We start from the raw sequence: 71,417 nt of genomic DNA, 5'->3' as shown, positions 1-71,417 counted from the left end.
CTTGATCTTTTGGAAATTTGCAAATGTTGCAAATGATGGAGGAAGGTCTCCTTATATAGGGATCAGGGAAGGCGAATCGCCTCCCTGATTCAAAATTCAAAAATTGGGAGGATGACGAACCGTCACCCCCCCTTCCGAAAAAAAAAATAAAAAATAAAAATGGAGGGAAGGAGACCAACCGTCCCCTTCCCCGCATTGTGATAACTGTCACATTGATGTTGCGTGGCATGCCATGTCACAGATGCCACGTGGCACGCCACGTGTCATCTGTGAGGGGCAAATGATTAGGGTAAAAAATACCCTAGCCACGTGGCCCAATCAGAGAGTGCAACGTGTCAGTCCCAGAGAGGGCAAGTGGGAGCCAATCCCAGGCTGACACGTGGCACATCCTTACTGGTGAGGATACAGTTCCCCAACCCTATAAATAGAGGAAAATACCTCATTTATTGGGTATTCAGAAGTTCACAAATTCCCAAACACAAAAACAAAAAGCAAAAACAACATTTATTCTCTCTGAATCAGAGAGAAAACCATTTAATTCCGCACTATTCACTTCGAACGAATTCTAATTTGATCGTCGGAGGCGGAACTCCACCCAACCGGAGTTTCGTTGTTTTGCAGGTACACAGCCGGTCAACAAGCCAGTCTCGGAATTGTAACTCTCCCGCAGGACACAGAAAAAACCCCGAAACAATTATAACGTGGCAGTAGCGCCTGGCCAGAACGCCGCCACCGTGGCGGTGGCGGCGTCCTGGCTAGACGCCACAACCATGGCACTGGCTTCCCTGCCAAGCTTCACCGCCATGGCTGCGGCGTCCTGGCCAGGCGCCCCACCCACGGCAGTGGCTTCCGGTAGGACGCCAGCCGCCACTTCGTGATTTTAAACGGCTTCGTACCTCGTTTTCCGGCGTCGACGGCGGCTCTCCGGTACATCTAGCCGACGATGACGGCTCTTCGGTGTCCCTCGGCGATCCAGTGCTGCTCTACATTTTTGGTGAGTGAAAATTTCGTTTTTGGTAAATATTTAAAGAAGGGCAAGAATGTCAAAATTTTTAGAAAATATGGGCTTTATGTATAAAAACGTGGGCGATGAATAACAAGTCCCTAATAATAACCCCTAAAAAATAATAACAAGTTACTGTAGCTTATCTACAGTAAATTTCCGTCTATGCCCTTCGTGCGTGAAATTACACTTCTGCCCTTGTGCTATTTTCTATCTCTTCCTGCTCTTTCTCCCACCTCTGCGTGTTTCCTATTAATCTATTAGCATCTTTCCCCGCGATTTCCTCCACTCCACTCCACATCTCTAATTCTCCATTCCTTCACTCTCTTCTCCCGTAAAAGTTCTCACCTTTTTCGCTCTCCTCCTTCGTCATTTGGAAGCGCATTTACGCCATCTTTACTTATTTTATATTATGATTTTTCTTGGTTTTGTTACAGACTTTGAGTAGATGGCAAAATCTAAATTTGCTGCCAAATCTTTGTTCCATTGTTGGTCTAAGATACGAGCCTACGAGTAGCAAGGTGATTCCTTTTATCTTTTTTTTTTTTCCGCTTTTAATTTTGTTACGGTTCTGGTTGAACAATAAAATTTAAAATTGTGTTTTTTTTTTCTCCCGGGGTTTGGTGTTCAATTAATTTGAACTAATAAATTCCAGGTTAGCATTTTTTCCATTTCCTTTCTCTTATTTATTTTGTCGTAATTGGTTGATTTTCATTGATTTATTGATAAATTTGATCCTTTTTCATTCAATTTTTGCCTTATCTTCCTGTTTGGATTAGTAACTTGTGGGTATGATGTCAAACTGAGCATTTTGAGGCTGTTTGTTTGTAGGGATGAATGGTGGAATAGGGATTAATAATCCCTTGTATTTCATAATATTTGTTTAATGGGAATTGTTCTATCCCATATAAAAGGGATAGGGATAAAAAATAGAGTTATCCCTCTATTCTTATAACAAGGAGGACAAGTATAAGGTTTGGGGATTAAAATTGAAGAATAAAAGACAATTTTACCCTGAATGAAAGGAAAGGAAGAGGAGAGAGGAGAAATGCTAGTAAAGATAGTCAAGTAATTTTACTACCCCAAACAATAGATGACATAATTTTTATCCTTATCCTACTTATTAATTCTCTATTCAATTCCCTATTCTTATCCTACCTTCTTATCCTCGTTATCCCTACCCTTTTTGCCAAACGCCTCGTTTCTATATACTTTTCACTTTTGTTATTGTTTGAATGGGTGTGTGATTCAATTTTTTTTTCTAGGTCTGGGATTATTTTACAGTAGCTAATTTTTACAGGAAGCACACCCACCTTCCTTCAATTTTTATTTATTTATTTTTTTCTAGCTGATGTTTAGTTTTTTTTTAGTTCTTATGGTTATTGGTGAAATTATGAATGACATGAATTAAAAGGTTAATTTTGTGTTATATACTTCATGATTGACAAATTGAATATTGCTTGTCTTAGGGAATTCTTGAATTTATTTATTTGTTTATATTGGGAAGTTCTTGGATTTGTTATCGTAATATTTTCATTTTTTATTGTTGTATGATTGTTTAATCAAGTAATTTGAGTAGTAACTTATAATGAAGTGTATCTTGCTTATACTTAGACATGTAGTTACACAGTAACTTATAATGAAGTGTATCTTGCTTATACTTAGACATGAAGTTATCAAAATCGTGTAGTTTTAAATTTAGGTTAGCTGTGGCAAAGGCGGACAGAAGTTATTAGGATTAACTTAAGGTTTACTTAAAAAACACATTGCATCTCATAGCTTGCATGAACCAGAAGGCAGAAGGTCTGTATGTGATATCTTTTCCTATGTCTAAATGATATATCATGTGGTTTGTCTGTTCTTTTGTACTGAATGTTTTACATATCGTGCAGCTTTTATTGTGTACATTTCTGTGCTGGAACAACAAGGCAAGTATGGTGATGCTTTAGAGGTGCTATCTGGAAAATTAGAGGTTGACAGGCTTCGCTTGCAGGTAATTTCTGAAGCTTTTTTCTTGTGCTTTGTTATTTTGTTTATTGACCATGGTGCTTGAGTGAATTAATTTCCTCATATTGTTATCATAAGCTTTGTGAAATGCTTGAAACTGTTCCCATAATTGTTTTAGTAAGAGTGCTCCTGCCGCCCTGCAAACAATTCTTGGCGGATAATGGAGACCAAACTATGAATTGCAAAGAATTCTGTGGTAAATACTCGTGTCTGATGATTGGCATGCATAATATTTCTTCTTAGGTTGAATAATTGTTAACATAGACATTGAAGCTCTTTCGATTTTCTTGCATTCGATTTCTTATTTGTTCTGTTTTACTTAAGCTGGCAGGGTAGACTTCTTGATCAGTCAGGTGACAATGCTGCCGCAGCCAGTACATTCCAGAAAATCCTACAAATGTGGTATGCATTTGGACTCTGTTGTAGCTATCATTACATTGTCATTGCTTAGTAGAATGCAAGTTACAGCTAACTAGAGTTGTCTTATGTGCTTACTGTCACCTCTCTTATTTTTAGCCTTTGTAAAGGATTTTAAGCTGCTTATAGAGCTGAGGTCCCAAGGGCTGAGGCTTGGACCTTTTTATTTTTTATTTATATATAGATATATTTAGCTTGATATTGTGCTATTATGTGGTCCTTTTTCTTGGGGACATTTCTTTCATCCGATAAAGTTAATTTTGTCTAGCTGGAATTTCTTAGTAACTACTTTGCTGTTTTTGGTTTTTAACATCTCTTTTTCAATATTTAACCTAATTGCTTGCTTCAGAATGATCAAAGTTGGAGCAATAGGAGTCGCAAAAAATGAGATTGCTTTTGTTTATGTTTATGTATTCAATTAGACTGAAATTATGTTTATGGGTACTGTTAGATTTCTATTTTGAGTGGAAAAAGAAATTTGAATTTAGTTTCTAATTAGATTAGATCCAAAAATGGTCGTTGTAGTTTTGTACTCGGATAGTTGAATCTGGTTCCCTTTTGATTTCTTGATTCTCCATGTTTAATTCTGATTTGAGTGTCTTCATTTTTATGTGAGTTTTAGTGAAATTTGGGGAAACGATTACTCATACTTTATTGACCATTAACTAAAATTAGTTTTACCTTGAATTGAGGATTGAAATTCATTCTATTGCTTTTGCAATTTCAGTAAAATTGATGAGGAGAGAGAAGCTGTGGAAGCAAGAGAGGGAAAAAGGTGAGGAGAATAGTGTACTTTCAGATTTTACATTAGTTGCTAATGTGGGATATTGTAAGAAGTTTGGGTAGCATACAATTGGTCCTCATCACCAAGCCATTTTCCCATGAGATAATGTAATATATAATTTTTTTTCTCTTACATGTTCATATACTCCGTAGGATACTTTTTTCCTTCCATTTTCTTCATGATATTTGTGGGTTTTGATGCGGGAGCAATAGTCCAATATGGGTTTTCTTGATAATTCATGGAGTTTCTAGAAACCTACACTATCTTTTAGTTATTATTAATTATTAGGATTTTTGCCTATGCATTTTTACCTTTCACTTGAAAGGATTTTTCCTATTTTTAGGCTTTAAGAGTTTTAGTTATTAGGATATTTATTTGTTTAATTCATTTATGTTAGGATAGATTTAGTAGTTGGTTACAAATATGATTAGAAGATATATTAGGATTAGGATTCTTAATATTCTATCTTATTAGAATATGTTTATTAGTTTCCTATCTTATCTTTGTACGATTTTTCACCCTATAAATATGGGTGCATATCAATAACGAATAATGACGAGAGATTTGTTTTGGGAATTATCCCTTTGAGCGTTGCTCGTTTGATTGTTAATAAAAAACATCACTTGTTGTGACTCGCGATCACCTTCTAGTTGCGACCAGGAATAGACCCTCTATTCTTGCGAGAATTAGAGTATTATCCAATTAATTTTCGTGTAATTTCCTTAGTTCTTGTTTAAATCCGAAGATCCAATGTTATTATAGCTTGCAAGCCTTGTGAATATCTTGAGAGATCCACATGAGGTTTGCAAATCTGAATGTCCAATTAAAAAAGTTCAAGTTTTACTGATTTTGAGTTCTCTATATTGGTGGAATCCAGGTTGCTGATTGACTTTATTGTTGTCAATAATGTGTTCTCCATTCAAATCAAAGCCTCCAAGGAAAGTATACATTCTGGTTTTCTTGCCTATCTTCCGCGCAAAAGTCCAAAACCTTCGTCTTCGTCAGCTTTAGAGGCAATGCCGGTTGAGAAAATTTGAAAATCAAGATGGTATGCTTTCTTAGCTTGTTAAAAACTTTACACACCAGGATTGTTGTTGTTCAAACAGAACCATTTCAGCCTTTAGCATGTGTGAAACTCTTGAAATTAATTTAATTTGTTCTGCTACTTATTAAGCAAAAGTTTGAAGCACAGACAATCTCATCTGGTCCCCACAGTGCCCACCCTTTTAATATACAAGAAAGTGAGGGGAAATGAGATTTCTTTCTAATTATATTAACTGACTACAGTCTTGTTATTATGTATAGTTGGAGAGGGAAATGGGAGAGCTTAAGTGGCAAAGAGACCTGGCACAGTCTCAACATAACTAGAAAGAAGTGCACACAAGGAAAAGAAGGTAAATTGTGTATATTGACACTTCATTTCTAACGCTTTCCAGTAAAGTACTATATTACTAATATATGGGGGGCAGAAATCGGATCATCTATAATATATAATACAGTTAATGGTTGGCAAACATATTTAATTTGTGTTACAATTGATTGTTGTTTGTAGCAGAATCATCTTGATTTACAATAATTTAGTTTTCAGGGGCTAATTGAAGATATATATGTTGCTATATGATAGAGCAGGCTATTTGGAATTGCCTCTAGTATATGCCGCACAAGCAAGTAGTATGCTTTGCTAAGAGCTGCATTCTGTGTCAGGAAACAATATTACAGTTCTGATCATCGAATAGTTATATTAGAGGCAAGAGGAATGTAATTACCTGGCTGTGTGATTTAAGGCTTTGTTCTTTTCACCTGAATGATAATCAATTTAAACTTAATTTAGTTGTGAAATTGATTTTCACTAGCCCTTGTGTGTACTTAGTGTTCCTGTAAAAGTGAAAAGAACAAAGACTAAGTCTAAAGCTAGCTAAAAGTGGAATCTTGCTTTAGGTTGTTAGCCTTGATTGGAACTGATATAACTGATTTAAGACTTGATTGAAGAGTCTGAAGACCATGCCTATTAGGTTCAGTAACTTATTGTGATGATGATATATCTGTTGAACCTTGGCTGAGGAATTATCGATATTTATTGCTTTCTCTTTCTTGAGCTTTGTTTCTTTGCTCTATCAAAACTTTATTTAATCTGGGAAACGATATTGGTGCAGGCTGCAAGGTGCATCTTTGGTGGCTGTAGTTGTCAATCATTGTTGGCCTTCTCTCCCTAAAAGTCTAATCAAAGATTGTCTTTTAGAGTAGGTCTTGTTAAGTTAACTCTGTTTATTTTAAACCATATGTCCAGTTTACTATATTAGTGGATGAACCAAAAGTAAGTTTAACTGTCAAACTTGAGGAAAGCTGACTATTGATTAAAGCTTTGAATTTTTCTCAATATTAGGTACTTCTCAGTGACATGATAGCTTGAAAATTCATTGTTTTTCTGCAGTTTGTTAAACGCCAACACCTTGAATTCAAAGTAGATTTTATTTTCTTAAATAAATTAACTTTATACGATTTACTTTGATTACAATATTTGTGTCATTTGATTACAAGTTTGCAATTTTACTATATCTGAAATAATCACATCTTTGACTTTTGAGATACTTTCTATGGGGTTTTGCAGCTCTGGGATGAAAAATCTAGCTGTGCTAGGTCAGTAGAAAAACTTCTTAGATGGCTTATTTGGTTAAGGTTTTATTCGCGCCTCATTCTTCATCTTGGGATAAATTTATTTCTGTTCAGAATACAGGTGGTATTCTCCATTCAGGTAAGATGCTTCATTGAGAATATTAGAAGTAATGCAGTGAGGCTGTATTTGAGCAATGAACGTATAATTGCCATTTATGGTCACTCAACTTCTGAGAAGAAAATAATTAGTTACTCTAATGCAAATGTTGTTTGGAGGATTCCTTTTTACAGTGTGTTGCTAATATGATTGGTCAAGAGAATTGTAAAATGAAGATATGTAAAATTGTAAATAAAATAAAAATAGCTAGATTAAAATCAAAGAATAAAAGTAAAAGCCTGTAATTTATAAATCCAAATATTTTGAAGTTAGAAGTCAATGGCAGTGAAAAGTGAAAATTGTCTGCCTGAGAAGGGTCTTTTGTTTGATTCTAAGGATCTTAGTGAAAATTGAAATTTGCTTATTTGTTTGATTCTAAGGATTTAAATGAAAATTGAATCTACTTATTAACTTTCTTTCCTCTGCTGAAGCGGCTTTTGAGGTAAGATGTTTTTTTTTTTGGGTACAGTTTAAGGCCATTTAGTGCATGATTGAACCAACCCGTGGAGCTACATGATGTTGATAATAGGTTGTTGGTGGGAATAACAGTGTGTCGAACTGTAGAAAGTATGGTTCCTTATTTTATTCATAACTACTAGGAGAATCTTTAAATTAGTTTCATTTCCTTTTTCTTTGGTAAAAGGTGCTGACTTTGGCTAAGAGCTTGCTTGTTGGAAGGAGAAATTGAGCAATGAACTCAACACGCTCAGAGACAAATGCATAAGTCTCAAAAAGAAATGCATAAGTTTTGAAAAGAATCTTGATCAAAATAAACATCTTCTAGAAGAGTTGAATTCAAGGTACTTTGATCTTGAGAAAGAATTCCTTGCTTTGTAGCTAGATACGGTGACCATGCTTGATAAAGTATTTAAATGAAGTCAAAATCTAAAGTTAGTATCAGAAGAAAGAGTTGTTCTTGGAGATACAAAAAAGAAAAAAATCTCAAACAAGGGATCAAACAATTTAGTGTGCATTTTCCTGTTACTTCAAGCTATTTTAGCATAATTGTAGTGATTAATTTAAAGTTTTGATGGTTTGTTTAATCACAATTGAGTTTTTTTACCAATTGGTTGATGTGGTGTTTTTTACCAATTGGTTAATAAAACTATTTAAAAATATTGCTTTGCATTCTTCATTTGATTGTTGTTTTAATAAAGATTGATAGATTATAGTTGAGAAAATCCTTTAGCTAAGTAATTGTACATAGTAGCTCATAGATTGCTTAATGGGGGTATATGGAGGGGGACAATTAAGATGAGGTTTAAGTGTCCAAACGAAGAGGAGAATGTTCAAAATTTAGATTTTTTTGTTTAAAACATCCATAAGTTTTGAAGAGGAGAGAGAAGTTAGCGAAGAGGGAAAACCAGGTAGAACCCATATATTTTTTTTTAATGTTATATTGAGGAACAAAATAGAAAACTCTTAAAAGATATGTTTTGAAATTTATGGAACGGTGACCTAAGAGTGAGAGATGATAAAGGAGAATAGTACGCAAGAAAGACAAGACTAAATAGTATATAGGTTTAGGGTTAAAAATAAAGAGTGAGAGCGGTAGTGAAGTGAGGAGATTGATTGAGTGAGAGGTAATAACGGTAATAGTGAGAGCGGTAATAGGAGATGGATTTTGGTTAATTGATTAAGGAAAGAGAGGGAGGAGTGAGATAGAGATTGAGTTAGGGAAGAAAGGGGCAAGTACAACCTAGAATATAAAACAGGGAGCAAGTAGAAGATTAATTAGGAGAGAGAGAATGAAGTGAGAGAAAAAGCTTGGGGTAGTAGAGGCTAGGATGAGATTAGTTAAAGGGGAGTAAGTGCAGCCTATAATCTTGAAAGGCATAAAAAATAGTGAGTAGGGAGACACGGCCAAGGAGAGAGAGGGATAAAGGAAAAAAATAAGGATTTGGCAATTAAGGAAGGAGAGATCATAAAGGAGGGAGAGGGAGAGGGAGAGGGAGGGCGGAGCAAGAAGGACTAGGCTTACTAAAACTAACAAAATCATAGAAGAAAAGTGATAGGGAAAGAGGAATAAGGAGCAGGAGAATGGTGCAGTAAGTTCAATCGAGCTACTGTATTTGATTAGAAAAAAGAGTAGAAATGATAGAGAGAGAGAGCGAGAAGTAGAGAGGAGGGAAATGAGTTATTATTCCAATATCTGATTTCGAATTATTACATGTATGTGTATTTACAACTACAGTAATAACTAATTCATTTTGTAACTGAATTCTGTTACAAAAAGTATAACAGAATCAATATTCTGTTACATTCCTTCCCCCTTAAAGAAACTGAACTCCCCTTCTTAAAAGTTCATTAATTCTGAACAAACCCTCGAAACCTTTCTTCAAACTGTATAGCTGGTTCCCAAGTTGCATCAGTTTCAGCAAAACCTGCCCAATGCACCAAATATTGTACCACCGCACCATTCTGTAATTACGAGTAGCCTTACATGATTATATTGAACTTCAATGGGTTTTGATATACATAGTCATGTGGTATAATATTGAGCATAATTATAAAGTGGATACCTTCAGTTGAACCCTCTTTTTTGCTTAAAATCAATGCAAACATAGCCTTACATGATTATATTGAACTTGATAATGCAAAGATAATGGAAAATTTACCGTGCTTTTATTCAACTCGTCAAAAATAATTTTTTGAAAGCTGATTTTTCTTTCGATTTTAGTTGTGTTGATTCTTTAAATTTTCTTGAAGGTTAGACAGTATTGGTATTGGATGTTTTTTTGAGTTCTCCATTGAAGCGACTTATGAACTTTCTCTATTTGAGCAATTAATTTGGTTTTTTATTTATTTATTTATATTAATTTGAACATTGTGTTGTCAAATAATTGTGAGTTTTGTAGCTGTTGGAGGATATAGAATGGCATTTTATTGGGCATTTGCAGACTAATAAAGTCAAATCTCTGTTGAGTAAATTCATTCATTTTGGAAAATTGAGGACATTATAAGTATATTTTAGTTTAATTTGATGGTGCCTCTTAATACCGATGAAAAACTCATAAATGAGCTGTTTTAATGAGGGGTTTTGTCCAATGGACAAAAGGAATATGAAATTGACAAAATAGTCTTAAGTAAAGTACATTATTATAGAATATTTTGAACTCATCTTAGGATTTGCTTTCTTAATTAGGAAATTTGTAAATTTTGGGAGTAAAGGTTGAGTTTTTATCATCGATACCCAATTGTGTTTCTCAGTTTGTCGGTGCTGGAGAACATTAGGAGAGTTTGTACCTAAAATAAGCTTGAGCTTTAAGGTAATGCCTTATCCCTCTCGTAAAATTTCGTGATACGTTCCCGAAAGTCTGATACTAGCAGCATTGCAGTTCATGTTATGTTTAAAAAATTAAAGCATTAATGGGAAGGAAATAAATCTTGCCAGAAAATGTTACCGTACTAATTATTTCCTTGCAAGTGTGATTAAAGCTTACTTGTATGTGTCTAGAGAACATTCATTTTAGCAAGAGTATTTCTCTTGCAATTTAATTTACGACTTTGCCACTCTTTGCAGTAATTGATAAAGGTGTGAGGAAGGTGTAACTCTTTTTCATTGCTAACATTGTTCACTTTTTGGATTCCTGCGGCATTTACTCCGTGGCTAATCTCCTTACTCCCCAAGGTGTAATACCAATCAATTTTCTTCTTAAAAGTTTAACATTATCATCTTATTAAGTTAATAATATTTTCCAATATTTTATAGTTTGTGATTCATAACCTTTTCTGAATGTTTGTTTCTATTGTGTAGCACCAGTGCCTCATCTTGACATGGTTATTTGAACTGGTATAATTTGCTTATCTATAAACTGTGATCAGAAAGTAGCAGACATATTATTTGAACTGGTTCTTTTCTGTTCATCAAAAGTTTTTGTAATAAGTTTTCTTTTCTGTTTGATTTCCTTCAACTGACTAAAAACTATGTATTCTATACAGCTTGCCAATTATCTTCATCAAAAGTAAATTTGTTTTTTTTTTTTTGGGGAGGGGGGGGGGGGGGGGGCAGGGGAGTTGGATCCTTAATATCTTAAAATCTTAGTTTGTAATTTGTACAGTCACTTTCATGCTATATGTGTAATCAAGAAAGTAACAAGGGGAAATAAAGGGAAACTTTCAGGATAATTTGTTCAAAAGTTGATTTCGAAATGTAGAATTTTCATTAATTTGAACTTCATTAGAGTTTGGTTGTGTGTGCTTATTCTCCCATAATAATTTTTCATACTGTTTTTTTTTTTTATTCTTATACTACTTATAAATCATTTTATTTGAAATATATCTTTCTCCTACTTGAAAACCTATTGACTTATATGTACCCAATGTATGGTAGGAATTAATTATCTATAAACATGTGATCCATTTGAGTGTGAGAAGTTACGGGAGAAGGAAGTCAAGGAAGTAGGAGAAAGATAATGTGGATCGAGGGTATGAAAACAAGAGCAAGTAAGGGCTAACTTTTATATATAATAAAATATTCGCATTATGCAAAGGTGTTATAGGGAAGAGGAAGAGAAAGGAGGTAAAAAGTATGTTTTAGTAACTTTCTAAAATGCTCAAAATCATAAAAGATAAGTAAGGACCAACTTTGTACATTCTTTAAAAATGGAAATAAATTAGGAATGTGAAAATGAAGAAAAAAATGGTGAGAGACTTTAAAGAAGAAGAAAGTAATGAAGAAGTTTTTAGAATACCGTTTTTAAAATGTAATTAAAAAGAGATAAAAAGTAATTTTCGAAAAAGATTTTAAAATTTGGAAAACTATATAAGTCAGCTGTTAATATTTTTAAGTAGATGGAAAGGGAGATGAGAGTGGGTGAGAGGTGGGGGGCAAGTAAGTATTAACTTTGTAAATCTTGTAAAAACGTAAGATAAGAAGGAGAGAGGGAGAGATGGCTACTTCAAAAAAACACATTTTCTCTCTCTCTTTTTTTTTTGCAAATGATTACCAATTTGGTTTCCCTTATACTTTTAGTACTTCCTCCTTCCATTCTTAATTCATGTGTTATTATCCAAACGAAAACTATATATAGGGACGAAGGAAGTGTCATAAAAATTACCTCAGTCACTTAATTAGATCATTAGCTTATGTAATTATATATTTCAAATAGTAAATGTCTTTTATTTTGAAATAGTATATGGAGTACACCATTAATAGTCTCAATTTTGGAAATCGAGATACATTTAAGTTATTCATCTACTTTCTTTTTAGCCATTTTATTATTAGTATTATTGTTCTTTTTTTTTCAAATTTAAAAGCTTATCACCTAGCCTCATTCGTAATATAGTATATTTTACACTAAATATCGCTCTAATGATCAACAATTACACATTTAATACATTGAGTTTAATTCCTCAAAATTGGAGGGGCGCCCGCGTTGCGGCCGCTCCCACAACTAGTTTAATGAAATACTGCAAAGTTACCTGATATGGCTTAAAAGTTATTGTATTCCTGAATAATAGTTACACTTTTTTGGTAAAACTTAAATATACTATATTGTTTGAATTGCAGTCACTGAGACCAATATTGATGTTAAGAGGACACTATTAGACATCACAACAAAAACCTTAGAAGAAATGCATGAGATTTACGAAGAGCATGCATCAATTGTAGGATTTTCAATGAAGAAACATACAGGTAGGACTAAGGATAGAACTAAAAATTTAGTTGTGGAGAAATACTATGTTTGTTCTGTACAAGGGGTAAAACAAACATTGGTGAAAAAAAAAAAGAAACAAATAGAAATAATTGTTGAGAATGCAGAAACGGAAACCAAGGCAAGTTCCTACCACAAGAACGGATTGTAAAGCTTGTATAAGAGTCAAGATGAATGAGGATGGATTGTTTGAAATAGTACAACATGTATTGGTCCATAATCATGAACTCACAAGAAAACAATGGCACTATCTTCACCGATCTGAAAGAGAGTTGACAGAAGAAAAAGGCCAAGTAATAGAAAACTTGCAAAAGTCAAGACTTTTCAGCTATGGACTCATATCGAGTTATGTGCAATGAAGTTGGAGGTGAAGAAAACTTGGGACACACAAAGAAAGACCATCTGATTTATTGGACAAGGTTGAAAATGAAATATTGAAGGTGGTGAAGCACAAGCAGTCTCTGAAATAATGTACTAGGAACTTGCTAATGATCTTAAATTTTTTCTTTAGATTTAATTTAGATTAAATAAAGAAGGCAAGTTGAGAACACTATTTTGGAGAGACTCGATGATGAGAGAAGATTACAGCATTTATGGAGATGCTGTAGTGTTTGACACTATATATAGGACAAATAGATACAATTTGATATGTGCTCCTATTGTTGGAATTAATACCATTGGAAAAATTGCATGTTTGGGTGTGCTTTTATTGGAGATGAGAAAATTGAATCATTTGTATGGCTTCTTGAGACATTCAAAACGTCAATGGGAGGAAAATGCCTAATCTCAATCTTCACTGACCAAGATCAAGCAATGCGCTCTGCAATATAGAAGGTAACATTTAAAGTTATACATAAAAGTGTTAAAGTTCCCTTTTTTGTATTGTGTAGTTACCTTTTTTTTTTTTTGAAAATATATTTGATGATAATGCAGGTCTTTCCAGAGGTCAGACATAGATTATGTATATGGCATTTGGAACAAAATGCTATTACAAGATTTGGATCATTGGAACGAGACAAGAATTTTAAGAGAACATTCTCCTACTGTTTGAAACGATGTGTAATTGAAGTTGAGTTTGAAACTGAATGGAACTCAATGATTGAGAAATATGAATTACAAGAACATAGTTGGTTCAATAGAATTTATGCTCTAAAAGAAAAGTGGAGTCCAGCTCTAAGAAAAGACTTCTTCTTGGCTGGTATCCTCTCTTCTCAATGAAGTGAAAGTACCAATCATGAAATTGGATTTAGAGCAAATAGATCAACAAGTTTGACTAAATTCTGTAGCATTTTCAAAGCTTGCAGCGATGGAGAAGCACTGAAAGACATGATGAGTTCTCGTGTAGTAAATCAAGTGCATCATCAATAATACCATGTTAGATGCACTTGAACATGCATCAGAAATCTACACTCTGTCTTTATTCATAGATTTTGAAGAGGAATTTGGGTTTTCCATTGCAACTACCACAAAATTGCTTTAGCAAAATGGTAATACCTTGTTCTATTTAGAGGCAATTGAAAGTGAACCTTGGTCGCAACAACAAGTCACTTATGAATCTGACACCAAACAAGTTATGCTACCACTACATCAAAATATTACACTTACATTCAGTGATGAGAGTACCAAATCAGTATATAAAGCAGAGATGGAAAAAGTTTGCAAAGTCATTAGTTTGGGAAAGACGTGACAATCAAGAATCTGAACAACATCAATACACACCTTGGCGTCAAACCATGGCTAGAAAATTCTATAATCTAGTATTGAAAAGTCAATTAAATGAAGAGGCGAGAACCCTTATTGAGGATAGTTATGCTGCTAACCTTTCTCTTGTTGAAGAACTACTTGCTGTAACAACTATCAACGACACTACTGAGGCAGAGACTAACCAAGCTACTGAAACAAAGACTAACCAAGCTACCGAAGTAGAGACTAACCAAGCTACTGAAGCAGAGACTAACCAAGCTACTGAAGTAGAGACTAATCAAGCTACATCATCAAATACTACAGAGACTAACCAAGCTACATCATCAAGTACAATAACTGAGGCACCTCTTATATTAGATTCTGAACGTACAACAACAAAAAGAAGGAACAAAAGGGCACGAGGACCACTGGAGAAGAAAAGAAAGAAGATTGCAGTCCCATCACTTGAGTTTGGAGCTATAACTCCTAATTTGAGACTATTTTGATTGGAAAAAAAATGCTTAGATACATTGTTCATTCTTCAATTTTAAACTATGTTCATTTCATTATTCTTGAACTTTTATATACAATTTATTATCTTTTTTTACTGTATTAGTAATGATAACTTTTACTAAAAAAACAATAACTTTTAGTAGAATTACCATAAATTTAATTGGCATTAGCCATAACTTTTAATGAAATTACCATAACTATTATAATAATTTTGATTCTAACTTATTATTTAAAAAATAGTATCCACAACTTTAATGGCATTATGAAGACTGCATTAGCCATAACTTTAATGGCATTAGCCATAACTTTTAAAGAAATAACCATAACTATTATATTAACACATTAATAACTTTGATTCCTTCCTCTTTTTAAAAATAACCTCTAAAACTTTTAGGAAATTAGCCACAACTTTTAATGTAATTACAATAACTTTAACGGAACTACCATAACTTCTATACATTAATAATATCCATCCATATCATAGGCAAAATATTAACTATGTACTTACAAAAGCATAGTATTAACCATGACTTCTACTTAGAAATTAGACATAACCATCAGTATATATTTATAAAAGCATGATTTCACTTCTAGCTACATAATAACCACATTAGCTTCCTTCAAAAAATCACCATTTAAAACAAATCCTACTGTTGCTAATACAACATTTACTTCCCCTTGATAGATTTTTCTTTCTTATTGGCATCTTTTTTTTTCATTTCTTTATTCAATTTCTTTGCGGCATTTTCCTCTTTTCTTTTTTGTTGCATCATCAGCTTTCTCCTTTTAGCAACTTCAGGTGCCAGCTCCAAACGACATGGATTAAAATTGCATAATGAATTCAACACAAATTTTATGCCATCATTCATATCAGACAATACTAGTGTTGCACATATCTCTGCTCGAAGTACAAGTCTTGAACTTGGTTGTATACATATATTAGTATAATGTAAAAAAAAAAAAAAAAAAAAAAAAAAAAAAAAAAAAAGAAGAAACTAGAAAAAATTGCAACTACCTCGCATCAAAGCATCACAACTAAAAACATCACCTTCAAACAACAACATACACATCATAGCATATATTCCACAATCAAGATCATATTCTTTAGCATTCTTCCAACTAAACATCACCTCCTTCATTTCATATCCTCCAACTTCATTAGCATTAGGATGATCAAGATTCTTGAAAAATGTGCTCAACTGATCACACTACAAAAGGAAGAACAAATTATAAAATAATTATTACCAAAATAAGTGTAACTTTAACCAAAATAAGTGTAACTTTTAAAGAAAATAAGTATAAATTTAACAAAAGTTTAAACAATTACCAATATTCCAGACAAATGCTTAATTGTTTCCAAAGTAGCTTCTTCATAAACCAAATTGTCCATTAATTGCATGGTTTTATTCTTCACATTCAACGCAAAAACCCAGAAGTGGTGATACCCGTAAATAGGAACAAAGACCTATGATTTGTAAATTAAAATACACAGAATTAGAAATAAAAATAATAATAATAAGGAAAATTTGACTTTTACTACCACCAAAAGATCAGCATTTCACTTTTGCTACCGCTTTAAATTTTTATTTTATTTTACTACCAGCGAAAATCACTTTTGTTAAAATTTGGTACTAGTTGACGAAAGCCGTTAATTTTGCCGTTTGTGGGCCCCACTTCAACAGTACTTTTGTCAGTTTCGTGTATATAAGTAACTGCTGTGCTAACCATCTCCTCCAAAGCTGTTTACAGAAAACGCATGTATTAAAAATCAATCAATTTTGTTGGATAATTTGACAAATTCGATCAATTGCGAAGCGATTTAGCTCAGAAGGTGAAATTGCGTTCGGAATTAAGGCTATTAAGGTGAGCACTTTATGCGACACCAATTAGGAGATAAAATTTCTCTTTACGTTCAAATTATTGCTGGTTAATTGTATTTGCGAGTGTTTAGGAATGATACAGAATACAATTTTGATTTTCAATTGGGTTTTATTGGTAGTTAATTTCATTCAATCGAATTAGGGTTCATATCCCAATTGAAATTAGGGGTTTTCGGTTGGGACCTAATTTCAATTGGGATATGCGTGGACGAAATTGATGGTGATGTCTGTTAAATAATGATTGTATCAATGTAATTGTTGATAAATCTAGTTGAATTGCAGGCCATAATGTCGTTGATTATGTCTTCTCCCTCCAAACAGAGGAAGTGTGACTGTGGGATTCCTATGGCTAGGTTGACATCATGGACAAGAGAGAACCCTAGAAGGAAGTTCAAGCCTGCAAATTCTATGATCCTAAAACAGAAAGTAGGGGTTGCAAGTGCTTTGAGTGGGTGGATGAGGAAGAAGGCAGTGACTGGCAAAGGGATGTCATCAATCAACTGCTACTAGACAAAAAATTGATGAAGGGGGAAATCAACTCATTGCAGAGAGAAGTTGAAGATTTAAGTGGGCAAAGAAGGTGTTTGCTAACTGAGAATGACAACCTGCTAGTGAAGTGCAAAGCTCTAAGTTTTGAGATGAAGAAATACAACAAGGAAAGGCAGCAAAGTAGTGTTGGTGGAATGACTTGTGTGTTAGCAAGTATAATGTGTTGTGTATTTGTGATTGTTGGTGTTTTAATTGTTATGAAATGAGATTAGGGTACTCTTATTGCTTCTGTACTTAGATGAAGTAGTTTTAGGAGTACAAATTGCAAATGTAGCAATCTGAAGTACTTTGAATAAAATTGTGCAAGTTTGATTGTGTTGGCAAATAAATGAGAAATTTTCATTGCACAAGCTAATATTTGCAGTGCATGTAAAGTAAGTTGGTACAGGAAACTTGCAATGCCAATTAACATATAAGTTCACCAAAGTGCATAGAAAACATGTAAGAAGAGTTATTCCTGATACTTAGTTGTTACAGACAGTTAGAAATCAAAGTTCACCTAATAACACTAGTAGCATAGTTGTAGGGGTTAAACAGATGGATAAAAGTCTAGGTACTAAAAAAACTAGTACAACCTAATTCTTCTTCTTCCTTTTCCTTCTCTCTTACTTTGTTGTTGGCTGTGTTGCTTCTGCTGCTGTTGTTGATGCCTGGGATGCTTGGGTGCAGGCCACAGGTTGTTGTGGTGGTCTCTCCTGAGGGAATGTCTTGTTAGCTATGCTCCTTGGACCAGGAGTTCCACCAGACTGTATGTTAAAAAAATAGAATAAGAAGAAGAAAAATCATTCAAATGTAACAGTTTGGGCAGGAAAATTTACACACCTTCCTAGCAGCCCTTGCCTCCTTCCTCCTCCTTTGTTCCTTCATCCAAGCATTTTACAAAATAGGTTTGCATGCTTTCTTGGCCTCTTGAGCTTGCACTGGTGGATTGATACAGGTCTGGGCATAATGACCATGCTGTCCACAATTGCCACACCTCTTCTGTCTTTTCTGTGGTTGTGGTTGTTTGCCACTGCACTCAGGTGCTCCCTCTCCTCTCTGCAGCTTTCTTTTCTTTGACTTTAGCCTCCCTGGCATAACTCTTACTGCTGGAGGCAGGGGCTCTCTAAGATGCTGCTTCTCCTAATGCTTGGGTCCAGGCATAGGCTTCACAGGTTCCTCATATGCATACAGATATTTCTGCCTTGTGTAATACACATCCACAAAGTCTTCTAGGTCCACCCTCTTGTCCAATATGCATGCAAACCCATGTACACATGAAATACCAGTTAACTGCCAATGGTAACATGTGCAAGTCATGTTACCTATGTCAACTAGCACTCTATCCCCATTGAGCTCAACCTCATAAGAGTCTCCTCTTGAAACCTGCACTATGTAGTGCCTTGCAGCCCTCTCAACCCTCTCAAAAAGCTTAGTCACATAGGGCACCACCTTCCCATCCATTTTGTTGGCAACCTCCCATTTCTCATTATGCCTCTTCATCATATACCTTCTCATCCACTCCATTTGAGTGAGTATTGGCTTGTCCCTTGCATCTCTTATAACAGCATTGAATGTCTCACAGACATTGTTCAATAGCATATTAGATTTGCAATCAGAAGAAAATGCATGCCTAGACCAGTGCTTAGCAGGAATGTTATCTAGATACACATATGCATCTTCAGATAGGAATTTTATGGATTCCATTGCCACCTCAAAGTCAGCCTACCACATCATACAAAAACAGAAGAACAAAATCAATGTTTCCTGTACCAAAACTGACATATGTGCCCAAATTCAGCCAAAAGTAGCAAAATGAATCAAATCACATTGAACTCAGGTGACAAGATTGACATTCAACAGAGTCCCCAAGGTTAACATCAAAGATTTAGCAAGCTAACATCCAACTCAGTTTAAGCACATTGGCATTCAACTCAATTTAAGCAATCAAGTATTTCCTACATACAACTTAAGTTCAGTGACTCACCAATGTTGTAGCCCTAGCAGCATTCCAGAAGAGCTCTTTGAAGGTTGATCCACTGAATTGAAGCTTGAAGTTGACCCAGATATTCCTGACACAGAACCTCTTCTCAGCAAATTGGACTTGCAATTCAAGGGCTTCAAGGAGACCTTGTATTAACAATCATCACATTAGTGCATAACTAGTCATATCATATTAGTTACTATAAATAGTCTAATTAGGGCATATAAGCTCACCTTTTGTCTGTCAGACATGAATGTCCAACCTCCACCTTAACACACATCACCAAGGTCCTTTTTCAAACACTCCAAGAACTAGCACCATATGTCCTTATTCTCCACTTCAACTGTAGCTCAGGCAAGTGGATATATGTTATTGTTTCCATCTTTGCCAACAGCCACAAGCATTTGTCCTGGTATGCTCCTTTAAGATGACACCCATCAACACCAATGAGGGGCCTGCACCCTTTGATGAAACCACTCCTCAGTGGTTGTAGACAGACATACATCCTCATAAACAGAGGTGGTTCAGGACTGCCTTCACATCCTTCTACAACTATGCAAACCCCAGACCCTAGACTGTACTTAATCACAGCTTTGCCATAATCCTAAATCCTGGCATATTGCTTTGTAGCTGACCCATAAATCATCAGCTTTGCCCTAGCTCTAGCAAGCCAAGCTTTGGAATACCCTACTGTTATGCCCAAGTTACTCAACACCGTGGCTCTAAAACTTTTTATATCCCAACTTGGGTTGTGCCTCCATTCCTCAACATACTTCTCAGCAAGATACTCAGCATTCACCATTGAATTCATTTTACTCCTCATACACATATGCTTTGGCCTAAAATCTATTATTTGCCAAGCATGACTCTTGTACATTCTTCTAACAGCCACCTTAAACTTGCACTTTTTAACCCTAGCACTACACATGCAGTTCTCTGTCACTTTGCTTCTTTTGGAACCCCACTGACATCTACACCTTCTCTTACAGAATGTGGTTATCCTATTACCACCATTGTGCAGATAGTAATACTCATATCTGTTCTCTATTGCATGTGTCCTCAAGGCTTTCCTTAGAATGGTGCTGTTGCAGAACTGCAAATTCTTCACTAATACAACTGGTTTTTTGAAATCAGTTTCTTCATGAAACCAAGGACTATCATCTTCTTTCTCATCTGACCCATGCAAACTTCTAAGCTCATCTGATTCAGAACTCTCATCATGCACATCTACTTCCTTCCAACCAATGCCCTTAGTCAGTTGTTTCAGTTCCTCCTTCCCTTCCACACCTACACCCTCTGAATTTACAGCCTCATGCCTTACAATCTCCAAGCTTCTATGAACTTCAGTTAAGATGCCTTCACCAGTTTACCTATGCCATTCATCATCCTCACTTCCTGCCTCTTCTTCCCCAGGCTCCCAATCAATGTCTAGATCACTTGATTCTGAGCCTAATGACCCAGACCCTAATGACCCAGACCCTGATGACCTAAACCCTAATGACCTAGACCCTAATGACCCAAACCCTGATGACCCAGACCCTAATGACCTAGACCCTGATTTCTTCTTATCACCCAATTTAAGAGCCCTCTTTGCTTTTCTTTTCCCACTTCCCTGCCCACTACCCTTATGCAGCCTTACACAACCATCACCAACTTTTTCTGTAACCTTACCCTTCCCCTTATCAACAGATCTAGAAAACCCAGGGCTTCTCCTCACTTTGCTCACACCAGCTTCTGTTTTAAGTACTTTAGACGGTCTAGGGCTCCTTCTCAAGACAAGGTCAGTAGGTTTATGTGTTTTGTTTTGGGTTTGAGGTGGGGTAGAGCATTGTTGTGTTTGGGATGGTTGTGTTTGGTTAAGGCTAGATCCAGTAACAGTATGGGCAGACACATGGGCAGTCTAGTTGGATGCACTTTCATTAAGGTTGGACTATTGTGGGATTGAGGTGGGGTTATTATCTTCAACTACAGTGCTCTGGGGGTTCTCACTAGGGGTGGGGTCATCAGAAACTGTACAAAACACCTCCAAATGCCCATCCCTGTGCTTGGCTTCTAATAACCCTTGTACATCCTCATCAGTTTCTATCTTCCTTTTACCAGTCATCCAACTCTTACCCTTTTCTTTGTACTAGAGAACATATGTGTTAGGTACATCCCATCCCATGTCCCTAATCCCTTCAGTACATAAATATCTTAAATATCCAACTGTCAAGTAAGTCAGAGATACATTCCTTTTCCAATAAGTGAACCTAGCTTCATACACTTGGTACTGGACTCCCCTACGGCTCTTATTCACAAAACCCCCAAATATTCTTAGCTTAATATCAACATTATCATCACCATCAGCCATTTGTTTTATCTACAATTAAATAGCAATAAACAAACAAATCAAACACTATTTTATTCCTAATAGTAACTAAATCAATTCAATTGCTACAAAAAAAAGGCAATTTCATACACCCATACCCTACCACATGACTATGCAAGCATCAATTTTTAATTAGTCAAACAACATTGCTTAAAATAATCAAAGCTCACTAATCTAGGGTTTACTGCAGATTCTCCCAAAAATACCCCAACTAGAATGAATTATTGCGAAATTACCACCATTGTTGGACCACTATAAATAGATAGGGTTTCGTACCTTCCAATACGTCGTTGTCAGGCGAAACTTCAGCTTCCAACAATGGAGATGACGCTTCCTCGCAGCTGTTTGTCTTCCCCTGCTTCGTTGTCCCAGTTAAGACCTTCCACGCGCACAATTACAAGCTTCAATTTGCAGAAAAGTAGAGATAAAGAGAGATGAAGATGGTGACAGAGGAGAGAGATGGAGATGGTGATAGTGGAGATAAAGCTTCAATCAGCCTTCAATGGACATAAATTCGGGGGTTGAGAGTATTCAATGGAGAGACAAGGAAGAGGAAGAGTAAGTGTTGGAAGAGGATTAGATTCGAGGAGAGAGAAGAGGTTAGTTAACTACGTGGGGCCCACAAACGGCAAAATTAACGACTTCCGTCAACTGGTACCAAATTTTTACAAATGTGATTTTCGCTGGTAGTAAAATAAAATAAAAATTTAAAGCGGTAGCAAAAGTGAAATGCTGGTCTTTTGGTGGTAGCAAAAGTCAAATTTTCCTAATAATAACACATGTGAATTAAAATACACAACATTAGAAATAATTATTACCAAATCAACAGCACAGATATCAAAACTGTTATTTGTAACTTGAACCCATTCCTTCCAACAATCTTGAAGTTCATCCATAACCTCAAGATCATTTTCATCATCCCAAAGCTTTACCAAGTTAGCCTAAATAATAATAAGACAAAAAGAAATAAAATAAAATATACAAACATCTCTTAAAATAAAAATACATAGAGCTTGTAATAAAAACTCACATTGTGTTCAATACCAAAACAAAATTTTTTAGGACCTCCATCGCGCATTCTTTCATTCTCATTCAGCAACATTGCCCAACACTCAATAACAGATTGGAAAATCTCCAAATTAGCAGCTAAAGACATCATATCTTCTCTTTGAACATTATGAGTAAGATCAAACCACACCAAACACTCCATAAATTAACAAAAACCAGTTACAAATTAAAGACAAAGAACAATAACTTTAAGCAAAAAAATGTAACTTAAACAAAAATAACAACTTTAACTAAAATTTTTATAACTTACTTATTCAGCACTTGAATGTCATCTAGAAAGCAATAATCAGCAATCTCCTGATACAACTTTGGTAATTTTCATAGAAACTTCTTATTGCTTTTCATCACATGTCCAACAAACTCAATATCCATATTACATGGCCCACATGCAACATATATTTTTGCCCAACCATTACCCAAAGCATTCATGATAATAGATGAGAAAGAACTTTGATCTCACTCCAGGTTAATCTTTTCCACCACATTTTGAACAATATCATTCACAAATCATGAGGAACATTGTCCCTTGCACTAATATCCCCCATATTTTCATCATGAGGAACATTTTCCTCCCTTGCACCAATCTCCCCACCCCCCACATTTTCATCACAAGCAACATTTGAAATACCTCCCCTGATAACACAATATCAACAATTTCATCAATAATCTCAAACATTTTTGGATCACAATCCTAATAACAAGGTAGGAGATGCACTACTAGAAGCACGCAACACATCATGCTTCTTTAAACTTTCAACCTTGTTCAAATGATAGTTTGTGACAACTTTCATATTCCTCTTCATCAACAAAAATTACTCGTGAATAGCCTGAACAAAAATAAGTGAATCAATAGAAAGATAACTTTAGCTACAATAAGCATAACTTTAAATTTAAAAAGTATAACTTTAGCATTAATAAGAGCAACTTTTAACTTACATCAGTAGCAACAGAGTGAGTTTTTTCATCAGATGTCATATTTTCAAGAACATCAAACTTAATGATCCTTTTTCCTAGTGGAGCATCACCAACATTGTCAACTTGAAAAACTTCAACTTGTTTAGGTTGTTCATGAGCAATTCGAAGAGACAATTGATCTCCGAACACAAATTTATGAGAAATAGGGTATGTAGTAGTATCCAAAATATCACAACCAAAGGAGTTAGCCTCAACTTCTTTTTTCACCATATCACTGGCTTTCTTATTTGTCCAGTGTTTGATAAGGGGTAAACTACAATTTTGTGCTTCGTTCTTGAAATTCATACGCTGAAAATACACAACCTCCAACAACAAAATACAACCACCAACACTTTCTTGACTCTTACTTTTCTTATACTTCAAAATAGCCCTACACAACCTTTCATGCACATATTTACACCAATTGAAATTCTTAATATCATCAACATTTTAAAGAGCTTTAACAAAACTCAAATCAGCAATTCTATTTGCAACAGGTTGTAAAAAGGTAGCAAAAGCAACCATCACAAATAGTCTCTTAAACAACTCCCAACCATCCTTTAAAAGAACAATCCTGGCCTTTAATTTATGCAAAGGCATGACACCAGTACCAGCAACATCAAACATACTCCTCCATTCTTGTTTCAGACCAAGATCAGTACTTCTAGTACTCTCTACAACATCCATCCCATCATGCAAAGGTAACTCAAACACATCATAATCATCATAAGGAGAAATAACAAATTCCTTCCCAGGACCTATAGAAAACATCCAACTGATAGGGTCAAACTTATCAACCAACCAATGAAGCAAAGTTGTAAAAGTTCTAGTCAACTATAAATTTAATAAACCACCAAAGCGTATTTCAACAACATATTTCACTTGTTCATCTGTAAAATCTTTCATGAGATCTACTAATGCGTGTGGTCTGCAATGGGTAATGAAAAACCTATCCAATCTGAATAAAAAAGAGAAAGAAAAAAAATAAAATGAACAACTATAACTTTAAAGAGGATAAATACAACTTTAGAAATAATAAATGCAACTTTAGCAAACACAAACTATAACTATAAAAAAGTACTAAAATATAACTTTAAAATCATTATCCATAACTTTACAGAAAATTACCATTACTATTATATTAGCACATAAATTAATTATAACATCTATCTTACTAACACAATATTCATAACTTTAAGGACATTATCCATAACTTTAAGGGCATCATCCATAACTTTAGAAGTAATAACAATAACTTTAGAAAAGGGTACTTACATTTCAACATCAGAATCAGAATCATCTCCCTCTGCTAAACTTGTAACAACTTCTTCATCATTAGAATCTGATCTATTTCTCTTTTCCACTTTGACAACCTTGTCAACATTCTTTACCACTTTTCGCTTCTTCTCAGCCAGACAACGATTATCCTTTATTGGCTCCTTCTCAGCAGGACATATTTTGTTTTTCACCATTTTCCGCTTCTTCTCTGCTGGACGACGCTTATCCTTTTTTGGTTTCTTCTTAGCCGGAGCATTATTGGATGCTTTAGTTGGCTTTTTCTCAGCTGGACGCCGATCATCCTTTGATGGCTTCTTTGCTTTCGAACTCAATTTTCTTTTTTTCTTATTACCTACTTTGCAATCAATAGATTCATCCTCGCTTGCATCTTCTTCTGAAACATCATCATCACTTCCTTCTTGTTCAGAAGCCTCCTCCTCACTTTCCTCCTATTCTGAAGCATCCTCCTCACTTCCATCCTCATCACCTCCATCCTGTTCTGAACCCTCCTCCTCATCACCTCCGTCCTCTTCTGAACCCTCATCCTCATCACCTCCATCCTCATCTAAAGCCTCTTCCTGATCACCTCCATCCTGTTCTGAAGCCTCTTCTTCACTTCCCTCTTGTTGAGAACCCACATCCTCACTTTTCTCCTGTTCTGAACCCTCATCCTCTTGTTCTAAAGGCTCTTTCCCTCTACCCTCCTTCACTTCACCCTTCTTTATTGCAGCCTCATCCTGAGTACCTCTCTTTTTCTACCCTTTACTGCAGCCTTCTCTAATTGAACATCCTTTACTGCAGCCTTCTCGCTAGTAACATTAAGTTCATTGCTTACATCATCTATTAACTATTACTAAAACAAAACGTTGCTGACGTCATCACTGTCTACATGTCACTCGCTCACATAATAAAATTTTTTTTCCGCCTAAATGCAAGGATGATGTCATTTTTTTTATTTTTTTTGTGGAGCTACCATATTTAACAATTTTGAAATTTGAATATTAGAAGCTTCTATATTACAACTACAACCTATCAATTTATCTTTAAAAAATGAAACAATTGTAAATAGCACACTAATAAATGGACTCCTACCTTGAAATATGTATTAGGCGACGTTGAACAGGTATTATATCATAATTTTGATGAAAATCTAAAACTATAAAATTACAAATATTTTTGTATAAGGTGCATAATTCTTATTTATATTTATCTATTTTGTTTAAATGTACAAATTAAAAAATAGATTTTACATAAATCGTGCATCGCACGAGTTCTAACCTAGTATTATATAATTACATTGATTTTAAAATATATTTTATTGACTTTTATTGATTCCAAATAATTGATTATATTTCCAATATGATTAATATTTTTCATAGTTTATATATTTGTGAATGTGTTATCATTGTTTATTTATTTCAAAAATAATTGTACAGTATATCTTTTACACAACTTATTACTAATTGATATTTTTTTTCTACAGAATTATAGTTTGATTTATAACCGTGCATCACACGGACACTATGCTAGTTAGCACCTATAGAAATTGAAAAAAATAAGATTTGTTAAATATATAACATAATAATATAAAACTTTAAATCATAACTTTAACTAAAAATAGTATAACTATAACCATGATTAACATCTTTTATAAAACAATCTGACATATAATAAAACATAAAGCATAACTTAAGCAAACATTTATATAACTATAACAACTAATGTTTTAACTTTAAAAAATGTACAAAAAACAAGAAATTGTAACCATAAATAGAGAAATTGGTAAAACCTTGAGCATCGTCAGATCCACCAACAGAGCTTCGCAAACCAGGTCTCCTTCGAAAATTCGTAAGACCACCTCTAAACTTCACCATCGCAAATTTAAGAAACTAATCCCTAAAATTCGAAATAAGAACGATTAATTAACCAAATACATGACATCAACAACAAATTGAATTAAAATGTATGTAAAACTGAAAATGCTAAATGTCTACACAATAAACTAGTAAAACCTAAAACATAATCTAGTAATATCAACACAATGAACTAGTAAACCCTAAAATATGAACAAAATTATGATAAAAAACAAAAAACCAAAAATCAAATTAATATAGTAACGAATACAACAAATTACAAAAAAAAAAGATAAAAAAAAAAGAATTCTACTAAAAATTGAACAAAGTAGAGAATTATGAGTTAATAATACACATGCATAATGAAAAACCTAAGAAATCAACGATTACAACAACAATGAACAAAAATTATGCGATTTAAACAAAAAAAAACTAACCTCAAAAACGAAGAGAATCTAAAATTCAATTCATCAAGTGAAGAAAAATGACAAAGAAATGGAGAGATGAAAGAGAATAGCAGAAGAATATGAACAAAGGAGATAGAAATTGCAGAAGATTAGACAAAGCAATTGCAGAAAATTAAATTCAAGAAGTCGAAGAGATTGTACGCGCTAAAACTGAAAAAGAAAAAAAAAAAAGGAAAAAAAAAAAATTAAAGCCTCTGGACTGGCACGTGTGAACATGGGCCGGTTTTACATGTAAGTCGGCCTTTTTAAAGAATTTGTGAATTACTACGTATGTGAGTAATCAAAGACCTAATAACAAACAATTTACCAACTTTTCATCTAACCTACACCCATTCTCCTTAATTTTCTCTCTCTTCCCCTTCTACTTCGACAGAACCAAAGTGTCCCCATTAATAAACCCCATCAAATTCTGTACTGTATTTACACTCTCCCATACAGTTAGTTAGAGAGAACTTCGTTTTCATCGAAACCCATTCTCTTTAATCACTCTTTTCTTGTTTTTCTCTCAATCCTCCATTCTTCACATTGGCTTCTAGGTAACCCACATTATTTGATTTCTGTATTATTTTTATTGAGATCTTGCTTTCATGTTTGTTTTTTAGGTTAGTGATGAAGATAACGGATAAAGTTTGAATCTTGATTATATTTACATTGGATAAGTACCATTTTAATGGTTATTTTATAATGCTTTGTCTGCCATATTATTGAATATTTAACATTTTGAAGTTCGATTTTTTTTGGGTTTTTTCTGGGATTAGTTTAGAATTGCTGGTTTCTTTTAGCTTCAAATGAAATTGTCCAACAAAATTTGAATTGAAGGGTATTGCTGAATTTTAATCATAGTTAATTTTGAATTTACCCTGCTTTATTCTAAGAAATTCATTCGTTTGAATTGTTAGCAGATTATTAATTGGATTGACTAGAGCAAGTAGATTGAAAATGGCAGCTTCCACAGCATCAGGGTTGCAAATGGCTGCAGTAAAGCCATGTGTGTCTTCCCCTCGCCCTATCTTTGGTGCCGGTGCTGCATTTTGCAATGCTGATTTGAGACGAGTATCGTGGGCTAAGCTCACAAGTGCTTGTCATATATCATCTGTACAGCCTTTCCAGCACAGGTTCTCGTCTTCCTCCTCGAAATCTGGCAAGGGTGTCATCAAGGCAATGGCGGAATCTAGTGACAAGCCTCTAGGAGGATTGCCTATTAACTTAAAAGGTCGAATTACATTATGCTTTACATGACATTATAACAATCTGCGTGTTTTGTTGATGCTTTTTTGTCATTGTCAAAGGGAATAATGTCATCAAACATATAGCAATATTAAGAACTAGTCTAGAAAGCTCAATATTGACATTCATGAAGTGATGTGATATACAGATGGTCGAATTAACAAGAATCAATAGTATAAGAAGCTCAATTCTTATCCTTCTTGAACCAAAAAAATAGAAATAGTTATTACCTCTCCTGCCCCTGTTTTTTGTTGAATACATATAAATGACGGTTATATGCGAGCTGTTTTATTGTTGAATATATATACGAAGTAGTTTGGTTCAATGAGGAATTTTGAAAAATTTATTTTCCAATTCTTTTGCTGCTTAGGTAATCTCATGCTGTATCACTCATGGAAGAGGGATACTACTGAAGTATTGCACATGTATGGAGTGTAGGAATGGATGGGCCATCTAGATAAACAAGGCAGTGAGATGAATAAACTTTTCTTTAATTGGCAGTGCATCAGAGTTACCGCGTTATTTCTAGTGATTCATTTGTCATATATAGGTTTATGTTTGAGGTCTAAAAAGTTTATTTGTTATAAGGTGACTAATCAATTTTCTGCAACGTATACCTTTAATATGAGGCTGAGTTAAGTATTAATCATGTATTTGGGCTATTTAACATATGCATGGGCTTGGGAGGGCTTTATTATGAGGTAGAAGATGCCAAGTACAAACTAGTAGAGCGGATCCGAAAATTAGCCATCACAAGTGTTATGTGCTTTTGTTGCTATGTGCTATCGTCTTGTTTCATCTTGCACCTTTTTAAATATTATGTAAATGTAGCCTATGTGCTACTGGCCTACTGCAGATGAATATAGATATAGTTTGTCTTGTTGATAGCCAAGTTTTTGCTTTAGTTTGAAGAGAGGGTTAACAATAAATACAATGGTTGAATTTAGTAATTTAACTAAGACTAATTTCAGGTAAGAGGGCATTTATTGCTGGTGTAGCTGATGATAATGGATATGGTTGGGCAATTGCAAAATCTCTGGCTGCTGCTGGTGCTGAGATTCTTGTTGGAACTTGGGTCCCTGTGAGTGATTACTCATTAGAGTCTTCTACCTGTGGTTGCTTTACCGTATTAAATAAATCTCTTACTTAGTTTTCTATATGTCTTTGTGGTGTTCTTACAGGCACTGAACATTTTTGAAACAAGTCTAAGACGTGGAAAATTTGATGAATCTCGAGTGTAAGAGTCTCTATCTGCTTGACCCTTTCGTAAGACTTACACTTGCAATGGCCTTAGTGTTCATTTGGTGTTTTAGGTTGCCTGATGGTTCATTGATGGAGATCACCAAAGTATATCCTCTAGATGCAGTTTTTGACAGTCCAGAAGATGTCCCTGAAGATGTAATGGATCAATGATTATTCTCGTTATTTACAGTGGATTTGTTGTTTATTACACTCTGTGTCAAAGTTAACTTTCTATTATTTTCTTCTTAAATTACAAAATTTGAACTTACCTCTTCTATTTTTGAGGATATTTTTAACATAGAATGACTACACTGATATGGTGAAGATATTAAGTTTTAAATAATGAGGAATACTTGTGAAATCTTAACTCGATGGATAAAAAGATGGACTAGGGATGTCAGCAGTTTGAGTTTATAACCATGAGGCCATTATCTAATTCTCTTAATGATGGGCTCACTGCAGATCAAAGCAAACAAGCGGTATGCAGGGTCTAGCAATTGGACTGTGAAGGTATATTAATCTTTCGGTTCATTTTGGAACGCATTGTTAACATATGCATTACTGTCTCAAATTACTCCTGTTTCTGGTTTTATATTTTAATGGTTGCCATTACTGTTGTATTCATCGCAATTATTTTGAATGCGAGAAAGTATACTGTACTAATTTTTTTTTTCTTTTTATGGCTTGTAGGAAGTTGTCGAAACAGTAAAGCAGGATTTTGGTAGTATTGACATCCTCGTGCATTCGCTTGCCAATGGACCTGAGGTCATTAGCTATTAAGCTTTTAAGTTTGCTACGAAGTATTAGTATTGCCCACTATTTTCTAACTGATCTAGTAACAACTTATCTATAGGTCACTAAACCTCTTTTAGAAACATCAAGGTATGGGTATATGGCTGCAATTTCTGCCTCAAGTTACTCTTATGTTTCGCTGCTCAAGCATTTCCTTCCTATAATGAACCCAGGTATCTGTCTTTCTGGTGTTTGATTTAATTATTTTAATTCGGTTTATCTTACCAGTGCGTTTTAGAATTTTTTAATTCTTTTTTTTAGAAGATATAGAAAGTTCTTTTTACTGTATGAGGTAGTTTGAATTTATTGTATAATCTTTTGCTTGCAGGTGGTTCTTCTCTGTCACTCACATACATTGCTTCTGAGAGGATAATTCCCGGGTAAAGTTCCCTTCTCAGTGCTATTATTCTAATTGGATTTCTGAATTATATTGTCATTATCCCTTAGAACCTGTTTTCTTATTTCTTACACAGCTATGGTGGAGGCATGAGTTCAGCAAAAGCTGCATTAGAGAGTGACACAAAGGTAAGCATGTATATCTGCTTGTTTTCTAGAGGGGATAGGACAGTCTATGGTCATTTTTTTGATGTAGTTACTAGCCTTTTTCATCCTGGCATTACTGATTTCCATTGGTTGGCTTAGGTAATGGCATTTGAAGCAGGGAGGAAACGCAGGATTAGAGTGAACACAATATCAGCTGGTAAGCTTTGCTGAAATTTCCTTGAGAGTGCTCACTATAGCTACCAGCTATCTATGTACCACTCATGACCAACAAAACACCAAATTTCCCTGTTCTAATACTTGTGTTTGTCTGGGAGGAAAATCATATTCCAAGAAACTAGTTTTTCTACTTCCCTCGGCTTGATTTGGTGAAGTAGCGAAAATTATTTGTATAGATTGAATGTGTTATCCCATGGGCGGAAAAGATTTTCCTCAAGGAATGAATTCTATATTTCCTCAAATGTTAATCCTCTCTTTGCAACTCCTGAGCTTCCCTGCATTTCCCTTCTGTCTTCTCTCTAACTTATCTAGCTAAAAACCAAAGTACCAAACAAATGAATTTTGCAATCTGATATCTACTGAGATTTATTTGTTAAAACTAAATATCTGTAAACATTTTGTGGGGTGCTTAGCAGCTTTTATGCCTAACTAATCATCTAATGTCTTATCTCAAGGTCCACTTCGGAGTCGTGCTGCAAAGGCTATTGGATTTATCGATATGATGATCGACTATTCTATAGCTAATGCTCCATTGCAAAAAGAACTATCTGCGGGTAAGATATATTATGAATTGCGTTGTTTCAAAAAAAAAAAAAAAAAAAAAAAAAATTATTATGAATTGCTTAGGGTTTTAAATTCTCTTTAATTCATACACCCTTTTTGACAAGCTTGAGAAATAATGTGTGCAGAGGAAGTTGGGAACACTGCTGCTTTCTTGGCATCACCTTTGGCATCTGCTATTACCGGTGCTGTTGTCTATGTAGACAATGGCCTAAATGCAATGGGAGTGGGCGTAGATAGTCCTATTTTCGAGAATCTTGACATTCCAAAAGACCAACTTTGAAATGATTGTTAGCTAGCACCCCCATTTTGTGTTATGATCATCGGGATCTTCATTCAGCAGTTTGTGTGTCGAGGATTGGTAATTGGAGTAGGATGCTTATTGTATCATTCTTCATATCCTTGTACTAGGCCTCTTTAGCCCCTACATTATGACCTCTTGTTGCTTGCGGAGGTAGTTCCTATTATATTATCATCAATTGAGAATTTGATCACATAAATGCCATCACATTGATGTACCCTTTGAATCTCGAGGCACAAATTACTATCCTCTTCTCCAATAATTTCAATTTTAATTATCAAAAGTTCTAAAGCAAATTAATGCCATCAACACAAAATGGTCTGCTATGTTATTAACTTAGCAACTTATCTTCCCAAGTATTAGATACTGCTTGAGTGTCTCACTTTCGAGAACTCAAAACTATTGAAGAAAAGCTAAGTCATTGACTTACAAGCAAGAAATTATATCAAGTAATGCTACATGAGCTGTAAGGTCATTCAGTTTGTTTTAAAGCCCTTCTATCATATAACAAACTATTTAGTGAGACTAATAGAAACTTGATGAGATAAAAGTTACAAGAATGGGATCAAATTGGAAATAGTTCTACAAATTAAATCCGTCATGTGTGCTACGATACGGAAATCGTCACATGACTTGCATGCTTGGAGCATGACAAGTATAATATACAAATCGACTTGAATCTAAGTAATAGATCGTTAGATTATGATCAAGAACATCCAAAGTACTTTTTTAAGTAAGAGGATGAGTTCTTGATGCATGGAAACATATAAATTTGAGTATTGATGTTGCAATTACAAACTTATCAAGGATTAGATCCTTAATAAGGAAGCCATATGTAAGCACGAGCTTAGATGTATCATGGCTTGAGGATGATGACATGAACTTGTGTCCATGTAAAATGTGCGAAAATTGATGGTCAATTTCCATGTCCACAAATGATAAGGGGTTCCCAAAATTATTGTGAACTTATTAGAGTAAAATTCAAGCACATCATCATTAGAATGTCTACTAAAATATATGTTGAGAGCATTATTGCCTAAGAAATGGTAAAAGGAGGTGGTTTATTGGACAGTTCGTTGTTGAACTTTGATGATCATAAGTTCCTAAGTCGAAGGTCCCAAATCATGAGAATGAGTGGGAGCCATCGCTTGAGCAATAAAACCTAGATCACATGTAATCCAAAACACACTAAAAAATTTATCATCTTAATTAGTATAAAAGGTATTCGATAATGAAGATGTTAATATTTGCAAAGTAGTGGTAGCTAAACCTATGCAATAAGTGAAACACAACATTCACAATTGCATAAGAGAAATCAAGCATATTAGATATGGGCGTGATTTCTGTAAATGTTTTGTACTGAGTATTACTCTTAAACATTTGGGAAAACCATTTATCATAAGATGAAATGTTTAAAAGTTTCATAATGGAACAAATTTGCTTATTATTATTCCATGTTCATTAAATTGTGGTTTAAAATTAAATGGTAAGTCCGTTCGATTTAATAATATTCAAATGAGGTAACAAGACCATGTTTTGGATAAGGAAACACCTATTAATTGAACATTGATCAGTGTGATATTGAAATTATCCCTAATCGAGGTCATTTAAAACATGGATAATTAATTACCGTACTTAGAGATTAGTGTGTAGTATGATTTATAGCACCATTTCTTGTGCTACAAGGACATGAACGTCATAACTCATTTGCACGGGTATGAGTTTGGAACTATACCGGATCGACCTATGAGAATACTTTAAGAGATTTAGAAATCATAATAAGTATCTATCTCATTTAGGCTATCGGTACCTTTTCATCAACCTGAGTATTGTAAGTTCACTTGTTTGAGTACTAATTTGTTTTAATGTTGTCAAACGTCGACCATAAAAGGGAATTATAAAGGCAACACTTAGACAACTATGCCTCATAGTAAGTGAAGCTTGATGATACAAGATTGGGAATGTCTTCCCATTAACAATGGAAAATATGTCTTTTTTTTTGCAAGACCTCTCGAACAACATTATTGTGAAGATCCATAACCGTACTCAGATGGATGTTGGATAATCATCTGTACTTCACAGTCGAACCTTGAAATTCGTGAAACACTTCTGAAAATAATAAGGATGTTGATGAATCTTACCTTACAGATCATGAAGAGTCATTAAACAACATAAGAAAGGGCAATACACACACCGTAGTTCAGAAGGACAAGTGGGAGATTAAAAGGAATGGTGTCCTTCGAACAAGTGTATTATTCCGATAGAGGGTTTAGAATTAATTACGGAGCTAATTTTACAGTGAAGTCAAGTGATTGAAATGCCCAAATGGAGGTCGCTACGATCAGTGAGATTAATGTAATTAATCTTGCAGCTTGCTCTTGACTGAACCCAACGGGTTACACTCAATCCTGTAACCAAACTGAGGTGACAGATTAAGCCAAAAGGCGCTAATACGTCAATAGATACATTACAAATATAAACGTCGGATTTCGAGACTAGAGAATCGAAACCGAGTGTCAGACGTTATGTCGAGTCAAGGAATCGACTAAACGTAGAAATTGTCAAGCGACACATCGTGCTAGGCACGAGGCCTTACTACATCATGTGCATGGGGGCAAAGCTTAGCCGAGCGCCAAACCGGGCTGCTAGGCCATGCCGCAAGGCATAGGCCAAGCAGTAGCCCTAGTAGCCCTACAAGGTCCAGCACGCTGCTAGGCTCGCGTGTGGAGGGCTAGCTGGTCGCAAGGCTGCTAGCTAAGCCATACTAGTTGCACTGGGTTGCCGCAAGAAAAGTCCTGGCCAACGCGTGCCTTGCGATGGGCTTTCAGCGTGCCTAGCTAGCAAGCCTTACTAGCTGGGGCCTAGCCTTGGGCGCCAAGACATGCCTTACAGCTCAAGGCCGGGCGGCTGGGCAGTTGACCAGTAGGTGGGGAAGAGCAACCACTTGCCTTATTACTCAAGGTCAAAGTGGTCCTCCCACGTACCCACTCTTATTTGGCGACATGTGTCAAATGACTATAGATTGTGCTAATTAATTTAATTTAGAATTAAATTAAGTTGCTAGGGTTTTAATTTTTGATGGTAATCGCACCTCTATAAATACCCCATTAGTTTTAGGGATTTGTAATAGAGTTGGACTCTAAGGGTTCTCCATCAATAGTGAGATAACCTTGAGTACGAAATTCTAAGTCGTGTTGTGATTTAGTCCAAGCTACTAAATCACGACCAAGTTTGAGTACGGAATGAGAGCCGTTAGAGGAATCGCGCTTGAGATTCTCACTCCCGAGGTTGTCGTTTCAAGGTTTGTGCTCGTGGTAAGGTGAAGCACGCTTCAAGGGTATAATCTCTAAGACCGATAATGTGATTATGTGTTTATATGCTTTTAATAGTATTAATTATACATGGATCCGGGGCAGATTTTGGTTTTCGCATGGTGTTTAGGACAAATTAAAACCCATCAAGAAGGTCTACGACAAGTGGTAGGGGCACTAATCACAGTAGTGGGGGTCTTGGTGGCGATGAAGGTGCGGGGGGCACGATAGGTTAGGGGTTAGTGTAGGGGGGCGGGGCTGGGCTGGGCTGAGGTGGTGGGATTTTTTTTAAATAGTTTTTTTAAAAGTTTTTTATTAATTAATTAATATAAATAAGAACCAGTTAGAGGTTGCCACGTGGCATAGTTAACCTTAATGACCAACTGTGTTAGTTATTAAGGGAGTTAGTGTCATTTTCGTGAAATTAATGTGAGTATGGTGAATTAAAATTTTTATTTAGTATATATGGTGAATTAATTGAGTGATAATTCAGGGTATTGCATGAAAAAACCGATCAAAATGAAATAAAGTGTAGATTTGTCATACTCTCATAAATTCAACCTTTTACATCTAAGTTGAAGTGTAAAACTCCAAATATTGCATACAACTTTGAATTGGCTTAAAACGATGATTAGAACAGGTCGTACGATGATAATAAGGTAGCTTAAGGCTCGAATTTATTTATGTTGCTATGTAATGTCGTGTGTTGCTGTTTGAAAACCAGGAATAAGGGTCATATTTACAAGATAGGGTGCAGAAATGAGATGTCGTGCAAGAAATAATTGCACCACTAGAAAATCAAATTACCATGAGATTGTGCAAATGTTGTGACGCAGTGCATCTGCCGTGGCGCGATGCCTTGCGGCCTGAAGCGGTGCGTTACAGCGTGACGAGGTACAACGCGTCATATGCTTATTATGGAATAGGGTTATTAAGGCTTAGGTAATTATTGGGCTTGATGGAGCGAGGTTTTGTAGATAGGTTAAGGCGGATTTGGCTTAACACAAAGGAAAGGAAATGCTTTAGTTTGATGTTTAGGCGAAAAGGGATTGGATTAGGATATTTAATAAGCTAAGGGCCGATTTTTAAGTATTTCTTAGTTTCATTAGCGCAACTTGACCAATTAGCTATAAAAGGTCATTCATTAATGAGGTTGTGTCGGGGAGACACGATTAGGCGACTGCACCCACAAGCTACTGTACACATCATAAATTAGGATCTGTTTATCCATAGCTGACAAAGTGGGGGCACGGATACTATATCGACTTCCAACTAATTTTTTATAAATCTTTTGGGATAATAATAATAATAATAATAATAATAATAATAATAATTATTATTATTATTATTATTGTTATTATTATTATTATTATTATTATTATTATTAATTCTCTTTATTATTATTGTTATCATCATCATCATCATCATTATTATTATTATTATTATCTTTAAAAAATATTTAAATTAATTGAAAAAATTAAATACATAAATACAACATCTTATAAAATAAAAAAAATAAAAAAAATAAATGGTGACTGACTCAACATGTCACCTGTTAATTTTCTTGATTGTTTAAAAGAAAATGTATGTTAAGCTTTTTATTGATAATAAATAATTCAAAGTTTGTCTTGTTTAAAGAAGGTCGCGCAAAATTGGTATAACTCATGCAATTTTTTCCTATTTAAAATTCCACCCTAATAGGTACAATTTCAAAATCATCCCTGCCTCATCACCCCCCACTTGGATATCCACCCCCACTTAATTTGCAACCTAAGACCTGCCTCCCAAATGCAATAATACCACATAAAATTGATTATAATAATTAAAAGAAATCATTTTCAATATTACAGCTATTTTGTTTAATTTATAATACAAGTCTATTACAAAGTACTATACTTTTACTACATCATTTTAGTTAATTTTTTTAAAAAATTGTATAAAGCATATAATTTTATTTTTTAAAAATTTATGAATATGGATAACGGGTTGGTACGAAGTAGGTGGGTGGGGTGGGGCGGGACGGGTATAAAATGAAGTGGGGCGAGTGGGGTGGGGTGAGGATAGGGCGGGTACAACCTAAAATCCACCCCCGCCTAATCACTTATAGCGGGTATGGTTTTTATTCCCATCCTAGCCCCACCACTCGCCAAACCGAGACCCATCCCTTCTCCACTATGGCGAGGATAAGGTTAGTCTCCTACATGACCTGTCCCACTGACATCCGTACATTTACCCTCCTAAACTTTACTTTAAACACTTATTTTACTTGCCTAGGAGTTTAGGAACTTCACTATTTATTTATTTATTTACATGTTTATTTATTTATTTATTATTAGATTGATAAATGAATTACATTCTTAACTGAACATGGCTCGAGAATTATCTATTGTAGTGACATAGATAAATAAGTGAATTGCAATGAGAATTTTTGAAGTGAAGTAGTTTTAAGGAGTGTTACAACATTTTTTTAGCGCATATATAGGAGTGTTACAACATTTTCTGAATTAATGTAACAAAAATTTCAAAAAAACATAAAAGTTAAACAACTTATGGATACAACTATGACCCCTTATAAAAATGGAAATTTCCACGCTTAAAATTAATTTTTTATAAGAACTAGAGAAAACAAAAGGGAAACAACATAATATATTAATTAAAATATAAAAAATGCACGAGTTATTGTAACCTAATATGTTTCCTTCCCTAGAAGGTTGGCTCTTTCTTGATAAACGCTTTTATTTCCTCTATTAGATGGTCAAGATTTGTGTAAGAAGATCCGCCTTCACTTATGCTTTTGTTTGTCAAGTGTGACATAATAGACATTGATGTTTCTAGCTTGTCATGCTTTCTTTCCATGAGATCATTAATCATGTTCTTCACTCTTGTTCTATCACAAGTATCCTTCATATCTAGACCAATCTTCCAAATATAACTAACGTATCTGCTATTGATTAGCTGATCTGTAAAGTAAGGCCAACAAAGCATTGGCACCCCAGTCACAATGCTTTCTAGTATCGAGTTCCATCCACAATGAGTAAAGAACCCACCAACGGCTCGATGAGCCAAGACTTCTTTTTGTGGGGCCCATTTTACTATACATCCTCTTTTTTTAGTACCGTCTAAAAGGTAATCTTGGGTAATTGGACTATTTAGGTCACTTTTAATAACGAGATCGGGCCTTATAACCCAGAGAAAGTACTTGTTACTCTGGACCAGTCCAACCCAAAATTCCGTTAGCTGGTCTTTTGTAAGGATAGCTAAGCTACCAAAACTTACATAGACAACAGATTTGTCGGGCTTATGGTCCAACCAAGATATGCAACTTTGATCAACTTCCAAAAAGTTATTAGTATTAGACAATGTTTTTTCTTTTGTACCGAGTTTGTAGTCTAGGTGAGCATGTAAAGGTCCTATGGAGTAAACCTTTGAGCAATGCTCACGAATGAGTGAAAGACATGGACCTTCAAGATCCTCAAAAGTGTTGAGAATGAAGGAGTGAGCTTGCTTGATCAGCTGTATCTCACCGGAGAATCGATGTTGGAGTTTACGACAGGAAGATGTGTCTAGCTTTCGGCAGAAGCTGGGAAGGTCACGGTAGCGAAGGAAGCTATCCATCCCGGGTGCATTCTTTACTAGCTTATCCATTTCTTCATCTGTAGATAGTTCATTAATTGTAATTCAGAAGCATTCTCACAATATCACAAATATATTAAAATTCCACAAATGCAGATGAGGATGATGAATAACTTGCATGATTCTACGTATTGACATTATTATCTTATCAGAAGTGTTAACTACAAAACATTTAATCAGTCAATTTGCACACTTGTTGTTGGGAAACGAGATTTCCTAATTTATGGTTTACGGTAATAATTCAGAAGTACTTCTTCGTAATTACTTGCGTGCTTATTTATGATAAATTTAAATCTACCTAGTGTTTTGAAAAAGTAACATTGACAAGTTTCAAACAAATAACATTGGAAAAATTAAAACTTGCTAGTGTTATGCATTTCTAACAAATTTTCAACCACTTTAAGATATTAGAATTTAATTTAAATTTTCAGAGACGTGTCACTTCTTACATGCAATTGCACAATAGAGCTGTCAATTCGGGTATACGGTTTGGGTTTTAGTCGGGTCAATGCAGGTCAGGTCAACTCAGGTTAATATCATTACCTTTGTGTGTCGGGTTTGGGCCGGGTCAATGTGGATCAGGTCATGTTGGGTCATGCATCCTATCAGGTTTAAGTCGAATTCAGGGTAGGTCAATAACCGGTCGAGTTGAATTTGGGTTGGATTTATGACAAGTCAGGTTAAATTCGAGTTTCAACAAGTTATAACGGGTTAGGGGCATTATCGGGTTCGGTTCAAGTCAATAATTAGTGGGTTTTATTCAGGTTAGGTCATTAAATTCATGTAATATTATCTTACATTCTTATTTGCGCGACGAACATCATATTCATAGTAGAAATAATTTAGAAGTGAGTACGTAATTATATAACAATATATGAATACGGTGGTCGTAAATGAATTTGAGGTGATTTGAAATTGGGTTCGGTCAATAACAAGTTAGGTTGAGTTTGAAATGGGTCAAGTACATGTCGGGTAGAATTTGGGTCGGGTCAATAACAAGTCGAGTTCGATTCAGGTCAGGTTAGTTACAGGTCGGGTAGAATTCGGCTTAGGTTAGTAATAGGTCGGGTTTCGACTGGTTAAAGTATGTTTGGGTCAATCTCAGTTCAGATCGGGTTCGTTTTAGGTCAATAATTTACGGGCTATATTCAAGTCGAGTCATCTCCAGGTCGAGTCATGTTCAATCGGGTCACAAATACTCAATTAAACTCGGGTCTAGGGTTGGTTTTAGGTCAGGTCATATCAGGTTCGAGTCACCATTTTCTCGGTTTCAAATAAGTTGGATCATAATTGGGTCGGGTAAATTTTTCAGTTCGGGTCAGCTTTTGACTACTCTATACACAATTAGTGTATTAAAGTTGACCGAATACCAATCATTTTATATTGAAGGGAGCGTTTGGTACAAATATTAGAAATAAAGTGAAAAGGAATAATTTTTAAACTTATCCCCTTTTTTTTTTTTTTTTTTTTTTTTTTTTTGTTTGAGGAGGGCAAATGAAATTGTTACCTTTAAATTTTAGTGTGGTAATAAAAAGGTGGAAACCATTATCCATAGGTTATGATAATTGTTACCTAAACCTTCTAACCAAACATTTGATAACGACGGTAATGGTTTTGTTGAACCCATTTTCAGCTTAAAAAAACTCTTACCAAACATGCTAAGATTCATAGACGAATCAATTAATTAAGCTAAAATCAGATTCAGACTGGATCGATAATAATGGTCCAAAAGACTACAGAGTAATAGTATGTATACGTACCTTTGAAAGGAATGTCCCCTGCTTCAACGAGCTTTGGAATACAATGAAGTATCCAAGTAAAGCATGCACCGGAAGTACTAAACGCCATTACTGGCACTTGCACTTCACTAGCTATTTCATAAGCAAAACTCAACCATTCATCCAATATCAAACAAGTCACTTTATCTCCTACCAAAATATCCCTCAAAAGCGGTTTAGCACTAGATGCTAATCCCTTAAACAATTCACTCAACCTGAGCGGATCAGTTCGTGGATGAGCATCGGGTAGCCCATCCGGTACCGTCTTGTACTTAAACCCCGGATAACGGGAAAAACGAGCTTCAATATCAGTGTGCTTGGTGAGCCATTGGTGGTTGTGGGTTGTATGTAAAAATGTTATCTTGAAATATGCAAGGCATAAAAGTTCAGCTAAGTCTAGCAAAGGGCCTACATGGCCTTGTAATGGTACTGGAAATATAAGGACATGAGGTATTTGAGTAGAAGATTGGTGCTCCATATTTTGGTTTTGAGATTCAGAGTGTTAATTGATCTGGTAATGTATTACGACTGTAGTAAAAATATATATTGACAAAATGTGAATGCCACACTTCATTTATTAATATTCTATACAATATACTTAATTTATTGTTGATTGAGATCAAATGGTGTTACTGACCTCGATTGTAGTATCATGGTTTTATTCAAGTAATATAGTATGTCGTATATGGAGCCTCATCAATGCACTATTCAGAAATCCTGCAATTTATTTTTTCTTATTAATTACTAAGGCGATACATGAGCTAGCCATAATCGGAAAACTCTTTAGTTGACAATATAATAAGGAAAATTATGTAAACAAATAGTTTTAGGATTGAAATATAATTTATCTATACATTATTCTTAAAAGTTCAAAAAAAAAAAAAACATAATAATAAGGCAAAAAAATAAATAAACAATTTAGTGGAATAATTGTCAAAACACCATTCATACAAATTAAAGCATTAAATCATACAATAAAAAGTTTAGAGATAATTAACATCATATTAATAGAGACATATAGGTAAACAAATATTTTCAACCTATAATAATTCTCACGCTATTTGTAAATATTTTCTCGTATTGCGTACATTCTTGGAAATTGTGTCTAATAAATAATATTATGAGGGTATATATATTTAAACCTAGTTGGAAAATAAAACTACATGAAGCAAAAGATCCTTTGTGAATTGTGATGCTACAGACTTTATGAGATTTGTCACGACATACAATTAAAAAAATTTAAAAAAAGAAAAAAAGATTTAAAAAAAAAAGCTTAAGTTTCAGAATTTTTTTTTTTATGTTTTGTCTACAAATCAATCCAGTAACACGAGGGGGGTATATGTACTAGCACAGTAATTTCTATCGCTTTGAGGCTAAAATAAAAGAAAATGATGATATAGGCCATGTTAGTTGTTTTGTGAAATTTTTTTTATATAAATTCGGGCGCATTGACTTTTTTTTTTTAATTTATTTTTTAAATACCATTTCATAATTAGATTAACAACAATCATGATTCATAATGAATTAGCAAAATATACCCTTGTTTGTAACTCCTTAAGTGTATATAATAACATCTGATATTCATATAAATGCTTTGTATGTCCTTCGTTCCTTAATAATTGACATATTTAAACTAGCATTAGTTAAATCTTATAGTTAAACTAGACACACATGACAATACATTAGTTTGACTTTATATATATTTAATCAAATGTTAGTTAAAAAAAAATAAAAAAATAAAAAAAGTACAGTTGATATATTATACTTTATATAAATTCCAAATTAAAAATATATTCCATCATAAAATTTATTTTTTATACGTTACCAAAAAAAATTAAAGGTCCATATTGGTATATAAATAGTGAAAAAAAAAGTCAAACATATTAATTATTTAGAAATGGAGGGAGTAGTAATTAGTTTGAATACTTTAGGCCCCACTAAGGAGTACTATCTTTCCGCCAAATGTATTATTCCAATTGATGGTTCGGTTAATTGCAGATCGAGTTATCACTTTCACTACAAGAAAATTGTCTTTTCGTAGCAATTTTACATTCACTACAATATGCACATATGTTTGTGAAATGGTAGTGGAATCCGTATTGTTTCGGGGTTTTCTGATGTCCTGCGGGAGAGTTACAATTCCGAGACTGGAACCGGACGCCTGTACCTGCAAAATAACGGAGACTCCTGGTGGTGGGAGCTCCGCCTCCAACGGTCAAGTTAGTACTTGATTAAGGAGTAATTAATGCGAAAATTAAAGTGATTGGGTCTCTCTAGGTGAGAGTGTTTAATGTAGGTAATCTGCTTTGTTAGCGAGATCAGCCGGTTATTACTGTGTGTAATTAATGTGTTTTTTCCGTTCTTCCCCTTAATGAGGATTAAGGGAGGTATTTATAACCTTGGGAAACGTGCCCATCCTAGGTTTAGGTTAACCTAGGGCCGATTGGGCTTCCCTCAGAAGTTGGGCCTGAGTGGCCGGTTTCTCCATTAGGCATGGAGTATGCCACATGTCATGACATAATAGGTCCAATGTGGACGAATAAGCGCGTGCCACGTGGCAAGCCCTGACAGTTCCAATTGGGGGACACTTGGCAGGACCTGATTGGCCCACGTGGCGCATTCCGATTGGTGGGAGCAAAATCCCCTAATCATTTGCCCCTCACAGGTGGCACGTGATTGGTCACGTGTTACCTGTGACAGGTGTCGCACTGTAACAGGCGGCGACCTTCTACAAGTGTCAGTCGGCGAAAGGACGAGAGATTTTCCCGCCCAAATTTTGAATTCTGAAAGTGACCCTTCGCCTTCTCACTTCGCCTATATAAGGGAGGATTGTCTTGAGTCATTTTCACACTTTGAGAACTTTTTGAGAACATTCGGACCCCTGAACTTGCTCTGACATTTCGGACCTTTTCTGCCTACCGCCTGTTCTGACAAGCCGACTGCACAGGATTTTCAGAACTTCAACAATCGTCACTCGTTCAGGTAACTGTCAGTTCTCTTACTCTTAATTTTCTTTTTATTTTTTGAAATGGCACCACGGAAGCACACGACACGACCTAGGTTAGTGATCAGCCGGTCACCGGGGACGGCTGAATCTAGGACTAGGAGTGCCGCCTGCCATTTTCCGGACCCATCTTTGCCCTTTATACAAAGTCCGACTGTATCTGTGTCTATGCAGAGCAGGATGGCCAGAACGAAAAAGACTGCTAGGATCTCAAATTCAGACGGCTCCTCCCACAGGGTGCCGCTTAGTGAAACATCTGACCAGGCGCCAGATGTGGAAGTGAAACAAGGCGGCCTGAAAGCCGGCAATTCTGAGGGAGGAGTCATAGTGACCCCTTCCCATTTAACAGTTAACAATTCTGCTCCTTTTCAAAGAGAGGAGGTGGGCCCCTCCGGGAGAGGGGAGGAGTCGTCCTCTTCGGACTCGTCAAAGGACGATTCCGAGTCAAGCTCTTCTGGCCATGCTTCTTTGGACACAGAAGAGAAAAACAGCCGCCTGCAAGAGGCGAGACTTTCTCACGCAGTTGAGAAGGGGGACAATTGGGCGGAGCCATCCGCCTCTCACCGAGAGCTAAATACCCCCTATTACTGCACGGTACCTCGGGGCCGGATCACAGCCATGCAAGAGAAAGTGGAGAGCTTTATTGCAAACCACACCATGGGCCCCGACTTTCTAGTGTTTGTGCCGGATCCAGAAGACACAGTCGTCTGGCCGGCTGGTTCCAGTTATGATAGCGCCTGCTTTGGCTGCTACGAGGCGGCCATCAAGGCAGGGCTGCGCTTCCCATTACATCTGGCTGTTCAGCGGATTTTGGATGGGTATGAGTTGGGGTTATGGCAGTTAGCCCTAAACTCCTGGGTCAACGTACTCGGCTATGTGGCTGGGTGCGAACTGCACGGGGTGGAGCCGAGCTTCGAGGCTTTCGCCCATATGAACTATCTCAGCCGGACCCCTAAGACAGGCGGTACCGGCTGGTAAAATTGACAAGCCACAGGGGCTACCTCATGACGAGAGGTAAAGCAAACAAGTGGAAGGACTGGCGGAGCACCTTCCTCATCATTGAGAGTTCAGACATTGAGCTGAACAAGCGCTTCAATAGGTGGAACAGGAATCCGCCCCTTCTTGGAGGCGGCCGTAGCATGCCGCCTGTTCCCCCCAAGGCTAAGAAAGAGATCCTTGATAAAGGACTCTTTAAAGTAGAGTCGAGGGTCGACTCTACTTCAGGGGTACGAGAGCAAGTACCCCTGCACTACGTCCCGAGCTTCAAATTGCTCTACGACGAGTACTTTTTGGCCGCCTGTGGCCTCAGCAGTCGGTGCTCAAGAGGTAGTCGGCCTGTCGAATACTTTGTTGTTCCATACATTTCTTGTTATGACTTTTATTAACTTTGCTGTTTGTTTTTGCAGCTGACGCCATGAGCAAAATCACCGCCTCCAAGACTGCGGCGGCCATGTTGCGGGCCTCCATCATGCAACAAGCTTCAACCGACTCCCCCAAGAAGGGGGCACCCTTGGTGAGCTCCGAACCTTTCACTCTCTTTTTGGAGTTGTGTTTATGCATATACTGACTTTTTTTCTTCTTTTTTAGATGGGTGCTCCAAGAGCTTCATCTTCCCAACAGCCGGACCCCAAGGCCCGGAAGACGACTGTTGGGAGCTCTCCTAGTTCTGCCAAGAAACATGTGGCGGCTGAGAAACAGCCGGCCACTTCTTCTAAAACTCCAAGTGGGCCGCCTAGAAGTATGAAGTTGTCCTTGTAAATTTTAGACTTGCTCCCTTTTTTACTAGGTCTAATCCGTTTGTTTATGCTTGATGCAGCCGGCCCTCAGGAGCCTGACTTGGTAGAGATGGCCAAGTCTATGATCAGGGCAGTTCCTCCAGCTGAAAGGGAGGCGTTCAGGGGTGTCGGCACCCTTGACCTAGACGGGATTGCAGGGGTCCTTGCTGAGGTATACTTAGCATATTTTTGAGTATTTGAATTACTGGACGCCTGTTTTCTTTTTGTTTGGAAACTGACGCCTGTTCCTTTGTACTTAGGCCCTGCTCCGAGTGAACGGCCTTCGCAAGCCGCTTGACCGGAAGAACAAAGAGGTAAAGGCTGCAAAAGCTATGGCCGCCTCTGACTGTGATAAGGTAATGTTTCAAATTGCCCAAAATGAAGTTCTGACCATTGATATTCTTTATTATCAGGCGCAGGCTACCGCCGCTGTTCGGGCTCAGTTAGAGGCGGCCCAGAAGAGGAATGACGAGCTGGAGGCGACCATCACCAATCTCAAGGCCGAGCTGAAACCTCTTCGCCTAAAGATGTACTCATACGAAGCCTTGGAGAAATCCTTGGCCAGCGTAAAAGAACGCCTGGTGACCCAAGAGAAGAGTCTTACCCAAGAACTCTCGGAAAAGGCCGAGCAAGAGAAGAAAGAGCTGGTCCGGGAGATGATGGAAGACTCCGCTCAAATCCAGCGCATGACTTGGGGCCGCCTCTTCCCAATGCCGACTTTGCCTCTTGGGAAAGAACGTACCGCCAGTGTTCTGATACTTATAATCAAGAGATCCTGGCGGCTGCTGAGGAAGAGGCGTTGGAGGAAGCGTTGGAGGAGGAGGAGCCGGTAGTGGCGTTTGTGCCGCTTGGGGGTAAGGCATCAAAAAAGGATGCAGCTGAAGCCGAGTCCAGCAAGAAGAGTGCTGACCAGGCGGCAGCTGCTAATATTGAAGATCTGCCCCCTTCTTAAGCTTTATGTATTCTTTCCACGGCCTGCGTGCCGTTTGTTTTGTATTTACCCGGCCAGGGGGCCGGGGCTTTGAATATTTTGCCGGTCTTTAATGACCGGCTTCTTTTTAATGAATTTTTGTTTTGCTTCAAATTTGTCTAAGTATTCCATATTCTAATATCCAATTGTTCACTAGACCGACTGTTTTACATGGCCGATAGTTGCAGACAGGTACGGATAGTTAGCCACGCCGCCTATGCCCCTGGACGACTGGTTGTCTGTTTCCAGGATAGACGATCAGTCGGCCATTTATCCAATCGGTATTCGAACTATTTAAGGTCTGGAACCTTTTTAGGCAGGCGGTGCTGTCATTTGTAAATTTAAACAAGTAGGAAAGTGGTCTGACCAAGTAAACATGAGTGTTACCTAGTCGCCAAGGAACTGAGTAGTAGAGATAACAAGCGGCGGGTACCGGTTGTTTCCCTTTATTCGCCAATGTTTGTTGGCTTTTAACTCATAATTTGTTAACCTAGCAGGAGTAGTGGTTGAGAGCCCCTGTTTGCTAAAAACAGGCGGACGACTCATACCTTTTAGGCTCCATACTAAGTTTGAGGGAGTGACTATAAGTTAACATAGGAGTTACTTAGTCTCCGTCACACTCTAGATTGAGTAGTAGAGGTACCAGGCGGCGGAGGCCGGCTGATCCCCTTGATTCGCCAATGTTTGTTGGCTATTAACTCAATAGGTTACCTAGTAGGAATAGGGGTTTGAGTGCCCCTGTTTGCCAAAAAACAGGCGGTCTACTCAAACCTTTTAGGTTCCCTACCAAATTTGAGGGAGTGACTATGAGTTAACGTTGGAGTTTCTCAGTCGCCGTCACTCTTGCTTGAGAAGTAGAGGTACCAGGCGGCGGAGGCCGGCTAGACCCCTTGATTCGCCAATGTTTGTTGGCTATTAACTCAAGAGGTACCCCCTGCATTTATCCCAAGTAATACAGGCGGTCATCTAACTCAGATGTCAACTGCTACCACTGGTTTGGTTAGTGATAGAGTTATCCTTGTCTCAAAAACGGCTACGTGGTTGCCCTTGGGGACAGTCGTATAGGTGCCGTGTAATTAGTTTATAGAACAATGTTCCACCCAAAAGGGAGCTGCTCTCTGCGACGAATTTCATCCGGAGGGATGCCGCCGGACCCCTGCTATGATGTTGGGACAGGTCGTATTAGTTTTGTAGATTTGATCAGTTGGCTTGGCGCCTGGTCTGATCATTCGGCCTGTGGCCTTGGTAAGTTCTTGGTGAACGTAGGTGCTAAGTAAAAGGAGGGTAACCGCCTGTTAGGCACAGGGTCGACCAGGCCCTAATCTTTTTAGCTAAGTATTAGGGGGTGGCTATGTGTTTGGAACCAGTCGGCCATCTTCTTATGGAGAGTAGCCGTCTATATGTCCAGACGACATGCCCCTATTGTGAGTAAAATACTCAATGGAGAGTAGCCGACTGTAAAGGTACAGACGGCATGCCCCTCTGAAGATAGAGTGAAAAACTCAATGGAGAGTAGCCGACTGTAAAGGTACAGACGGCATGCCCCTCTGAAGAGAGTAAAAATACTTAATGGAGAGTAGCCGACTGTAAAGGTACAGACGGCATGCCCCTCTGAAAATAGAGTAAAATACTCAATGGAGAGTAGCCGACTGTTTGTTAGTAGGCGTGCCCCTCTTAGTACAAAATTGAATAGTAAGTATGCAAACTTTCATTAAGTAGCTCTTGACTATTTACATCATTCAAAAGAAATATTTCTTAAGATTATCTACATTCCAAGTTCGAGGCAACGGTTGTCCGTCTGGTGTTTCCAAACGGTAGGTACCGTCCCTGACTTCCTCACAGATTCGGTAGGGTCCTTCCCAGTTGGGAGTTAGTTTGCTAGACTCATTAGCCCTACCAACTTCCTCCATTTTTCTAAGTACAAAGTCCCCTACTTTGAGTGGACGTTTGTGTACTTTTTTGTTGTATGATCTAGTCATTCTCAGGCGATAGATTTCATGGCGCAAGACAGCATTGCCCCTTTTTTCAGGAAGTGAGTCTAATGCCAGGCGCATGGCTTCCCAGTTTGCCTCTTCGTCATATAGCATTACTCGAAGAGTCGGCTCGTAGTGTTCTATTGGAAGAACAACTTCCGCACCGTAAGTTAGGAGGAATGGAGTTTCTCCAGTCGCCCCTTTTTCAGTCGTCCTAATGGCCCAGAGAACATGTGGTAATTCATCCGCCCATAGGCCGCCTGCTCGTTCAATCTTTTTCTTGAGACCGTCCGAGATGATTTTATTAAAGGCTTCTACCTGGCCGTTTGCTTGTGGACGGCCGACAGATGCAAAGTAGTTTGCAATTCCTTGGTCACCCAACCAGCTTTTGAGAACAGGCGTCTCAAATTGGGGACCATTATAAAAAACCATAGACATGGGAACCCCGAACCGAGTAATGACATTTTTCCAAATGAATGAAATTACATCCTTCGTCTTGATTCCCTTTACAGCCTCCGCCTCTACCCATTTAGTGAAGTAGTCGACGGCAACAAGTATGTACCTCCTTCCGCCTGTAGCAGGCGTATATGGACCCAGAATGTCCATGCCCCACTTAGCAAACGGTAGTGGGCTATGAATGGTAGTGAGGTCAGTAGCCGGACGGTGAATTAGTTTGCCAAACCTTTGGCACTTGTCACATTTTTTCACCATCTCCATTGCATCTGCTTCCAAAGTAGGCCAAAAGTAGCCCTGCCGCCTTGCCCTTTGAGCAAGCGTCCTACCGCCTATATGAGAAGCACAGTAACCAGAGTGAAGATCGTCTAGTATCTCTCGTCCCTTTTCTGGAGTAACACACTTTAAGAAGGGTTGAAGGTACCCCCTTTTGTGAAGTTCTCCCTTTATCATTTCAAAACAGGTGGCTCGTTTTTTCAGTGCTGCCGCCTGTTGAGGATCATCCGGCAGTGTACCCTTTGTCAGATATGCCCTGATTGAATCCATCCAGGTTGAGCTTCTGTCTAGGATTCCAATAGGGTTTTCCTCGATACTTCTCTTCTCCATTACTTCCCAAAAAATAGTTCGAGGAGTATCAGAGGAGGCGGATGATGCTAATTTTGACAATGCATCCGCCTGGTTGTTTTCTGATCTCGGCACTTGGATCAGATGGAAATCCTCAAGGGAGCCGATTGCTTGTCGGACCGCCTGTAAATACTTGATCATGGCCGGATGGGTTGCTTTGTATTCGCCATTGTACTGACTCACTATCAATTGTGAATCGGAACAGGCGTCTATTTTTCTTGCCCCTGCCGCCTTGCACATGCGGATCCCGGCTAGTAAAGCTTCATATTCTGCCTTATTGTTTGAAGCCTGAAAACTGAAGCGTAGAGCATACTCGTACCTGTCGCCCTCTGGCGACTGACATATGACGCCTGCTCCACAACAATTTGAAGTAGAGCTTCCGTCCACATATACCTTCCATACTTGGTCTGGAACTTGAGAGTCAGGAGGACGAGTCATCTCTACAATAAAGTCAGCAAAGGCTTGCCCCTTCACTGCTTTTCTAGGCTCGAAAGTAACTTCGAGGCTCTGTATTTCTATGACCCATTTGATCATTCGGCCTGACGACTCCATGATGGTAAGTGGCCGCTTGATAGGTTGGTCTATATACACGACGACTACATGTGCCAAAAAGTAGGGCTTCAATTTTTTAACAGCCATGAAGAGTGCAAGACCAAATTTCTCCACTAGGGGATACCTCAACTCGGCATTTTTCAGTACGTGACTGACAAAGTAGACCGGGAGCTGACAGCCGTCTCTTTCAGCAAGGAGAACAGCGCTTAACGCATGATTAGAGACGGCCAGGTACATGTAGAGTACTTCTTTGGGCAAAGGGCTGACCAGCCTCGGCAAGGAATGCAAGTGAACTTTCAATTTCTGGAAGGCGGCCTCAGCATCCGGCCCCCATTCAAACCTTGCCTTTTTCTTAATTGCCTGGAAAAAGTATAGGCATTTGTCGCCTGATCGGCTTAGAAATCTTCCCAAGGCCGCCAGACAACCTGTTAACTTCTGAACCTCTCGGATGGTACGAGGCGACTGCATGTCAATGACCGCCTGCACCTTCTCAGGGTTCGCCTCTATTCCTCTCTGATTGATAAGGAATCCGAGAAATTTCCCAGACTCAACTCCAAATACACATTTCTTGGGATTGAGCATGACATGGTGCCGCCTGAGTGTGGCGAAAGTTTCTCGGAGGTCCGACAGATGATCTTTCTGAAGTTTAGTCTTGACAATCATATCATCAATGTATGCCTCGACGTTTCTCCCAATCTGATCAAAGAACACAGTGTTTATCATTCGCTGGAAGGTACCGGGGCATTCTTAAGACCAAACGGCATGACCGTGTAACAGTATAACCCCTGATCAGTGACGAAGGCCGTCTTCTCCTGATCTTTCTTCCATAAAGGAATTTGATGGAAACCAGAATAGGCGTCCATAAAGCTCATCAAAGCATGGCCGACTGTTGAGTCGACCAGGTTATCAATTTTAGGAAGAGGGTAACTGTCTTTGGGGAACGCCTTGTTTAAGTCTGTGTAGTCTACACACATTCGCCAGGTGCCATTCGGCTTTTTAACAAGCACCACATTTGCAACCAGTCTGGGAAGTAACATTGCCGAATGAACCCTGCATCAAGTAATTTTTTAACTTCGGCGGCTGCCGCCTGACTTCTTTCTTCGCCATGGTTCCGCTTCTTTTGCCGTACCGGCTTCTTTTTCGGATCCACGGCCAGTTTATGTACCGCCAGATCAGGACTAATGCCTGGCATTTCATGGACTTCGAATGCAAAGATGTCCTTGTATTCTTTCAATAGTTTGTGAAAGTCGTCACCAAGGTCTCTCAGAGCAGTCGTCCCAACTTTGACTGTTCGATCAGGACGTGAGTCGTCTAAGATCAGGTCTGTATGCTCACCTGCCGGCTGAGGGCGGAACTCATCCGACCGCTCCTCTGCCAATGATTGCTATTTTCTTTCTTTTCTTGCGGCCCCTGTCTGGGATGCCTTTCTCTTCTTGCCGCCTGCTTCTTGAACAGACGCACTGTCCTTGACATTGTCAAGGTCTGTTTTTTCACCGCTTGACCCAGTGGCCATAACAGTGGGCTTGACATCCGAGAGATAGCACTCTCGGGCCATCCTTTGATCTCCCCTTAGGGAGCCGACTGTTCCATTATCCCTCTCAAACTTGAGCAACACAAGAGATGGGATTATAACAGCCTTGGAATTATTCAGGGTTGGTCGACCCAGAATTATGTTGTAGGCCGAGAGTTCTTCTACTACCAGGAACCGGACTACCATGTGTCGTCCTTCCCCTTTTTCGCCCAGGCGGTTGGGTAAATCCACTCGTCCCAGTGGGTGGACGACTCCTCCTCCAAACCCTACTAAAGGGTGGGAGGCCGGATGTATGCAATCAGTCTGATATTTTAGTTTCGACAGACATTTGCTACTGATGAGATCTGAGGAGCTTCCGGTATCTATGAGGATTCGGCCAACTCTCTGGTTGGCCACTTTACATTCAACAACGATAGGGTCGTCATGCGGCCCTCTTACCCCTCCTAGATCTTCTTCAGTGATGACAATCTCAGGAAATGAATATTTGGACGGCCGTTCTTGGTGAACGGAATTTACATCTAACCGCCTGATATTGTCTTTGTTGCCCCTAATAGTGGGGCCGCCTCCTGAGAAGCCGCCTGCAATGGTGTAGACGACTACATCATCTGTATCGGAGCTGTCAGCTTGTTGATTCTTTTTGGCCGACTGCTTTTTTGAGGAAGTGTTCCCCGTAGATTTCGTGACATAAGTGTCAAGATCACCTTGCTCAGCCAGGCGGTCCAGATACCGCATGAGACTGATGCAGTCATTGGTGTGATGACCAACATCATCATGATAAGCACAGAATTTATCTTGGTTCCGGTTGTTTGCAGAACCCTTCATGGGGACCGGCTTCTCAATTGAGATCCGTCCCTTGATTTCTTTTAGGATAAACTGGCTATCCTTGTTAAACGCATACTTTGAGGAGTATGGTTTGAATTCTTTTTTCTTTTTCTGGGCCGGCTTTTTAGAGGAATCAGCCGCCCAGACCTCTTTTCTCTTCTCATCTTTGTTTGACGACTGTTTCTGTCGTCCTTCTCTTTTGTCGAACCTTTTCCCGTCCGACTGTTTTACCGTACAAAGATCAGTCGCCTGTATATAGGCTTCTGCTTCAATCAAGGCCTCTTGAAGAGTCGCCACCCTCTTTCGAACCAAATCAAATTTGAAGGTAGACCCGTCTTTGAGACCTCTGAAAAAGTCAGTATAGGCTACCTCATCCGGTAACCCTTGAATCTGTATTCTCATCAGGTTAAACCGCCTGATGTAAGAACGAAGCCCCTCCTTCTCGCCCTGCTGAATTGTTCCTAAATCAAGGGTCGTTTTCTTCGCAGGGATGTTCATGGCGAAGTTGGAGGTGAATAGGTAAGCAAGCGTCCTGAAGCTATTTACACAACCAGTCGGCAGGTTGCCGAACCATTGTTGTGCGATTCCTTTGAGAGTCGCTGGGAAACACTTGCACCAGGTGGGATCATCCAACCCTTGAAGGTACATCAGGTTGGTGAATGCCATCAGATGGTCTTCTGGGTTAGTAGTGCCGTCATAGGCGCCTACTAGTACATTTTTCACTTTGGCCGGCTGAGCGGCTTCAGTAATTTCCTTGGAGAAGGCCGACGGCTGTTCACCAAGTCTAAGCAACCGTAGCTGCCACTCCATAGGTTGGACGTTTTTTGCTGCAGGTCCACCAAACGGAGGTGGCTGCAAAAAATACTGTTGTTGCGGCACAAATGGTAAGTTTGGTACCGCCTGGTCGCTATGAAAGCCGGACTGACGGGAGGTGCCGCCTGACTGACTCTCATGATACGACTGAGTATGCCTCATCGAGGCATTTCGCAGACTGTCCTGAAAGTTTGAAGTAGAGGCCGACTCTGACAATCGGTCACTCTTCTTCTGCTCTAGCAGTAGCCGAGCGTCTGTGAATGTTTGCTTCGACCCGTCCGCCTGAATATGACGAACAGGTTTCCTATTTCCTGTAGGAAAACGGAATTTTGTGAAATCAAGGGCAGGTGGCTCCCGCTTCCTAGATTTAGGATGAGGAGTCGCCTCTCGCCCTTGAACTGGCTTCCTCTTCAGTGAAGTGGAGGGTTTCTTAGCCGACTGCTCCTTGACTGGAGCAGGCGGCTTCTTGTTGATCAACTCTTGAATCTCTCCCTTGAAGTCCCTCATGAAGGTCATGAGTTCGTTCCTTGTGATGGGAGCAGACCCATCAGTCGGCTGTTGCCGAACAGACGGTGCGCCTGCTGGCTCACTTCCAGTTTGAAGATGTTCCCGTTCCCTCCTTTCGGTATGACGGGTACGTCGGGCCCTTAGGGTCCCGTCTGAAGCTGTGTGAGCTTCAACTTCAAATTCACTCTCGGTATCATGGTCCGACTGAACTTGAGGGTCGTCTAGGGGATGCCTCTCTTCAGGAGTCGGTACAGACTTGGATGCCATCTCAGAAGTACTCTCCCCACAGACGGCGCCAAATGTTTCAGGGTTTTCTGATGTCCTGCGGGAGAGTTACAATTCCGAGACTGGAACCGGACGCTTGTACCTGCAAAATAACGGAGACTCCTGGTGGTGGGAGCTCCGCCTCCAACGGTCAAGTTAGTACTTGATTAAGGAGTAATTAATGCGGAAATTAAAGTGATTGGGTCTCTCTAGGTGAGAGTGTTTAATGTAGGTAATCTGCTTTGTTAGCGAGATCAGCCGGTTATTACTGTGTGTAATTAATATGTTTTTTCGTTCTCCCCCTTAATGAGGATTAAGGGAGGTATTTATAACCTTGGGAAACGTGCCCATCCTAGGTTTAGGTTAACCTAGGGCCGATTGGGCTTCCCTCGGAAGTTGGGCCTGGGTGGCCGGTTTCTCCATTAGGCATGGAGTATGCCACATGTCATGACATAATAGGTCCAAGGTGGACGAATAAGCGCATGCCACGTGGCAAGCCCTGACAGTTCCAACTGGGGGACACTTGGCAGGACCTGATTGGCCCACGTGGCGCATTCCGATTGGTGGGAGCAAAATCCCCTAATCAACCATTATACCCTTAATTTTTCTAACTTTAGTCATTGTACTTCCTAAATTACCCATGAATTTTCCACTTGCTTTGTACTTTTTTCATTTTCTCTCTTTAACTTTTATCTATAATTGTACTTTTCACTTTTTTTTTTAGTGTAATTCATTCACTTTCTCCTCTCTAACTTTTGTCTATAATTGTAGTTTTTACCTTTTTTTAATGTACTTAATTCACTTTCTTCTTCCATTTCTTAAATACCGTGAAAAAATACACACAGGAACTATATTATGAGACGAAGGGAGTATTAAAAAAATATTTATATCTCAGCTAATCACAAAAAAAAAAAAAAAAAAAAAAAAAAATTATTTTTTTGCCGGTACATGCACTTATTTGAGTTAAATTTTTACTTTTAAGTAGGGCAGCTAACCATACATGGGGAGCTTTTTTTAGTTGGTCTCATGTCACAACTTAAGTTGTTGCTAGCATTGATAAGAGAAAATAGCCATAACTAACCATACCCGGGGAGCTTTTTTTAATTGGTCTTATGTCACAACTTAAGTTGTTGCCAGCATTAATAAAGGAAAATACATAAGAAAAAATATTTTTTCGTATGTAAATAAACATATTAATGGGCATAATTGTCTCAACAATATTCATAAAAATTGAATAATATTTTAAGGGGCATAATTGTCTCAACATATTCATAAATGTAACAAATATAATATAAGAGTAAATATGTAAATATACATTTCAATGGGGCGTAATTGTCTCAACAGTACATTATTCATTAGTGTTTAGTCATACTTTTAAAAAAGTAGAGATAAAGAATCTACTATAAATTATTACTTAAACATTTCACGTTGACATCACTATTGTCCATGTGACATTTCATTATAAAAAATTTCCCTCCTAATCTAAATCTAACTTCATCAAATTATGTTTGTTATATTTATTTTTATTTTTTTCCAATCATGTTTTTTTATTTAATGTGATGAATTTGAATTGGGGTGGCAAAAATAGACTGATTTTACTATTTTCTTTCCCCCAAAAGATCACTTGACTATGGAGCTAAACTCTCTCACCTCTATTTCATCTCATCTTATCCCATCCTCTATTTCGTATGTTTTCTTCTCCGATCCACTTCCTATGAACCATTGAATTAAGGATCGGAGTATCAAACACTATTATTTTAATAAGTTATGTATTTATTTTAATAATAAACTTTAAATTACGCAATATTTTTTGATTAAATGTGCATCGCACGGACTTTAATCTAGTATTATATGAAATTCGAGTTAATTTTTTTTAAAAAGATATATATTATTTTTTTAAAAAAATTATTATTAATTAACGGTAATTTATAATTAGGTAAGTAAAAATCGTGTATTGAACGGGACTTAAACTAGTTAAATTAATGTACTAATTTAAACCTGATTACTTAATACAACCGGTGCATTGCGCATGCTAAAGGTATCAATCCGGACATAACACTGGTTAGACTAATATAAACTAACTGCCCAACGAGGGCCACGAGGATGACCAACTATTCCTTTTATTTTCTTCTTAAACTAAATCTGTAAACAATATTCGTTTTTTTAAAATTTGAGATGGCGTGTTTCTCTTGAGGAACCAATAATTCTATCCAACTATATACTATATATATATATTCCACAACTATATGTTTATACACCCAACATAGCAAATATATCAATCTAAATTCCAAGACCAAAAATATTGTAAGTAGTACCAAAAATGGAGCACAAATCATATCCTACACCTCATGTTTTAATCTTTTCGGTCCCATTGCAAGGCCATTTAACCCCAATGCTAAACTTAGCAGAAATTTTATGCCTAGCAAATGTTAAGGTAACCTTCCTAAACACAACCTACAACCAAAAACGACTTACCAAGTACACTGACATCGAAGCTCGTTTTGGCCGCTATTCAGGGTTTACCTTTAAGACGGTACCTGATGGGCTTCCAGATGACCACCCACGATCTGGTGATAAAACCAAGTTGAGAGAAATGTTTGCCGCGTTGGCACGAAGTGTTAAGCCACTTCTGAAGGAAATTTTTGTAGGAAAAGATGAAGTTACATGTATAATATTAGATGGATGGATGGGCTTTGTTAATGATGTAGCTAATGAGGTAAAGTTACCGGTGATTACATTTATGATTCCTGGTGCAAACTTCATTTGGACTCTTCAATGTTTACCAAAGCTGATTGAAGCAGGGGAATTACCCTTCAAAGGTAAATTAACCTCTACATGCTAATTTTTAAAGCAGTTTAGAGTCGTAAAATGTTGCAGTTACATATTAGAATCCAAAAATATATAGTGTTGGACCATATTGATTAAAAAACATAATTAATTAAAAAATATTGTACAGTCTACATAATTTTATTACATGTTTGAATGATTTTAATAAAAAAGGAAAAAATTAAAAAATGTTTGATCAAATATTAAAAAAAGTAAAAATCAACCGATAAGATTTAACAATAGTGATGGATGACCATTAGAAACATCCAATCCTCATTATAATTTTTTGGTAACTTCCTAATGGCTTTAATTCTCTTTCTATGAATTACATGAACAATAATAGATGAAGATATGGATCAGCTAGTAAAGAATGCACCTGGGATGGATAGCTTCCTCCGGTATCGTGACCTTCCCTGCTTCTGCCGAGACAAAGACATATCTGTCTTACTTAAACATCAAGACCAATTCAACAGCGAGATTCAACGAATCAAGCAAGCCCACACCTTTATTCTCAATTCATTTGAGGATCTGGAGGGTCCGATACTCTCTCTCATCCGTGAGCACTGTAGAGGTGTTTACACCATAGGCCCACTACATGCTCACTTAAAATACAGACTCAACCGGAAAGAAACAACACTGTCCAACACCTCCTCTAGCGACTTGTGGGAAGTTGATCGAAGTTGCATTTCGTGGTTGGACCAAAAGCCGGACAAATCTGTTGTCTATGCAAGTTTTGGTACCATTACTACCATCACAAAGGACCAGATGATGGAATTTTGGGCAGGACTAGTGCAGAGTAAGAAGTACTTCCTATGGGTCATAAAGTCTGATATCATTACAGGAAGTGGCTCAGATAGTCCAGCCCACGATGACCTTGTGAAAGAAACCAAGGAGAGAGGATGCATAGTGAGCTGGGCTCCCCAGGAAGAAGTATTGGCTCACCGTGCTGTTGGTGGGTTCTTCACCCATAGTGGAAGGGGATCAGTGTTGGAAAGCATAGTGGCTGGGGTGCCAATGCTTTGTTGGCCTTACTTTTCTGATCATCTGGTGGACAGCAGATTTGTCAGTGATGTCTGGAAGATTGGCCTCGATATGAAGGATACATGTGATAGAAAAATAGTGGAGAACATGATCAAAGATCTTATGGAGAGAAAGAAGGACGAGCTGGGAACATCGGTGTCTAAACTCTCACATTTAGCAAAGAAGAGCATAAGTGAAGGGGGGTCTTCATATTCAAATCTTGACCAGTTAATCGAGGAAATAAAAGGGATGACCAAGAAGGAGGAGCATTATATATCATCACCCCAGTGAAGAAATAGGGTGGTAAATGATATTTGGTGTACTAGACAGTTGTTAGTCCGGTTCTTAATAGTTTGGTGTACTACACGGTTTTGCTAATCCATTAAGGAATAGATTTTACGTCTAGAAAGAATTAGTTTGTTATTGTTAGAGATCATGGTCTGTTAAATGTTTAATTTCTATGTAATTTAGGATTCTCTGTTGTTAGATTATTTTATGATTCATGTTGCTTATATAAAGGGCTTTAAGATGTTATTATTTTATATAAGCATGGCTGAATTACCAGAATGCCTGTCAAAAAAAAAAAAAAAAAAAAAAATGGATAAGATGCTTATTCTCTGAATGTAGCATTTGCAGTTAGGTTTATAATTTGATCTATTTCATCAAATTGTTTTAGACGAGGCTCAAAGTGGCTAATGAAAAAGAGGATTTGTATTTAAATGGTTAAGGAAAATATTACGGCTACAAAAGTTACCTCTAATCATTGGTATACCTTTTGCTTAATTCAACGATTTTTTTTCCTTTTTTATCGAAATAAAATGATTATATGCAAGAAAATAAATGCTCATATTATGGAATAATGGAGGGTAAAAGAGACACATAATGAAAGGATAAAGGGGACCTATACTAGACTTATTAGGGAGGAAAGGGGTTAAAACAAAAGGAAAAAAAAAAGTCATAAAATCTTAAAGCTCAAGGTCGCCTCATGTGGTGGTGGTCTATAATCTCTTCAAATTAATATACCATTGCTTTTCTTAACCAAGTGTAGTAGAAATGGAATCAACTTACTCACAATGTGACTCAATACTCGACTCAAAGAAGGAAAGGGAAAGTATGGAATATTTTTTTTTTTTTTTTGTTTTATTTTGTTTTGTTTTGTTTTGTTTTTAGAAAAGAAGTATGAACGGACACACATAAAGACCAAATGATACATACTCAAAAGGTGGATTAACGTGAGAATGGACATGGACTTGAATTTTAACAAGAAGACGCTTATAAATAAATGAGCCTGACTCGTTAGACCTAGGACTTTACAAGGACCTACTTGAAGGTTTGACTTCGACTCATGGTTTGACCAAAACAAGATGGATAAAATTAAGATATATTGAAAATGAGGAAGATAGAACTAGAGTGGATGTGAAATGAGAAGAAAAAAAATAAAGAGGATATAGTTAAAATGGATAAAATTAAAAAATTAAAAAATGGATGGAATTAGAATGGATAGATAATGAGGAGGATAAAGGAAATGAGGATGTATGATAGAATTAGAAAAGATTGATTATGAAGTGGATAAAAAGAAATTGATAGAAAATGGGGAGGATGGAATTAGATTGGATAGAAAATGAGGAGGATGGAATTAGATTGGATAGAAAATGAGGAGGATGGAATTAGATTGGATAGAAAATGAGGAGGATAAAATAATAAATTTGACAAAAAAATAACTAAAAAGATGAGCTAGAGTGGGACTATTGGTAAAAAAATAAAAAAAAATAAAAATAAAAAATTAGAAAGAGGACTCTTAAGATATAGCAATTAGAATAGGAGTAGCATTATTCTAAAATTCTATCTTATAAGAGTTTGATCACACGGATAAGGATTCTAAAAGTGTTAGGACATGAGATAAAATAAGATAAAAAAAAATCTAAAACCCTATCTTATAAGAGTTAAACATGACTTAGAATCCTAGATGGAGTACAACAATTTTCCACTAAATAATAGCAGTCATGGAAAAACCGCTGTTAAAAATGTGCTAAAAAAGCTATAATCTAGCGTATAATTGGAAAAGAATTATTAGAACTATTTACTTGAAAGAATTAATGTTGTCATAAATTTCATGACTTGAGTCTTCGAAAGCATTTTTAATTAGTTAAATAAATTGAATTTACTTATCTTGCATGCTCTTGCTAACTCGTACTTTCTATATATTTTGTTTTGGTTCGCCCTATTTACCATATTTGGTAAGTAGTTGTGATTTTCAAGGGGAGTCTAAATGCGCATTGGGGATCACGGGATTGTTTTACCTAATTTAGGTTTCTTTTGAAGTCTCATTATAATGTTGAGTACCTACAATGGTTTGGTTTTGAACAATAACAAAGTTAGAAGTTTTCTACTGCAAGGTTTAAGAATGGTTTCTAAAGTAGTCTTACGTTATCACGTAACAGCAATACGCCTAATCTATCTCTAAGGTATTATATATATATAGCTCGCTCCCTTCGTATTTCATTACTTGCTCCACTTTTCTTTTGCGGCCGTATTTTATTACTTGTTCCATTTCCTTATTTTGGAAACTTTTAACAATATTTTACTAATTTCTTCACCAGTAGTGGTCCCCTAATATCATATTTTAATATTTTTCATATTATTTCTCCTCCCCACTTATACTCACTTTAGCATTAATTTTTAAGATTTTTTTTTATTCTTCAATAATCAACCCCCACTTCCATCATAAATTAATACTTTCTACTATTCCTCTAAAAACTTAATATCTGGAAAAATGAAGCAAGTAATAAATTATGAATGGAGTATTCTAGTATTTTCGTAGAAGGAGATTAGAGGGTGTTACATTGTCGTCCACATAGGACGACTAATTCTCAATCTCACAATCGGACAAACACACGTGGTCAGATCCTTGCGTGCCAAGGCTTCGGGCCTTGCGCACCAAGGAATGTGGCAAGGCTCTAAGCTAAGCCTTGAGCTCCCAGGCAACAGGAACTAATATCTTGTGCTCCTGCTGCCCAGTAAGCCAACCCACACATGCTGGTGTTGTTGCTTGGCCTAGCCTCGACTAGGCGTGTACACGTGATTGAGCTTGCGCCTGACCCGTGGGTGCCTAGCCTTGGTTGTGCTTGTTGTTGGGCCTTTATGGCTAAGCGCACACAAGGCCTTATCTCGTCTTGATCTTGCGTACTCGGCCTATTGGCCCAAGCTTGTGTTTGCTTGATCTAATTCTTTCGTCTAGTAATCCATTAGACCTTTTTGACAATATACTCTTAGATTTAATTTGACGCTTTTAAGCCCAAATACCAATGTATTGATCTAAACTATATTTATAGTCGTATTTGGGCTTTTGGCCCAATCCGTCTTATGGTTTGATTTCAAGATTAGGGGGTGACCCAATGCGTTCAGTCAAGAATAAGCTACGAGATTAATTATATTATTCTCATTGATCGAAAGCGGCCTCTAGCTAGCCATTTCGATCACTTGACTTCACTAAATACTACAATAAAAATACCTTTTAGTAGCGATTATTTTAACATTTCGTATCGATTGTAATTGCTACAAAAAAAAATCCCAACGAATGGTTATTTGATACAATATCCGCCGTTGTCATAGCCTTTAGTAGTGTTTTTCGCTTTCGCTGGGGTTGTCCTTACTAATCAATACGGAAAACAACATTCAATCATGGTGATTATTGTAGCGATTATAATCGCTAAAAATGTGGAACTCATTTTGTACCAAAAAATAAAAAAATCCCTACATATGGATCTATACAAGATTCGAACATGCAACCTCAAGTTTTAATATTAAATGTTTATCCAAGAAGTTATGACATATTTTATGTTCTCTTTGTCAAACAAAAAATAAAATCTAGTATAATAAATGCTTTTCGTATCGATTTTTGGGTTTTAGTGGCGATTGTAAACAATACGTTTTTCCATAATTTTATAAATGTGCATAAAAATGGTGAATAAATATTATTATGTTTTTCGTATTGATTTCATATAGGTTTACTATATCGATTGTAAAATGATACGTGATTAGGGGATTTTGCTCCCACCAATCAGAATGCGCCACGTGGGCCAATCAGGTCCTGCCAAGTGTCCCCCAATTGGAACTGTCAGGGCTTGCCACGTGGCACGCGCTTATTCGTCCACCTTGGACCTATTATGTCATGACATGTGGCATACTCCATGCCTAATGGAGAAACCGGCCACCCAGGCCCAACTTCTGAAGGAAGCCCAATCGGCCCTAGGTTAACCTAAACCTAGGATGGGCACGTTTCCCAAGGTTATAAATACCTCCCTTAATCCTCATTAAGGGGAAGAACGGAAAAAACATATTAATTACACACAGTAATAACCGGCTGATCTCGCTAACAAAGCAGATTACCTACATTAAACACTCTCACCTAGAGAGACCCAATCACTTTAATTTCCGCATTAATTACTCCTCAATCAAGTACTAACTTGACCGTTGAAGGCGGAGCTCCCACCACCAGGAGTCTCCATTATTTTGCAGGTACAGGCGTCCGGTTCCAGTCTCGGAATTGTAACTCTCCCGCAGGACATCAGAAAACCCCGAAACATTTGGCGCCGTCTGTGGGGAGAGTACTTCTGAGATGGCATCCAAGTCTGTACCGACTCCTGAAGAGAGGCGTCCCCTAGACGACCCTCAAGTTCAGTCGGACCATGATACCGAGAGTGAATTTGAAGTTGAAGCTCACACAGCTTCAGACGGGACCCTAAGGGCCCGACGTACCCGTCATACCGAAAGGAGGGAACAGGAACATCTTCAAACTGGAAGTGAGCCAGCAGGCGCACCGCCTGTTCGGCAACAGCCGACTGATGGGTCTGCTCCCATCACAAGGAACGAACTCATGACCTTCATGAGGGACTTCAAGGGAGAGATTCAAGAGTTGATCAACAAGAAGCCGTCTGCTCCAGTCAAGGAGCTGTCGGCTAAGAAACCATCCACTTCACTGAAGAGGAAGCCAGTTCAAGGGCGAGAGGCGACTCCTCATCCTAAATCTAGGAAGCGGGAGCCACCTGCTCTGATTTCACAAAATTCCGTTTTCCTACAGGAAATAGGAAACCTGTTCGTCATATTCAGGCGGACGGGTCGAAGAAAACATTCACAGACGCTCGGCTACTGCTAGAGCAGAAGAAGAGTGACCGATTGTCAGAGTCGGCCTCTACTTCGAACTTTCAAGACAGTCTGCGAAATGCCTCGATGAGGTATACCCAGTCGTATCATGAGAGTCAGTCAGGCGGCACCTCCCGTCAGTCCGGCTTTCATAGCGACCTGGCGGTACCAAACTTACCATTTGTGCCGCAACAACAGTATTTTTTGCAGCCAACTCCGTTTGGTGGACCTGCAGCAAAAAACGTCCAACCTATGGAGTGGCAGCTACGGTTTCTTAGACTTGGTGAACAGCCGTCGGCCTTCTCCAAGGAAATTACTGAAGCCGCTCAGCCGGCCAAAGTGAAAAATGTACTAGTAGGCGCCTATGATGGCACTACTAACCCAGAAGACCATCTGATGGCATTCACCAACCTGATATACCTTCAAGGGTTGGATGATCCCACTTGGTGCAAGTGTTTCCCAGCGACTCTCAAAGGAATCGCACAACAATGGTTCGGCAACCTGCCGACTGGTTGTGTAAATAGCTTCAGGACGCTTGCTTACTTATTCACCTCCAACTTCGCCATGAACATCCCTGCGAAGAAAACGACCCTTGATTTAGGAACAATTCAGCAGGGCGAGAAGGAGGGGCTTCGTTCTTACATCAGGCGGTTTAACCTGATGAGAATACAGATTCAAGGGTTACCGGATGAGGTAGCCTATACTGACTTTTTCAGAGGTCTCAAAGACGGGTCTACCTTCAAATTTGATTTGGTTCGAAAAAGGGTGGCGACTCTTCAAGAGGCCTTGATTGAAGCAGAAGCCTATATACAGGCGACTGATCTTTGCACGGTAAAACAGTCGGAAGGGAAAAGGTTCGACAAAAGAGAAGGACGACAGAAACAGTCGTCAAACAAAGATGAGAAGATAAAAGAGGTATGGGCGGCTGATTCCTCTAAACAGCCGGCCCAGAAAAAGAAAAAAGAATTCAAACCATACTCCCCAAAGTATGCGTTTAACAAGGATAACCAGTTTATCCTAAAAGAAATCAAGGGACGGATCTCAATTGAGAAGCCGGTCCCCATGAAGGGTTCTGCAAACAACCGGAACCAAGATAAATTCTGTGCTTATCATGATGATGTTGGTCATCACACCAATGGCTGCATCAGTCTCATGCGGTATCTGGACCGCCTGGCTGAGCAAGGTGATCTTGACACTTATGTCAAGAAATCTACGGGGAACACTTCCTCAAAAAAGCAGTCGGCCAAAAAGAATCAACAGGCTGACAGCTCCGATACAGATGATGCAGTCGTCTACACCATTGCAGGCGGCTTCTCAGGAGGCGGCCCCACTATTAGGGGCAACAAAGACAATATCAGGCGGTTAGATGTAAATTCCGTTCACCAAGAACGGCCGTCCAAATATTCATTTCATGAGATTGTCATCACTGAAGAAGATCTAGGAGGGGTAAGAGGGCCGCATGACGACCCTATCGTTGTTGAATGTAAAGTGGCCAACCAGAGAGTTGGCCGAATCCTCATAGATACCGGAAGCTCCTCAGATCTCATCAGTAGCAAATGTCTGTTGAAACTAAAATATCAGACTGATTGCATACATCCGGCCTCCCACCCTTTAGTAGGGTTTGGAGGAGGAGTCGTCCACCCACTGGGACGAGTGGATTTACCCATCCGCCTGGGCGAAAAAGGGGAAGGACGACTCATGGTAGTCCGGTCCCTGGTAGTAGAAGAACTCTCGGCCTACAACATAATTCTGGGTCGACCAACCCTGAATAATTCCAAGGCTGTTATAATCCCGTTTCTTATGTTGCTCAAGTTTCAGAGGGATAATGGAACAGTCGGCTCCCTAAGGGGAGATCAGAGGATGGCCCGAGAGTGCTATCTCTTTGATATCAAGCCCACTGTTATGGCCACTGGGTCAAGCGGTGAAAAAACAGACCTTGACAATGTCAAGGACAGTGCGCCTGTTCAAGAAGCAGGCGGCAAGAAGAGAAAGGCATCCCAAACAGGGGCCGCAAGAAAAGAAAGAAAATAGCAATCAGTGGCAGAGGAGCGTGAGTTCCGCCCTCATCCGGCTGGTGAGCATGCGGACCTGATCTTAGACGACTCACGTCCTGACCGAACAGTCAAAGTTGGGACGACTGCTCTGAGAGACCTTGGTGACGACTTTCACAAACTATTGAAAGAATACAAGGAAATCTTTGCATTCGAAGTCCATGAAATGCCAGGCATTAGTCCTGATCTGGCGGTACATAAACTGGCCGTGGATCCGAAAAAGAAGCCGGTACGGCAAAAGAAGCGGAACCATGGCGAAGAAAGAAGTCAGGCGGCAGCCGCCGAAGTTAAAAAATTACTTGATGCAGGGTTCATTCGGCAATGTTACTTCCCAGACTGGGTTGCAAATGTGGTGCTTGTTAAGAAGCCGAATGGCACCTGGCGAATGTGTGTAGACTACACAGACTTAAACAAGGCGTGCCCCAAAGACAGTTACCCTCAGCCTAAAATTGATAACCTGGTCGACTCAACAGCCGGCCATGCTTTGATGAGCTTTATGGACGCCTATTCTGGTTTCCATCAAATTCCTTTATGGAAGAAAGATCAGGAGAAGACGGCCTTCGTCACTGATCAGGGGTTATACTGTTACACGGTCATGCCGTTTGGTCTTAAGAATGCCCCGGCTACCTTCCAGCGAATGATAAACACTGTGTTCTTTGATCAGATTGGGAGAAACGTCGAGGCATACATTGATGATATGATTGTCAAAACTAAACTTTAGAAAGATCATCTGTCGGACGTCCGAAAAACTTTCGCCACACTCAGGCGGCACCATGTCATGCTCAATCCCAAGAAATGTGTATTTGGAGTTGAGTCTGGGAAATGTCTCGGATTCCTTATCAATCAGAGAGGAATAGAGGCGAACCCTGAGAAGGTGCAGGCGGTCATTGACATGCAGTCGCCTCGTACCATCCGAGAGGTTCAGAAGTTAACAGGTTGTCTGGCGGCCTTGGGAAGATTTCTAAGCCGATCAGGCGACAAATGCCTATATTTTTTCCAAGCAATTAAGAAAAAGGCAAGGTTTGAATGGGGGCCGGATGCTGAGGCCGCCTTCCAGAAATTGAAAGTTCACTTGCATTCCTTGTCGAGGCTGGTCAGCCCTTTGCCCAAAGAAGTACTCTACATGTACCTGGCCGTCTCTGATCATGCGTTAAGCGCTGTTCTCCTTGCTGAAAGAGACGGTTGTCAGCTCCCGGTCTACTTTGTCAGTCACGTACTGAAAAATGCCGAGTTGAGGTATCCCCTAGTGGAGAAATTTGGTCTTGCACTCTTCATGGCTGTTAAAAAATTGAAGCCCTACTTTTTGGCACATGCAGTCGTCGTGTATACAAACCAACCTATCAAGCGGCCACTTACCATCATGGAGTCGTCAGGCCGAATGTTCAAATGGGCCATAGAAATAAAGAGCCTCGAAGTTACTTTCGAGCCTAGAAAAGCAGTGAAGGGGCAAGCCTTTGCTGACTTTATTGTAGAGATGACTCGTCCTCCTGACTCTCAAGTTCCAGACCAAGTATGGAAGGTATATGTGGACGGAAGCTCTACTTCAAATGGTTGTGGAGCAGGCGTCATATGTCAGTCGCCAGAGGGCGACAGGTACGAGTATGCTCTACGCTTCAGTTTTCAGGCTTCAAACAATGAGGCAGAATATGAAGCTTTACTAGCCGGGATCCGCATGTGCAAGGCGGCAGGGGCAAGAAAAATAGACGCCTGTTCCGATTCACAATTGATAGTGAGTCAGTACAATGGCGAATACGAAGCAACCCATCCGGCCATGATCAAGTATTTACAGGCGGTCCGACAAGCAGTCGGCTCCCTTGAGGATTTCCATCTGATCCAAGTGTCGAGATCAGAAAACAACCAGGCGGATGCATTTTCAAAATTAGCATCATCCGCCACCTCTGATACTCCTCGAACTGTTTTTTGGGAAGTAATGGAGAAGAGAAGCATCGAGGAAAACCCTATTGGAATCCTATACAGAAGCTCAACCTGGATGGATTCAATCAGGGCATATCTGACAAAGGGTACACTGCCGGATGATCCTCAACAGGCGGCAGCACTGAAAAATCGAGCCACCTGTTTTGAAATGATAAAGGGAGAACTTCACAAAAGGGGGTACCTTCAACCCTTCTTAAAGTGTGTTACTTTAGAAAAGGGACGAGAGATACTAGACGATCTTCACTCTGGTTACTGTGCTTCTCATATAGGCGGTAGGACGCTTGCTCAAAGGGCAAGGCGGCAGGGCTACTTTTGGCCTACTTTGGAAGCAGATGTAATGGAGATGGTGAAAAAATGTGACAAGTGCCAAAGGTTTGGCAAACTAATTCACCGTCCGGCTACTGACCTCACTACCATTCATAGCCCACTACCGTTTGCTAAGTGGGGCATGGACATTCTGGGTCCATATACGCCTGCTACAGGCGGAAGGAGGTACATACTTGTTGCCGTCGACTACTTCACTAAATGGGTAGAGGCGGAGGCTGTAAAGGGAATCAAGACGAAGGATGTAATTTCATTCATCTGGAAAAATGTCATCACTCGGTTCGGGGTTCCCATGTCTATGGTTTTTGATAATGGTCCCCAATTTGAGACGCCTGTTCTCAAAAGCTGGTTGGGTGACCAAGGAATTGCAAACTACTTTTCATCTGTCGGCCGTCCACAAGCAAACGGCCAGGTAGAAGCCTTTAATAAAATCATCTCGGACGGTCTCAAGAAAAAGATTGAACGAGCAGGCGGCCTATGGGCGGATGAATTACCACATGTTCTCTGGGCCATTAGGACGACTGAAAAAGGGGCGACTAGTGAAACTCCATTCCTCCTAACTTACGGTGCGGAAGCTGTTCTTCCAATAGAGCACTACGAGCCGACTCTTCGAGTAATGCTATATGACGAAGAGGAAAACTGGGAAGCCATGCGCCTGGCATTAGACTCACTTCCTGAAAAAAGGGGCAATGCTGTCTTGCGCCATGAAATCTATCGCTTGAGAATGACTAGATCATACAACAAAAAAGTACACAGGCTTCCACTCAAAGTAGGGGACTTTGTACTTAGAAAAATGAAAGTAGTTGGTAGGGCTAATGAGTCTGGCAAACTAACTCCCAACTGGGAAGGACCCTACCGAATCTGTGAGGAAGTCAGGGACGGTACCTACCGTCTGGAAACACCAGACGGACAACCGTTGCCTCGAACTTGGAATGTAGATAATCTTAAGAAATATTTCTTTTGAATGATGTAAATAGTCAAGAGCTACTTAATAAAAGTTTGCACTTACTATTCAATTTTGTACTAAGAGGGGCACGCCTACTAACAAACAGTCGGCTACTCTCCATTGAGTATTTTTACTCTCTTCAGAGGGGCATGCCGTCTGTACCTTTACAGTAGGCTACTCTCCATTGAGTTTTTCACTCTATCTTCAGAGGGGCATGCCGTCTGTACCTTTACAGTCGGCTACTCTCCATTGAGTATTTTACTCACAATAGGGGCATGTCGTCTGGACATATAGTCGGCTACTCTCCATAAGAAGATGGCCGACTGGTTCCAAACACATAGCCACACTCCTAATACTTAGCTAAAAAGATTAGGGCCTGGCTGACCCTGTTCCTAACAGGCGGCTACCCTCCTCTTACTTAGCACCTACGTTCACCAAGAACTAACTAAGGCAACAGGCCGAATGATCAGACCAGGCGCCAAGCCAACTGATCAAATCTACAAAACTAATACGACCTGTCCCAACATCATACCAGGCGTCCGGCGGCATCCCTCCGGATGAAATTCGTCGCAGAGAGCAGCTCCCTTTTGGGTGGAACATTGTTCTATAAACTAATTACACGGCACCTATACGACTGTCCCCAAGGGCAACCACGTAGCCGTTTTGAGACAAGGATAACTCTATCACTAACCAAACCAGTGGTAGCAGTTGACATCTGAGTCAGATGACCGCCTGTATTACTTGGGATAAATGCAGGGGGTACCTTTTGAGTTAATAGCCAACAAACATTGGCGAATCAAGGGGATCAGCCGGCCTCCGCCGCCTGGTACCTCTACTACTCAATCTAGACTGTGACGGAGACTAAGTAACTCCTATGTTAACTTATAGTCACTCCCTCAAACTTAGTATGGAGCCTAAAAGGTATGAGTCGTCCGCCTGTTTTTAGCAAACAGGGGCTCTCAATCACTACTCCTGCTAGGTTAACAAATTATGAGTTAAAAGCCAACAAACATTGGCGAATAAAGGGAAACAACCGGTACCCGCCGCTTGTTATCTCTACTACTCAGTTCCTTGGCGACTAGGTAACACTCATGTTTACTTGGTCAGACCACTTTCCTACTTGGTTAAATTTACAAATGACAGGACCGCCTGCCTAAAAAGGATCCAGACAAAATAGTTCGAATACCGATTGGATAAATGGCCGACTGATCGTCTATCCTGGAAACAGACAACCAGTCGTCCAGGGGCATAGGCGGCGTGACTAACTATCCGTACCTGTCCGCAACTATCAGCCATGTAAAACAGTCGGTCTAGTGAACAATTGGATATTAGAATATGGAATACTTAGACAAATTTGAGGTAAAACAAAATTTCATTAAAAAGAAGCCGGTCATTAAAGACCGGCAAAATATTCAAAGCCCCGGCCCCCTGGCCAGGTAAATACAAAACAAACGGCACGCAGGCCGTGGAAAGAATACATAAAACTTAAGAAGGGGGCAGATCTTCAATATTAGCAGCTGCCGCCTGGTCAGCACTCTTCTTGCTGGACTCGGCTTCAGCTGCATCCTTTTTTGATGCCTTACCCCCAAGCGGCACAAGCGCCACTACCGGCTCCTCCTCCTCCAACGCTTCCTCCAACGCCTCTTCCTCAGCAGCCGCCAGGATCTCTTGATTATATGTATCAGAACACTGGCGGTACGTTTTTTCCCAAGAGGCAAAGTCGGCATTGGGGAAGAGGCGGCCCCAAGTCATGCGCTGGATTTGAGCGGAGTCTTCCATCATCTCCTGAACCAGCACTTTCTTCTCTTGCTCAGCCTTTTCCGAGAGCTCTTGAGTAAGACTCTTCTCCTGGGTCACCAGGCGTTCCTTTACGTTGGCCAAGGATTTCTCCAAGGCTTCGTATGAGTACATTTTTAGGCGAAGAGGTTTCAGCTCGGCCTTGAGATTGGTGATGGTCGCCTCCAGCTCGTCATTCCTCTTCTGGGCCGCCTCTAACTGAGCCCGAACAGCGGCGGTAGCCTGCGCCTGATAATAAAGAATATCAATGGTCAGAACTTCATTTTGGGCAATTTGAAACATTGCCTTATCACAGTCAGAGGCGGCCATAGCTTTTGCAGCCTTTACCTCTTTGTTCTTCCGGTCAAGCGGCTTGCGAAGGCCGTTCACTCGGAGCAGGGCCTAAGTACAAAGGAATAGGCGTCAGTTTCCAAACAAAAAGAAAACAGGCGTCCTGGAATTCAAATACTCAAAAATATGCTAAGTATACCTCAGCAAGGACCCCTGCAATCCCGTCTAGGTCAAGGGTGCCGACACCCCTGACCGCCTCCCTTTCAGCTGGAGGAACTGCCCTGATCATAGACTTGGCCATCTCTACCAAGTCAGGCTCCTGAGGGCCGGTTGCATCAAGCATAAACAAACGGATTAGACCTAGTAAAAAAGGGAGCAAGTCTAAAATTTACAAGGACAACTTCATACTTCTAGGCGGCCTAGTTGGAGTTTTAGAGGAAGTGGCCGGCTGTTTCTCAGCCGCCAACTGTTTCCTGGCAGAACCAGGAGAGCTCGCAACAGTCGTCCTCCGGGCCTTGGGGTCCGGCTGTTGGGAAGATGAAACTCTTGGAGCACCCGTCTAAAAAAGAAGAAAAAAGTCAGTACATGCATAAACACAACTCCAAAAAGAGGGTGAAAGATTCGGAGCTCACCAAGGGTGCCCCCTTCTTGGGGGAGTCGGTTGAAGCTTGTTGCATGATGGAGGCCCGCAACATGGTCGCCGCAGTCTTGGAGGCGGTGATTTTGCTCATGGCGTCAGCTGCAAAAACAAACAACAAAGTTAATAAAATTCGTAACAAGAAATGTATGGAACAACAGAGTATTCGACAGGCCGACTACCTCTTGAGCACCGACTGCTGAGGCCACAGGCGGCCAAAAAGTACTCGTCGTAGAGCCATTTGAAGCTCGGGACGCAGTGCAGGGGTACTTGCTCTCGTACCCCTGAAGTAGAGTCGACCCTCGACTCTACTTTAAAGAGTCCTTTATCAAGGATCTCTTTCCTAGCCTTGGGGGGGAACAGGCGGCATGCTACGGCCGCCTGCAAGAAGGGGCGGATTCC

At 38.6% G+C, this 71,417-nt stretch overlaps 4 protein-coding genes and 1 long non-coding RNA gene across 18 annotated transcripts; 3 read left to right on the top strand and 2 right to left on the bottom strand.

The window, feature by feature from the left end:
- Window positions 1–1,025: 1,025 nt before the first annotated feature.
- On the top strand, window positions 1,026–10,941 carry LOC110739781. 13 transcript variants are annotated; one of them, XR_002514925.1, is made up of 9 exons: window positions 1,028–1,524; window positions 2,896–2,996; window positions 3,342–3,412; window positions 4,155–4,202; window positions 5,089–5,259; window positions 5,517–7,781; window positions 10,192–10,250; window positions 10,505–10,612; window positions 10,739–10,941. It is a non-coding gene; the product is annotated as an uncharacterized LOC110739781 (long non-coding RNA). The 13 variants fall into 13 exon arrangements; XR_002514920.1 differs by adding an exon at window positions 3,129–3,206 and having other exon boundaries at window positions 1,026–1,524; window positions 5,517–10,612; XR_002514919.1 differs by adding an exon at window positions 3,129–3,206 and having other exon boundaries at window positions 1,026–1,524; window positions 3,335–3,412; window positions 5,517–10,612.
- A 7,444-nt stretch (window positions 10,942–18,385) lies between these two features.
- LOC110739829 lies at window positions 18,386–19,731 on the bottom strand. Its single transcript, XM_021920312.1, has 3 exons — window positions 19,539–19,731; window positions 19,230–19,372; window positions 18,386–18,967 (listed from the first exon to the last, which is right to left on the bottom strand). The coding sequence occupies exons 1-3, from the start codon at window positions 19,729–19,731 to the stop codon at window positions 18,386–18,388; spliced, it is 918 nt and encodes a 305-aa protein (XP_021776004.1).
- Window positions 19,732–27,265: 7,534 nt separating this feature from the next.
- Window positions 27,266–32,340, top strand: LOC110739780 (enoyl-[acyl-carrier-protein] reductase [NADH] 1, chloroplastic-like). Of its 2 annotated transcripts, none has more exons than XM_021920253.1 (13): window positions 27,266–27,750; window positions 28,114–28,427; window positions 29,413–29,522; window positions 29,623–29,678; window positions 29,755–29,839; window positions 30,146–30,193; window positions 30,374–30,448; window positions 30,537–30,648; window positions 30,804–30,855; window positions 30,949–31,000; window positions 31,118–31,175; window positions 31,651–31,749; window positions 31,885–32,340. In XM_021920253.1, the coding sequence occupies exons 2-13, from the start codon at window positions 28,154–28,156 to the stop codon at window positions 32,037–32,039; spliced, it is 1,176 nt and encodes a 391-aa protein (XP_021775945.1). In that variant the 5' UTR covers window positions 27,266–27,750; window positions 28,114–28,153; the 3' UTR covers window positions 32,040–32,340. The 2 variants fall into 2 exon arrangements, with proteins under 2 accessions (XP_021775945.1, XP_021775944.1); XM_021920252.1 differs by having other exon boundaries at window positions 27,269–27,750; window positions 28,117–28,427.
- Window positions 32,341–37,839: 5,499 nt separating this feature from the next.
- On the bottom strand, window positions 37,840–41,404 carry LOC110739779 (7-deoxyloganetic acid glucosyltransferase-like). Its single transcript, XM_021920251.1, has 2 exons — window positions 40,762–41,404; window positions 37,840–39,021 (listed from the first exon to the last, which is right to left on the bottom strand). The coding sequence occupies exons 1-2, from the start codon at window positions 41,255–41,257 to the stop codon at window positions 38,072–38,074; spliced, it is 1,446 nt and encodes a 481-aa protein (XP_021775943.1). The 5' UTR covers window positions 41,258–41,404; the 3' UTR covers window positions 37,840–38,071.
- Window positions 41,405–56,263: 14,859 nt separating this feature from the next.
- LOC110739778 (7-deoxyloganetic acid glucosyltransferase-like) lies at window positions 56,264–58,662 on the top strand. The gene is made up of 2 exons (XM_021920249.1): window positions 56,264–56,886; window positions 57,237–58,662. Exons 1-2 carry the CDS (start codon window positions 56,388–56,390, stop codon window positions 58,202–58,204), a joined length of 1,467 nt encoding a protein of 488 aa, XP_021775941.1. The 5' UTR covers window positions 56,264–56,387; the 3' UTR covers window positions 58,205–58,662.
- Window positions 58,663–71,417: the final 12,755 nt, after the last annotated feature.

This window comes from Chenopodium quinoa, unplaced genomic scaffold, assembly GCF_001683475.1.
Source record: "Chenopodium quinoa cultivar QQ74 unplaced genomic scaffold, ASM168347v1, whole genome shotgun sequence".
In the NCBI taxonomy this organism is placed as follows: domain Eukaryota; kingdom Viridiplantae; phylum Streptophyta; class Magnoliopsida; order Caryophyllales; family Amaranthaceae; genus Chenopodium; species Chenopodium quinoa.
Note: the sequence above shows the minus strand (reverse complement) of the source record. Positions and strands in the feature narration are given on the sequence as shown.

What these genes read in the sequence shown, in the direction of transcription:
- LOC110739829 (XM_021920312.1), bottom strand. Translation starts at nt 19,731, where the DNA reads ATGTATGTCTGTCTACAACCACTGAGGAGTGGTTTCATCAAAGGGTGC. An exon ending in AATAAGGACATATGGTGCTA is followed by an intron (nt 19,373 to 19,538) that starts GTTCTTGGAGTG and finishes TGTTAATACAAG; the next exon opens with GTCTCCTTGAAGCCCTTGAA. An exon ending in CTGCTAGGGCTACAACATTG is followed by an intron (nt 18,968 to 19,229) that starts GTGAGTCACTGA and finishes ATGATGTGGTAG; the next exon opens with GCTGACTTTGAGGTGGCAAT.
- LOC110739780 (XM_021920253.1), top strand. Translation starts at nt 28,154, where the DNA reads ATGGCAGCTTCCACAGCATCAGGGTTGCAAATGGCTGCAGTAAAGCCA. An exon ending in AAATTTGATGAATCTCGAGT is followed by an intron (nt 29,679 to 29,754) that starts GTAAGAGTCTCT and finishes TTGGTGTTTTAG; the next exon opens with GTTGCCTGATGGTTCATTGA. An exon ending in AGTGAACACAATATCAGCTG is followed by an intron (nt 31,176 to 31,650) that starts GTAAGCTTTGCT and finishes TCTTATCTCAAG; the next exon opens with GTCCACTTCGGAGTCGTGCT.
- LOC110739779 (XM_021920251.1), bottom strand. Translation starts at nt 41,257, where the DNA reads ATGGAGCACCAATCTTCTACTCAAATACCTCATGTCCTTATATTTCCA. An exon ending in AGGGGACATTCCTTTCAAAG is followed by an intron (nt 39,022 to 40,761) that starts GTACGTATACAT and finishes AACTATCTACAG; the next exon opens with ATGAAGAAATGGATAAGCTA.
- LOC110739778 (XM_021920249.1), top strand. Translation starts at nt 56,388, where the DNA reads ATGGAGCACAAATCATATCCTACACCTCATGTTTTAATCTTTTCGGTC. An exon ending in AGGGGAATTACCCTTCAAAG is followed by an intron (nt 56,887 to 57,236) that starts GTAAATTAACCT and finishes GAACAATAATAG; the next exon opens with ATGAAGATATGGATCAGCTA.